We start from the raw sequence: 72,089 nt of genomic DNA on the forward strand, positions 1-72,089 counted from the left end.
AGAATATAAACCAACACAGTACGCACAAAAACGCAGTTTCGCAGAAAGTAATAAGCACAAAAGTAAGTCGAAAAAGTCGGGTCGTTACATTACCCACCTGTTAATGAAAATTTCGTCCCGAAATTTTAAGCTGAGGTAGACGGTAGAGTCGTGAAGAGGTGAGGATACTTCTGCATCATCTGATCCTCTCGTTCCCAAGTAAACTCGGGTCCTCGTTTAGCATTCCAACGAACTCGGACAATTGGAATCTTGTTGCGTTTCAAGGTCTTGACCTCACGGTCCATAATTTCAACAGGTTCTTCCACGAAGTGAATTTTGTCATCAATCGTAAGCTCCTCAAGTAGTATGACGAGTTCTGGTTTAGCAAGACATTTCTTCAGATTCGACACGTGGAAAGTGAGATGAACTGCACTCAACTGAGTCGGAAGATCCAAACGGTAAGCAACGGGTCCAATACGCTCCAAGACTTCAAAAAGACCAATGTATCGCGGATTTAGCTTCCCACGCTTTCCGAAACGGATTACACCTTTCCAAGGTGCGACTTTCAACATTACGCGGTCACCTACTTGGAATTCGCGATCTTTACGCTTAAGGTCGGCATAGCTGTTTTGACGATCACGAGCCGTGATGTGTGCGAGGTGTAGTACGAAATAGATTATATTTTTACTACGAAATACTATTAAATACGATACAATTTTACACAAGTTATTTATTTATTTATTGAATGGGATATACCTAAACCTTGCTACAACACTTATAGACAGTGTACCTGATCGTAGAGTAGTGTAGTTTTTAGTAAGTTCGGTTCATTCCACAGGATACAGCTGAGTTTAACGCTATATTTTTAATCAATATATTTGTATAAATAAATAAATATATATATATATATATATATATATATATATATATATATATATATATATAAGTATTATTATTATTATTATAAAAGGGGGGTTTTACCGTTTAGTGACCGGTTTGTCGATTTTAAAACTTAAGTCACAATTAAAACCTAATGTAAAATATTAAATATAAATACAACTTAATTTAAAGCGTAAAGTAAATGACGATAAATAAAAGTGCGGTAATTAAAAGTACGATAATTAAAAGTGCAATAAATAAAATGACAGTAAATAAAAGTACGATGAGATATAAAATAAAGGAATTATGCTTATTTAAACTTCCGTAATCATGATGTTTGACGTGTTGATTTTAATTTATTACCATGGGTTAATTGTCCTTTGTCTTAGATTATTTGATAAGTCCATATGGTTTTTGTCCATAATAGTCCATCGGTCATAATTATAAAGTGCGAGTGTCCTCGTCAAATTACCCTTATATCCGAAGTCAAATATTCCAACTAATTGGGGACTTAAACTGTAACAAGGTGTTAATAATTTGTTAATGATTACACCAGGTTATCGACTGCGTGTAACCCAAGGTTTTAATACGTAGTTAACAATTACACCAAGTGTCCTTGTATGTAATCCACCCCTGTTTTAATGAGTCCATTGACTATTAATCCATTCCCGTGTCTGGTTAAATGAACGATTATTAGTATTTATAAATATCTCACCCATCGTGTCCGATCGAGTGTATGTGGTTATTTATAATTACCTTAAATTGTAAATCTCTATATTAAATTAACGAACTATCATTCAGTTAAACAAATATAAAGCCCATTAATAGCCCATAGTCCAATTTGTACAAGTGTCGGTCTTTTGTCCAAAGCCCAATAACCCCGTCTTAATATTTAGTCCAACATCATGATTACTTCGGCGTAAATAAACATAATAATAACTTAGCTACGAGACATTAATTTAAAAAGGTTGAACATAACTTACAATGAGTATTAATCGCGTAGTGTTACACGGACAGAATTTCGACTTACAAACTTAAAACATTCGCCACTATAACCTTATTATTATTAACTTAATATTAAAATTATAATTATAAAATATAAATATAAATATATATTGAGAGAGTGAGAGATCAGTGAATGAAGGTGTAAATAACTCGTCGAATACTTGTGCTATTTATAGGACCTGGGCACACTTTTCACTCCATGTGATCGCATGGAGTTTGTTCCTCCAGGCCATGCGATCGCATGGCCACGTGGGACAGCTCATAATTATTTGTTTTCTAGTTTGCCGATGATTTTTAATAATATAATATAATATATATAATTTTATATAATTATATATATATATATATATATATATATATATATTATATTATATTCATGTGCATAGTTGACTTGTAATTTCAGTTCCGTTGAGTCACGCGTTGATAGTTGGTTCATGTCCCGGTTCTGGATTTTCGAACGTCCTTTCGTACGATTTAATATCTTGTACTTTGCGTTTTGCGGCTTGTACTCTTGTAATTTTGAGATGTTTCTTATCAATAAATTGAACCACTTGGATTGTACTTTGTACTTTTTAGCTTTTTGGTCGTTTGCGTCTTCAAATTGTCTAATCTGTCTTTTGTCTTCACCTTTTATTATTTAAACGATAATCACTTGGAAATAGAACAATTGCAACTAAAAGCTTGTCCTTCTTGAAGGATAATTCTATGAAATATATGTTCGTTTTTAGCATTATCAGGCCATCTTGAGACTCGCTTGAATTTGGACAATCTTCTCGGTTGTTTCATGGACGAGTTCGGGTCCGGCGATTTTCTTTTCACCTACTTCGGCCCAACAGATAGGAGAAGAAAATATGTGGCCATACAAGGCTTCGAAAGGTGCGGCCTTAATGCTTGCATGATAGCTATTGTTGTAAGAGAATTCGGCTAGCGGCAAATGCTTCTCCCAAGCCTTTCCGAAGTCAATTACACCAGCACGCAACATGTCCTCCAGGGTTTGAATCGTTCGTTCGCTCTGTCCGTCGGTTTGCAGGTGATATGCAGTGCTCATATCTAAACGTGTTCCCAAAGCTTCTTGCAAAGAACGCCAAAATCTAGAAGAAAAACGGGCGTCTCAGTCTGAAATAATCGATAAGGGTACACCGTGTTGAGATACAACTTCCTTTATGTATAGTTGCACGAGTTTCTCTATCGTATCAGTTTCCTTCATGGCTAGGAAGTGTGCAGATTTGGTAAGACGGTCAACGATAACCCATATGGTATCATAACCGCCTACCGTCTTCGTTAGCTTCGTGATGAAGTCCATTGTTATTCCTTCCCACTTCCATTGCGGGATTTCGGGTTGCTGAAGTAACCCGGATGGTCTCTGATGTTCGGCTTTGATCTTAGAACAAGTTAAACACTTTCCGACATAAGTTGCAACATCCTTCTTGAGGTTAGGCCACCAATATTGAACCTTGAGGTCGTGGTACATCTTACCAGCTCCTGGAAGAATCGAATACCTTGACTTGTGGGCTTCGTCTAGAATAAGGCTTTGTAAATCTCCATAACTAGGTACCCAGATTCTTCCGGCAAAGTATCGGAGTCCAATCTCCTTAGCCTCGAATCGAGAAACGAGAATGTTCAAGTGCTCTGGTGCAATATTCTCCTTCTTGAGAGCTTCCTCTTGGGCTACACGGATTTAGCTATTGAGATTCGTGTGAATGGTGACGTTCAAGGCTCGAACACGAAGGGGTACCATTCTCTCCTTTCGGCTCAAGGCATAGGCTGCAACATTTGCCTTGCCAGGGTGGTAGCAGAGTTCACAGTCATAGTCGTTCAACGTCTCGATCCACCGTCGCTGTCGCATATTCAATTGCTTCTGATCAAAGATGTGTTGGAGGCTTTTGTGATCGGTGAAGATAGTGCTCTAGGTTCCGTACAGATAGTGTCTCTACAGTTTGAGTGCAAAGACAACGGCTACAAGCTCAAGATAGTGATAGTGTAGTTTCGCTCGTGAATCTTCAGTTATCGAGAGACGTAAGCAATAACCTTCTTCCGTTGCATCAATACGCACCCAAAACCTTGTCGGGAGGCATCGCAATACACAACGAAATCATCACTGCCTTCGGGAAGGGATAGAATAGGAGCGGTGTTACACGGACAGAATTTCGACTTACAAACTTAAAACATTCGCCACTATAACCTTATTTTTATTAACTTAATATTAAAATTATAATTATAAAATATAAATATAAATATATATTGAGAGAGTGAGAGATCAGTGAATGAAGGTGTAAATAACTCGTCGAATTCTTGTGCTATTTATGAGACCTGGGCACACTTTTCACTCCATGCGATCGCATGGAGTTTGTTCCTCCAGGCCATGCGATCGCATGGCCACCTGGGACAGCTCATAATTATTGGTTTTCTAGTTTGCCGAAGGTTTTTAATAATATAATATAATATATATAATTTTATATAATTATATATATATTATATTATATTCATGTACATAGTTGACTTGTAATTTCAGTTCCGTTGAGTCGCGCGTTGATAGTTGGTTCATGTCCCGGTTCCAGATTTTCGAACGTCCTTTCGTACGATTTAATATCTTGTACTTTGCGTTTTGTAGCTTGTACTCTTGTAATTTTAAGACGTTTCTTATCAATAAATTGAACCACATGGATTGTACTTTGTACTTTTTAGCTTTTTGGTCGTTTGCGTATTCAAATTGTCGAATCTGTCTTTTGTCTTCACCTTTTATTATTTAAACGATAATCACTTGGAAATAGAACAATTGCAACTAAAAGCTTGTCCTTCTTGAAGGATAATGCTATGAAATATATGTTCGTTTTTAGCATTATCAAATATTTCCACACTTGAGCGTTGCTTGTCCTCAAGCAATATAGAACTTGAATATAACTTTACTAGAATCACTTCTTTATTCTTCACACTTTGTACATTAGTGATTTTGATACGGCGGTATGAACAATGATAGTAACATTGTGGTTTACAGTCTCACATGACTATAAAAATTTAGATCCTTTAAGGAAATTGGATCTTTATAAAAATATTTGATCTTTTGAAATTTCAATCTAGCTTTTACCCTAGATAAGTTTTCCGTAATAACCCTTCACCGGTGTTTGCAAAATGTTTTTGTGAATTTTGTGGGTTTCAGATTTGAAAATTTTAGCTCAAAACTTATGGTTTTGTGTCACCCACTTGCTAACCTTGTATTAGGAAAGCAACACGTCTAGTGTACTTGTTCCGTATATTACCTTTCGGTAAACTACCGTCCAGTTGTAAAGGAAAGCGTTGAACAAGCAACTGTTAAGGCAATGTCTAATGACATGCTTTTGATTATGGTCTATATCATGTCGGATGCAATTACTATCCTTTGTAGGAGCAATAATAAAGATCACCCTATAGTTTTTCTGTCTGGCACAAGGTCCTGTCTTCGACCATGCTATGCAACCACCGTTCTTACGGTTGACACCCGATTTGGTTCAGGTGACCTAATGAATTCCGGTGAATTCTTAGGATTTTACGTTCATTGGTAATGAACACATTGAAAATAGGTTTTCAGAAAACAAATCGGTTTGTAATTTGATCAAAATATTTTCTCGTTCAAGCTCGAGTTTAGATATCAATGAATTCCATGAGTTTGAATTCTCAATCTTTAAGTTCAATCTCAAGGATTGAGTAATATCAAGCTTAAATGCTGATTTTTAATCTTTTAAGGAGATTATCCTTTCTGGGGATCTGATTCATTAGTCTTATAAGCTAATTTGCATGGTGCCCCCCATTGTACGAGACAGATCCTCTCATGGTTAGGATAAGTCTGACCACTTGGCGACCCTGTTTGATGTTGAGGTCCGTGGATTTCCAGCTGATTTTCGAGAAAACTTTTCAAGGTTTTTCGTAGACTCTATAACTGGTCTGGATGACAACTTCCTGACCTAAATCAAGAAGCGCGTGTCTTTTTCTCGGAAGACTTTACTTCCTTTTAAATTCCATTTATATTACAATAAATTGGGTAAAACTAATTAATATCGCCCAAAACAAAAGTATCTTCAATTATTTGTACAAAAATATGTGATATATGTTTTAAATAACTTGGTAAATTTTTCCCACACTTGGCTTTTATTTTTATTTCTTTGCCTTTTTATTCTCTTCTATTCCATTTTAAATGAATTCAAGCGTTTTGGGTTGTTTCTCAATTTATGTCCTTTCCGAGGTAACAATAATTTCGGTGTTAACAACTAGTTTTATCGTTCATAAATATGTATAAACATGATTTTGAGTTCATTTAGTTGAAATTTTTTTAAAATTTTTTACTAGAAGTGGGTAGTCAGTATATAAGACTAGGGCTGTTCTTTATTATCAGAGAGCACTAGATTCTAATACAACTACTGCTTTACTAGTAAAGTTTAACGTTGGCTATTAAACCAAGTGTATAAGTCAAATTTTTTTTTTAAAAAACCGAAAGAATTTAATCACTTCCCACACTTAAGATCTTGCAATGCCCTCATTTGCAAGAAATCAGTAACAATTTAAATTATTGAGGGTGATTAGCGTAGAAAAATGATTAAATTTTACCAAAGTTTCCAAACATATTATTGTTTGTTTGAATGATAAATGGTACACCTCATTTGTTCATTCCTGCAGTTGTTATATCATATTTATTTTGCATCTTGTCGTCAAAATTAGTTGCTTTTGCTGAACTTAATGCCAGTCTTTGAAAGTTCGCTGTTTTACCCCGTTGTGTTCATGAAATAAAATACATACAATACAAATATAAACATGCATGGTATTTTGAAATGGGACTTAATATCCCACTTTCAAATTACAAAAATGAAATATTAGTACAAAATAATAAAAATGTTAAACATTACATAAAAGTATCAAAATGTTAAATGTTTAACATAAATAGATAAAAATAATAAAAGATAAGAAATCACCAATGGAACACTATTGATTTGGATAGGGATTCCAGTTCATATCATCGCTCGGGTTCCATGGTTGGTGATAGGTGTCCTGGTAGGCTTGATTGGGGTTATACAGTTTAAAGGGTGGTCACATGTCGGGCTGATGTGGTGGATAAAAAGCAGGCTGAGTCGGGATGTAGTTATGTGGTACCTGATATGATAGCTGGCTCATGATTTGGTACTGATGAACTTGCCAGCTATCATGTTGGCGTCGCCTGGAGTGCTCATACTCATCCGCGGCTCTCCACTACTCATACTGATGATGCCTAGCCTGGTTATTCATTTTCACCTCATCTACATGCTGGAAGACATCGGTATAACTATCTCTAATGACATCCCTAATGTCATCTACTTCATCCATCTCCTCATTTGAACCCCTCTCTACCTGTGGATGGGTGCCCTGATATGGTATTGGCATATTGTGCCTCCGTTTTAGTACCTTTGCACCTTGATAAACCTGCAAGCCTATGTTCTCGGCTTGTTCCTCAATCTCTACCATCGGACTCCCATGCTCTTTATCTACACCTAAGTACTCTCCAATGAGAGTAACAAAAATACCTCCCCCTATAATACTTCCTGCTTGCATACCCTCAACAACTTTAGACAAATAGTGGCCTACGCAATAAGGAATGTTAACAAAGCTCCTCGGGTCTCGAATACACTTAAGGTAAAATAAATCGTTTAAGGTCATTTTTTCCTTATTTCTACCCCTTTGTGTAATTGAGTTTGCTAAGAATCTATGTATTACCCGGAGCTCTGCTCTAGCAATATCTAAGTAGGAGTGTCTTCCACCCGCGTAAATTCCCTAAATCTTGACATACGCCTCCATATGGCGTTAGCGTCAAAATTCCTATCGATTCTTTCACCTTCAGCAATTAAACTATTACAATCAGGTGTAATAATCTCAGCGGGGGTGTAGATTAATAAGGCTCTAACCATGTCCAACATGGACATTCTGTACATTGTACCTCCTAAAAGAAATCTAATAAAACTTTTATCTCCTAACATAGTAACTTCATTATTTAACTCTATAGTGCTAAGCAATTCAACACACCATTCTCTATATATAGTTCTACGCGTAGTAAATAGGCGGATCTAATCGTTAAATGCAGAGTTACCATACCTCTGAACTAGTAAATCCCTAACCGGTTCGGCTAGGTTAACCGCTTCTAAAGGCTCCCAATCGATTACCCGAGGCATTTCAATATTTTTGTGGTAAAGAATATGCATGTTCTTTTGAAATTTCGGGTATTCTGTCTAACAACGATCGAATCTTAGGTTGGGATGTAACTGTTGGTCATCGATAAGTGGGTGAATAATCCTCGGGTGAGGCTGAAATTGACGATAATAGTGTAAAACAGTGGTTCCGGCTCATAATATAGCATGTGTTGATCATAATGTTGTTGTTGTTCAGGTTGTGGTTCCGGTTGTGGTTCTTGATCTGGTTCTTGTTCAGGTTGTCTAGACGATGATGCACCGTCTGTATCTGTATTTCTCTGCAAAACACATTAAACACAAAATTTGTGCATCCAAATATGCATTAGTGTGAAAGGACCCGTTCATATACATTATAAACGATTCACAATAGTTGATTACATTGCGAGGTATTTGACCTCTATATGATACATTTTACAAACATTGCATTCGTTTTTAAAAGACAAACTTTCTTTACATTGAAAATTGACAGGCATGCATACCATTTTATAATATCCACTATCTAACTATAAATTGATTTAATAATAATCTTTGATAAACTCAATGACTCGAATGCAACGTTCTTCGAAATATGCTATGAAAGACTCCAAGTAATATCTTTAAAATGAGCAAATGCACAGCGGAAGATTTCTTTAACACCTGAGAATAAACATGCTTTAAAGTGTCAACCAAAAGGTTCGTGAGTTCATTAGTTTATCATAATCATTTATTTCCATCATTTTAATAGACCACAAGAATTTCATTTCCAGTTCTCATAAATATACGTCCCATGCATAGAGACAAAAATAATCATTCATATGGTGAACACCTGGTAACCGACATTAACTAGATACATATAAGAATATCCCCTATCATTCCGGGATCCTCCTTCGGACATGATATAAATTTCGAAGTACTAAAGCATCCGGTACTTTGGATGGGGTTTGTTAGGCCCAATAGATCTATCTTTAGGATTCGCGTCAATTAGGGTGTCTGTTCCCTAATTCTTAAATTACCAGACTTTAATAAAAAGGGGCATATTTGATTTCGATAATTCAACCATAGAATGTAGTTTCAATTACTTGTGTCTATTTCGTCAAACATTTATAAAAACGCATGTATTCTCAGTCCCAAAAATATAAAGGGTAAAAAGGCAAATGAAACTCACCATACTGTATTTCGTAGTAAAAATACATATAACGTCATTGAACAAGTGCAAGGTTGGCCTCGGATTCACGAACCTAAATTAATTATATATAATTATGTGTTGGTCAATATTTGTCTAACAAATTAGGTCAAGTCACAGTGTACCACAATCCTAATGCTCGAGACTAATATGCAAAAGTCGACAAAAGTAAATTTGACTCAAAATAATTTCCAAAAATCTATACATGATTAATATATAGTTTAAATATCGTCATTTTATATTTTTAAATATTTTTAAAAGATTTATTAGAGTAATAATATAATTTATTTATTAATAAATAAAATTTTATATTAAATTTATGTAATAAAATATACTTTTATATATATTAAGTAATAAAATTTATAGGGTTCATTTAATATCATAAAGATAATATGATAGGTATTATTAAAGTAAGTTATTACACGTAGTAAAATATGTTTGTATCACATATTTATTTGATAAAATAATATCTATAATGATAGTAAGTAAAAGTTGTATTATTTTATAATAATAATAATTATTATAAAAATATCAATATTTATAATTACTAAGATGACATTATGATAAAACGATAATTCTAATTATGATAACTTTAGTATTTACGATAATTTTTAATATTATCTTTAAAATAATAATTCTATTTAAAATAATAATAATAATGATATTTTATAGTAACAATGATATTTCTATTAAAATGATAATTTTTATTAAAATGATAGTTTTAATACTAATGATACTTTTAATAATAATAGTAATGATAAAAAATAATAAGAACGATAATTTTATCTAAATCAATATCTTATAATATTTTAATTTCATCATGATACTCTTACTCATTATTTCCTAATCGTTTCGTTTAATAGCTTTTAATCGTCTTTTATATCGTGTTCATAATAATGATAATAATAGTAATCAAAATAATTAGGTGTTACAAATATTTGTTTTAATTACACTTATATTAATAATGATAGTTACTATAACATTATTAACGATAATACTAATAATTATCTTAATGATAATATAGTAATAATAATAATAACAATAACAATAACCATTTTTAAATAATGATATATATATTAATAATAATAATAATAATAATAATAATAATAATAATAATAATAATAATAATAATAATAATTGGATAATAATAATAATACTAATTATAACTTTAACGATAATAACGATAGTAATAATAAAAAAAATAACAATTTTTAATGATAAATCATTTTTATTGATAAAGATAATAATAATGATAATAATAAGATAAAACTAGAACGACGATAAAAAACGACGATAATAATAATCATTTTTAATAAAAATATCAAAAATTCAATTGATTATAACTTCTAATCCGTTCATCGAAACCATTCGATATCTAAAGGAAAAGTTCTTAATTTTTCGCTAGCTTTCCAAGAACATGCATATCTTATACCTTATCTCAACCGCAAGTGTAACTAATTCAATATTCAACCTAACCTGTCTAAGGGCAATATCAAAAGTACAAGCATGCATAATCCTAAATACTCGAGCACTAGTTAGGGATACACTATTAATATGTAAAAGTTAAATTATGAGTACTCACGTATCAACATTGAGATTCAATATTGCAGGAAAGGTACGAAGACGCAACGGCAATGATAAACACTATATTGACCTCACGAGCATACCCATGAACCATAATCAATTACCTCCATAGCTATAACTCATAATTTCCTTAATCCTATCCTACTCGAAAAACAATTTCGAAATCACTCGGACAGCACTCCGTCGTAATATTTTATGTATACTAATAATATCTTGAAATAATGCGGAGTAAATATATATGTAAATCGATTGAGAGAGTTTAGAGAAAAATATTTTCAAGTTTCTATGAAATAATGAAACCTATTGAATTCTATTTATAATATATTTTTGAATTATTAAAGTGAATTATTAAAGTATAAATTATTAAAGTGAATTATTAAAGTATGAATTATTAAAGTGAATTATTAAAGTATGAATTATTAAAGTGAATTATTAAAGTATGAATTATTAAAGTGAATTATTAAAGTATGAATTATTAAAGTGAATTATTAAAGTGAATTATTAAAGTGAAAGTAAAGTAAAAATAAAGTAAATGTAAAGTTTAAGTATAGTAAAATTATAAAACTATGTACGTATAATACGCGTATAAATATATATAATATTAATTTAAATTGTTATATATATTTAATAAAATAAAATATAAATATCGTTATCTTTATCATACTAGTTAAGTAATGAGTTCTCAAAAGTGGTTCTAGATATTTATAAAAGTTATATACGTTTTAATAATAAAGTTCTTTTTAAACTGAAAACGTTTTTGTACGTTTGAAACTAAATAGATCAATCGAGTCTTTATGAGATTCAATCTTCCACTATCCTTTGTCTAGTTCTCAATGATTGACAATTTGTTCTTATTTATAAATCACTTTACCATTTTCCGAATATTGTTAAAATGGAAAGATTTCTCAAATCAACGTGGGCCTTTCAACAGAGACTTGTAATCATAATTCAATATATCTGATAATTCAATCATTTGATCTTATCTTCTAATTCCATTGATAAACATTTTGAAACATATACAATCATATAAAGTATTTAATCTAATATTTTGTTTACGTTTCAAGTTATAATATATATACACATATACATATATAATCATATTCGTTTAATGGTTCGTGAATCGTTGGAACTTGGTCGAGGTTGAATGAATGTATGAACATAGTTTAAAATTCTTGCAATTAAACTTAACAAATATTGCTTATCGTGTCGGAAACATATAAAGATTAAAGTTTAAATTTGGTTGGAAATTTCCGGGTTGTCACAGTACCTACCCGTTAAAGAAATTTCGTCCCGAAATTTGAGTGGAAAGGTCGTGAATGATAATAAGTATGTTTTCATGATGCATACGGGCTGAAAATTAGAGTTTTATCATCAGCGAATAATTTGGATAAACAATTCATTTATATGAAGAGTACGAATGAAGCTAACATAGAAGAGTGAAATGAGTAAGTGTAGATTCATCTTATCATTTGACGTAGATATGATTGATTCCCAGATTTCAAGGGATTTGAAGAAAATCTTCTTAATAAGATTTGACTCTCCGGTAATCAAGGGAATTAGGATCCGCTTTAAATACGATCGTCCATTTTAATTGTTCTGTCAAAGATTTTCTTATAAATTCACCTCCTTCGTTTCCTTACAACTCACACCTTCTGTTGATGAATTTTATGCAACTCCCTAGACATCTACCCACGTCCATTGCAGGTACAACAGTTTACAGGCCACCATGATTGCTCGTTATTATCCTATCCGTGTTTGTATGTGGTTACAGGAACTGCAGGAACGCGATTTAGATGTTTGACTATGTTAGACTTAGTCAGACGTACGAGTGAAGCCTCACTAGTACGGCTGACAGGCTCATACGCACGGTTGATGCTGAGCTAAGTCACAATTACAACCTAAATGAAAAGATACGAGTGAGTGATCACCCGTACGGCTGATGAAGCCAACTCGTACGTGTGATGAATAAATCGTATGGGTGAGTCAACAGCAGGGGTATATAAAGTCTTATGTTCTTCATTTTAAGTTAAGCCTCTCATTTGTTACATACACTCAGATCTAGTGAGCTCCTCTGATTCTCTCTCAGTCCAAATCACCCAGGTGGTGAATAATAGCTCTAGGTGTTGATCTAATCACACTTGATTTAGTTGTGGTTTGACTAAATTAATCAAAAAAAAAAAAAAAACTTAACCTATTCACTAGAGGGTTTGATTCACTTATTCCGCCATTGTGTGAGTTAAATATGTTGATTTCTAAGTTCCTAGTCATGTTTCATCACCTTCTATTCTTTCCCCCTCAACTCATATTTTAAAGTATTCATCAATATGCTCCATCCAGTTCTGATTCTCGATATACTTCTAACTTTCATATCGGTCATTCTTCTTTTTCATCTACCGCCGGAAGAATCTATTTACTTCTACTATACTCTTGGGTTTATAGTGTTTCTAGTTCTCCCGTGTCTTTATATTTCTATATGCATCGATATATATGGTTTATAATTTTTGGTTTGTCGTTGGGATTTATATGTTCCCTTATATTTCAAAGTCTCTGCTTCTGTCTTTTATAATCATTATCATTCACAGTTAATGCTCTCTTTTATTTGCTGCAATTTATACCCCAATCTCTATTTCGGAGTTTTGTCCTTTCGTTTCTTCTTCTTGCGATTAAGCACCGCTTGTAATGGTCCAGAATTCACAGATATGAATTTCGGAATGAACATTGTTAATGTTCTAGGAAGGAAATTGTGATGGCACGATCTTGACTTGTCAAATTACTAGAATACCTTGGAAAAGGCCGAATCATCAAGAAATATTTTCTTGATATTTTAGAGGTTAAATAGAATACAAGAGTCGTATAACATGGCACATGATGATGTTATGATCTGTGAATCATCACGTTCCATTTAGAAACTCAGCATGACTTACTGTAATATAATCACATTGATCAAGTGTCATTATATTATACTAATTCATGCTTCAGTTCCCAACATTACTTCAAAATATTTCTATTTTAAACTTGAATGTTTCAGAATTTAGAAACTAAAATAGTTTCTTTTATGATGTAATACAGATTGCGTGAAGAGGTAAATGATTTCAAATAAGAAAAATTAAGAAAATATCTTCAGAAATATGGAGGATATTTATAATGAAAGATATGATGATATTTTAGAATTTCTAATATCAGAGGATGATGAAGAATATTGTCCGCAGGGGTTTAGAGTCAGGAGATAAGGTATTCGTTAATGACTTCAGCAGGTACTGAATCATTTGGATCCTTTGAAGTCAGGTTCAGTCTTTGTAATTTGTCCACAGCCTCCTTCCTACTTTGCTCAATCCGTTTTCCAGTTCCAAAACTTCTCTTTTTCTGCGCTTTGCCAGCACACTTCATCATTATAATCCAGCTTTTACCGTTTAAAGTCGTTTATAGTTTTCGCTGCTTCATCAGCATTTTTTTTTCCATTTTCGGAGAACCAATTCGTAGTTCGGAGTGTTTTTCAGAAACTTCACATTCAAATTAAGTCCAGAAGATAGACGTTATATATACACATATAACTGTTGGCGTAGACATCCTGCGAGATTTCAAAATACTGATTGCTAATTCCCAATGATTCGTATGGCAATTCTCATTACAAGATGCGAATGAGTAAATGATGGGGTTTCAATGAATAATTATAATGACTTTTTGGAGAGGCTCAAGTCAAAGGGTAATGAAGTTGTTGGTACATCTGCTAATAATGTGGTGGAATGTAAAAGGTTCCCTGGTAACGATGGTGTATATCTCAAGGTTATAATAAGGTTAGTCTAACTGAAAAGTCGAAGTTGACTTGCTGGAGCTGTGACAAAACTGGCTACTTTAAATAGGAGTCGTAAAGTTATTTTTGGTAATAAATGCCAAAGAATCTGACGCGGATACGTTGTTTAAACTTTTACTTTGGTTTCAAGAGTTTTTCGGGTACATAACTGTGGGTAACATGTGGTTGGATCATCATCTCGATTGCTCATCATTCGAAGTGTCTTCAGAAATTTTCGAAGGGTTTGAACACAGATTGTAATCGTTAACATACATTTGATGTTCTAACACAGTTTTGAAGTCAAAATATAGCTTGTGAAAGATGTAAGGATCTAAGAGTGATGATTTTGGTCATATCTCAAGTTGAATTTTGAGATTTCAAAATCAGAATATGTAATTAAATTTTGAATGAGTATGGTTGTTTTGATTTCTATAAAAGAATGTATATTGTTGTGAAAGTAGGGAGTATAATGGATGATTTGCTGAATCAGATTAGAAGAATGTAACATATTAATTGTGAATTTATATATCTCTCGGGTATTACCTACCCGTTAAAAAAAAAATTCACAATTAATATTTTGTATAAAAGAATTTTATTACAGTCTTTATGAAAATATATATATGTATATTTTCTTCAAATGTAACATAGATTTAATGAGTTGATGTTAAATTAAACTCATTTGATTTACGGTTGAAACTAGAATTGAATAATCCCTAAAGGCTTTAAAAAGTACATAACTTTTACGCAGTATTTCTTTAATGACATTGAAATTATGAATCAATACTTCGTTATTTGTTGATGTATGATGTTCGGTTCGTGGAATTCTTGTGAATTTCGCAAAGTACGAATGATGTTATCTGAAAATTTTCGGGTACATCGATAATGAAAGTGTAAAATCAAATATATACTTGATTTATTATGAATTGGAATTTGTTGAATTGCGACAGAGATTGTAGTTAACGCTGGTTAAGTTGCGGCCGAAGGACGTACATTATTGCATATTTGTAATATGAATTAACCGAGTAGTTAAGATTCACACACAATAGCTTAGTACGGAAAGATTTATTTCAATATATATATATATATATATATATATATATATATATATATATATATATATATATATATATATATATATATATATATATAATATACATATAATTTCTTCAGAGGGAATGAGTTAATTCTTCATAACTCGTTGATACAATATACACGTTATTGATTCGTAATGATGTCCACAGTGATTCTTGAACTGACGGAGTTTGTAATGTTATCGGTGTTGTTGATTCGGATGTTGACTGTACTGACGATGCTGGTAACGCTGGCGGTACTGTTGATGTTGTTGGTAAAGCAAGTTTAGCTTGTTAATCACACACCATTTTTGTCAGGGTTTCTACTCTTCCTTCTATCATTTTGGTTCGTTTAACTGATTTATGGTTAGGGCTAGATTAGATAATCTCTAAGACTTTAGAGATTACATAATCGCCGCGGAATGTTTCTCCAATGAAGTTATGAATTAATACTTCGTCAGTTATTGTTGTTGGTACTCCTTGGTATCTACGGTGCGTATGACGTTGATGCTCGTGGGACAAATTGTGAAGTTGAGGTTTACGACGCGGTTGTGGTTGGAGGTGGTAATGGTACTGTTGGCATTGATGATGGTGGTACTGGTTATGCTACTGGTGTTTGTAATCTTTGCACCATATTCTCCAAAGCCACTACCCGAGCGCGAAGCTCGTTGACTTCTTCTATTATACCGGGGTGATTGTCGGTTCGGATGAGCGGATAAATATAATCTAGAATTTGATGTAGTATATAATTGTGACGATATACTCTGGAAATGAGAGAGAAAATGGTGTTTCGGATTGGTTCGCCGGTAAGTGCTTCAGGTTCTTCGTTAAGAGGGCAATGGGGTGGATGGAAGGGATCACCTTCTTCTTGTCTCCAATGATTGAGGAGGCTACGAACCCATCCCCAATTCATCCAGAATAGATGATAGCTGATTGGTTGATCCATTCCGGTCACACTGCTTTCAGAGCTGGAGTGGGATTCCATTTCAGAATTCGAGGAACTTGAATTAATGATGAATTCCATTTCGTACGATTGAATAAGGATTTTTTTCGATATGAAATGATTTTCGGTTATCGGATGGTATTCTAATTACATAGAATATCCATAGATATAGAACAAAAGATTTCGTAGATTACGGAGGAATTTGCGGGATATGTCAGGTAAAGTTTAAAGTAACAGATACGATAAGATATGATTTAGCAGATACGCTAAGATATGAATTTTGTCTATACACTACTCATGCAATTAATGTAGCAAGACGTGTCTAGACTAGTAATGATAAGCAGGTAATTTTCTAAGAATGATAAGCAGATGATTTCCGACTAAAAATGATAAGCAAAACTTTTGACATGCAGACACGGTCGAAGTCCAGACTCACTAATGCATCCTAACGACTTATCAGTTAGACATACTAATGCAGACATGGTTCGCTAAGACCACCGCTCTGATACCAACTGAAAGGACCCGTTCATATACATTATAAACGATTCACAATAGTTGATTACATTGCGAGGTATTTGACCTCTATATGATACATTTTACAAACATTGCATTCATTTTTAAAAGACAAACTTTCTTTACATTGAAAATTGACAGGCATGCATACCATTTCATAATATCCACTATCCAACTATAAATTGATTTAATAATAATCTTTAATAAACTCAATGACTCGAATGCAACGTTCTTCGAAATATGCTATGAAAGACTCCAAGTAATATCTTTAAAATGAGCAAATGCACAGCGGAAGATTTCTTTAACACCTGAGAATAAACATGCTTTAAAGTGTCAACCAAAAGGTTGGTGAGTTCATTAGTTTATCATAATCATTTATTTCCATCATTTTAATAGACCACAAGAATTTCATTTCCAGTTCTCATAAATATACGTCCCATGCATAGAGACAAAAATAATCATTCATATGGTGAACACCTGGTAACCGACATTAACTAGATACATATAAGAATATCCCCTATCATTCCGGGATCCTCCTTCGGACATGATATAAATTTCGAAGTACTAAAGCATCCGGTACTTTGGATGGGGTTTGTTAGGCCCAATAGATCTATCTTTAGGATTCGCGTCAATTAGGGTGTCTGTTCCCTAATTCTTAGATTACCAGACTTTAATAAAAAGGGGCATATTCGATTTCGATAATTCACCCATAGAATGTAGTTTCAATTACTTGTGTCTATTTCGTCAAACATTTATAAAAGCGCATGTATTCTCAGTCCCAAAAATATAAAGGGTAAAAAGGCAAATGAAACTCACCATACTGTATTTCGTAGTAAAAATACATATAACGTCATTGAACAAGTGCAAGGTTGGCCTCGAATTCACGAACCTAAATTAATTATATATAATTATGTGTTGGTCAATATTTGTCTAACAAATTAGGTCAAGTCATAGTGTACCACAATCCTAATGCTCGAGACTAATATGCAAAAGTCAACAAAAGTAAATTTGACTCAAAATAATTTCCAAAAATCTATACCTGATTAATATATAGTTTAAATATCGTCGTTTTATATTTTTAAATATTTTTAAAAGATTTATTAGAGTAATAATATAATTTATTTATTAATAAATAAAATTTTATATTAAATTTATGTAATAAAATATACTTTTATATATATTAAGTAATAAAATTTATAGGGTTCATTTAATATCATAAAGATAATATGATAGGTATTATTAAAGTAAGTTATTACACGTAGTAAAATATGTTTGTATCACATATTTATTTGATAAAATAATATCTATAATGATAGTAAGTAAAAGTTGTATTATTTTGTAATAATAATTATTATTATAAAAATATCAATATTTATAATTACTAAGATGACATTATGATAAAACGATAATTCTAATTATGATAACTTTAGTATTTACGATAATTTTTAATATTATCTTTAAAATAATAATTCTATTTAAAATAATAATAATAATGATATTTTATAGTAACAATGACATTTCTATTAAAATGATAATTTTTGTTAAAATGATAGTTTTAATACTAACGATACTTTTAATAATAATAGTAATGATAAAAATAATAAGAACGATAATTTTATCTAAATCAATATCTTATAATATTTTAATTTCATCATGATACTCTTACTCATTATTTCCTAATCGTTTCGTTTAATAGCTTTTAATCGTCTTTTATATCGTGTTCATAATAATGATAATAATAGTAATCAAAATAATTAGGTGTTACAAATATTTGTTTTAATTACACTTATATTAATAATGATAGTTACTATAACATTATTAACGATAATACTAATAATTATCTTAATGATAATATAGTAATAGTAATAATAATAATAACAATAACAATAACCATTTTTAAATAATGATATACATATTAATAATGATAATAATAATAATAATAATAATAATAATAATAATAATAATAATAATAATAATTGGATAATAATAATAATACTAATTATAACTTTAACGATAATAACGATAGTAATAATAAAAAAATAACAATTTTTAATGATAAATCATTTTTATTGATAAAGATAATAAGAATGATAATAATAAGATAAAACTAGAACGACGATAAAAAACGACGATAATAATAATCATTTTTAATAAAAATATCGAAAATTCAATTGATTATAACTTCTAATCCGTTCATCGAAACCATTCGATATCTAAAGGAAAAGTTCTTAATTTTTCGCTAGCTTTCCAAGGACATGCATATCTTATACCTTATCTCAACCGCAAGTGTAACTAATTCAATATTCAACCTAACCTGTCTAAGGGCAATATCAAAAGTACAAGCATGCATAATCCTAAATACTCGAGCACTAGTCAGGGATACACTATTAATATGTAAAAGTTAAATTATGAGTACTCACGTATCAACATTGAGATTCAATATTGCAGGAAAGGTACGTAGACGCAACGGCAATGATAAACACTATATTGACCTCACGAGCATACCCATGAACCATACTCAATTACCTCCATAGCTATAACTCATAATTTCCTTAATCCTATCCTACTCGAAAAACAATTTCGAAATCACTCGGACAGCACTCCGTCGTAATATTTTATGTATACTAATAATATCTTGAAATAATGCGAAGTAAATATATATGTAAATCGATTGAGAGAGTTTAGAGAAAAATATTTTCAAGTTTCTATGAAATAATGAAATCTATTGAATTCTATTTATAATAGATTTTTGAATTATTAAAGTGAATTATTAAAGTATAAATTATTAAAGTAAATTATTAAAGTATGAATTATTAAAGTGAATTATTAAAGTATGAATTATTAAAGTAAATTATTAAAGTATGAATTATTAAAGTGAATTATTAAAGTATGAATTATTAAAGTAAATTATTAAAGTGAATTATTAAAGTTAAAGTAAAGTAAAAATAAAGTAAAGGTAAAGTTTAAGTATAGTAAAATTATAAAACTATGTACGTATAATACGCGTATAAATATATATAATATTAATTTAAATCGTTATATATATTTAATAAAATAAAATATAAATATCGTTATCTTTATCATACTAGTTAAGTAATGAGTTGTCAAAAGTGGTTCTTGATATTTATAAAAGTTATATACGTTTTAATAATAAAGTTCTTTTTAAACTGAAAATGTTTTTGTACGTTTGAAACTAAATAGATCAATCGAGTCTTTATGAGATTCAATCTTCCACTATCCTTTGTCTAGTTCTCAATGATTGACAATTTGTTCTTATTTATAAATCACTTTACCATTTTCCGAATATTGTTAAAATGGAAAGATTTCTCAAATCAACGTGGGCCTTTCAACAGAGACTTGTAATCATAATTCAATATATCTGATAATTCAATCATTTGATCTTATCTTCTAATTCCATTGATAAACATTTTGAAACATATACAATCATATAAAGTATTTAATCTAATATTTTGTTTACGTTTCAAGTTATAATATATATACACATATACATATATAATCATATTCGTTTAATGGTTCGTGAATCGTTGGAACTTGGTCGAGGTTGAATGAATGTATGAACATAGTTTAAAATTCTTACAATTTAACTTAACAAATATTGCTTATCGTGTCGGAAACATATAAAGATTAAAGTTTAAATTTGGTTGGAAATTTCCGGGTTGTCACATAGTGTTAGCAAAATAACAAATTAAAACAATTACAATAACATGTTTAATCCATATTAAACCTATACTCATTTTCACATTTTTATCAATTCTACAATTTTTCAAATAAGCATATATGAAAAGATATACAAAGTTCATAAGCATTCAACTCAAATAACATGTTAAAATAACCATTACTAGCAATTAAACAAGTTTTAAATGGCATTTATATCAAAATAATCAAGTTCATGAATTTTAGACTTAAAAAGTCCACTTTGATGCTCGAAAATCATGTTTAGGATCAAGGTTTGAATCATTTAGGAACCTAAACATGTTACACTACTTAATTTAGCAATAATTCATAACAAAAATCGGCCATAACCTGTTTATATCAAAAAGCCCCAAATTACTCAAGAACACAAACCCTAGATTTCTAAAAAAATTGAAGTTTAAGGCTTCAAATCATGACAAATAGCATCAATCTGGGTTATACAAGCATAATATACTAACAATTTAACTCTAATTAAGCTAGAAATCATCAAAATTAAATTAGGACAATTAATTATAATTATCACAAGAATTAGGAAATTTAGGAGTTTAGGGGTGAAATTTCTACCTTTTTGCTTCCCCATCTGAAGAAAGGCATGTTTATAGCGGATTATAGCAACGAATTTCGTGAATTTTTGTGAAAAAATGATGAAATTTGAGAGTGTTTTTGAGAGTGTTCGTGTATTTGTGTGTGTTTTTGAGAGAAGGCAGAGAAGTCAACTGGAATTTTATCCTGTCCAGTTTTTTAGCCTCATGCGATCGCATGAGGTTATAGGCTATATCCCATGCGATTGCATGGGACCCCGGATTTTTTTATATATATATAAAACCTTTAATTATTAAAACAAAAATTGATTAATTTTTAAAAGTTTGTTTCTTTTAAGATTGAGGGCGTTTCGGTACGTTCACCTAGTTCGTCCCTCTACAAAATTTTTAGAATTTGTCATTTCAAAGCGATTGTTTTAAAAGTAAAGATTTTTTGGGGGGTTTTCTTTTTTTTAATGTTTTTGGTATACTTTAAATCAATAAGATTAAAAATAATGATAACAAAATTTGTCACCCCGCCCTTGGGTAAAGCAATTTCGGTTCAACGACCTAGTCTTCAACTCACGATGAATTTTAGATATCAAATTTTTAACTTAATGAAATAAAGTACATTTTTGTTTTTAAATTCACACCGAACTTAAATTTTAAATGCAATTTAATAATATATAAATATTATTAATATTTATATACATTAATTTTACAATCTTACATTTAAAATAATATAGTTATATATTAATTTTAAAAACAAGGTAAAATTAAAAATAAAAATCTTTTTGGTCTTTTATCCCACTTTAATCAATCAAATATTTACAAAAATATACGTCCCTCTTTTGGGTAAAGTAATTTCGGCTATATTACCTAGTTTTATTCCTGACGAATTTCTAAAATATTTTGGATTGATTGGATAAAGATATTTATACCTTATGAATAAACGGTAAATTTCGCAGTGATGCATTAAATTTTTGTATGATATCAATAATTTCGGTTTTGCATACCTAATTTTATTGAATATCAATTTAATACTTTATAGCGAACGATTCAGCGTTTACTATCAAAAGGTTAAAAGTAATAAATAAAAACAAATAAAAACTATACATACTCACCCGTGAGATAGAATTCTCAGAGACCTGCTTTAGCCGACTCATAGGAGAGTCGTTCGATTTGGTTATCCATAGCTACATAGGCGTAACCTCGATTTTTAAATAACTTTTCTTCTAAACATATGAACGGTCCTTCTCTGCATAGAGTAACGAATTCAGAATTGGAATGTGTTTGATTGTTCGAACATTTCCCTTCGTGTGACTATTTTCCGCATTTATGACATCTTTCAAGGTGTCGTGCTCTTCTTTTTGTTGCAGATTTTGATTTTCCTTTACCAAAATGTATCTTATGATGATTCTTCCTGAGTTCTTTCCTTACTTCGTCCATTTTTTCTCTTATGAATGATACCAGTTCACTCAGGAAAATGTTATTATTATGTTTAGTAATCATAGCGTGTAGTAGTAGACCATGGTTCAAATCAAAGGAATTCTTCATCTCGTAAAACCTAAAAGAAATAAAAATTTAGAATGGAGGGAGAAGACTAGTTCTTTAGGGTCTGTTAGGGAAAGACCATTCGAATTCCATTCTTAGAAACTACACGAAAACAGAAAATCTAACTCTAGACATCATTATATTATCCTTTAAAACATTTGAATCTCCCCACACTTAGTTAGCTGTGGTGTCGAAATTGTGATTAACTTCATCTTCAACTTCCATTGGATTATCTATGTAATGTTTAACTCTGTCACCATTAACTTTAAATTCAATCCCATTTGAATTTATCAACTCTATTATTCCATACGGGAAAACTCTTTTGACTATGAATGGTCCAGACCATCTTGATTTCAATTTTTCAGGAAATAGCTTGAATCTTGAATTGAAAAGAAGAACTCTGTCTCCTTCCTTAAATTCTTTTGAACTTCTGATTCTTTTATCATGCCATTTCTTCGTTCTTTTCTTATAGATTAACGAATTCTCATATGCATCATGTCTTAATTCTTCTAATTCTTTTAGTTGACTTAACCGTAAACGGTCAGCGTCATGCAAATCAAGATTACACGTCTTCAAAGCCCAAAATGCTTTGTGCTCAATTTCTACTGGAAGGTGACATGCTTTTCCGTAAACGAGTTTAAAGGGTGTGGTTCCAATTGGAGTTTTGTAGGCTGTTCTAAAAGCCCAGAGTGCATCCTCCAATTTCATGGACCATTTCTTCGGATTTGATCCTACGGTTTTCTCTAGAATACGTTTTAAAGCTCGGTTGGTATTTTCAACTTGTCCACTTGTTTGTGGATGATAAGCGATTGAGATTTTATGAGTTACTCCATATCTTTTGAGAACTTTCTCAAGTTGATTATTACAGAAATGAGTATCCCGATCACTTATTAAAGCTTTCAGTGTTCCGAACCTTATAAAAAGACATTTTAAGAAGTTGACAACAACTCGTGCATCGTTAGTTGGAAGAGCTTGTACTTCCGCCCATTTTGATACATAGTCAATGGCAACGAGAATGTAGAGATTATTATGAGATTTTTGAAATGGACCCATAAAATCAATACCCCAAACGTCGAATACTTCACATACTTTAATGACATTTTGTGGCATTTTATCACGTTGACTTATTTTTCTAGCCTTTGACAAGCATCACAGGATTTACAAAGAAGGTGTGCATCTTTGAAAATTGTAGGCCAATAGAATCCAGCGTCGTAGACTTTTTTTACTGTGAGTTGAGGCCCATAATGCCCTTCTGTTGGTCCTGTGTGACAATGGTTTAAGATTTGACTAGCTTCATCCCCGAATACGCATTGGCGTATTATTCCATCCCTGAAAACTTTTAAACAAATGTGGATCTTTCCAAAAATAGTGTTTTATACCACTAAAGAATTTCTTTCGTTTTTGGTATGACAACCCTTTTTCAAGGAATCCACATACTAAGTAGTTTGCATAGTCTGCAAACCATGAAATTTTATTATAATCGATCTTCAATAGATATTCATCAGGAAAGTTGTCTTGTATGGCCGATTCATTTAGAACTTCTAATTCAGGATTTTCAAGGCGAGAAAGATGATCAGCTGCGAGATTTTCTGCTCCCTTTTTGTCTCGGATCTCAATATCGAACTCTTATAAGAGTAAGATACAATGGATTAATCGTGATTTGGCATATTGTTTCGAAAATAAGTATCTAAGAGCAGAATGGTAGGTATAGACCACCGTTTTAGCTAGAACGAGATATGAACGAAATTTGTCAAAAGTAAAGACAATAGCAAGGAGTTCTTTTTCAGTAGTTGTGTAATTAGTTTGTGCTCCTTGTAACGTCTTACTAGCGTAATAGATAGGCTGAAATCATTTTTCAATCCTTTGTCCTAAAACGGCTCCCATTGCAAAATCACTTGCATCGCACATGAGTTCAAATGGCAGATTCCAATTTGAAGTTATCATGATCGGCGCATTAGTGAGTTTTTCTTTAAGAATATTAAAAGATTTGATGCATTCATCTGAAAATATGAATGGAGCATCTTTTTCTAGGAGTTTGTTCATAGGAGTGACAATTCTAGAAAAATCTTTTATGAAACGTCGGTAAAAACCGGCATGCCCTAGAAAACTTCTAACTCCTCTAACATTGGTGGGATGTGGAAGTTTAGCAATTACATCTACTTTAGCTCTATCCACTTCAATTCCTTCCTTTGAAATTTTATGACCAAGAACGATGCCTTCTTTAACCATGAAATGACATTTTTCCCAATTAAGTACTAGATTTGATTGTTCGCATCTAATAAGCATTCGTTCAAGATTAACTAGACATTTTTCAAAAGTATCACCAAAGACTGAAAAGTCATCCATGAAAACTTCCATGCATTCCTCTATCATGTCGTGAAAAATCGCCATCATGCATCTTTGAAAAGTTGCAGGGGTTACAAAGTGCAAATGGCATGCGTTTGTAAGCAAAAGTACCACAAGGGCACGTGAAGGTGGTTTTCTCTTGGTCCTCGGGTGCGATTGGAATTTGAAAATATCCGGAGAAATCATCAAGAAAACAATAGTAACTATTTTCGGCTAACCTTTCCAACATTTGATCAATGAAAGGTAAGGGAAAGTGATCTTTTATGGTGGCGTCATTTAATTTTCTATAATCAATACAAACACACCATCCTGTTACAGTCCTAGTAGGAATAAGCTCATCTTTTTCATTTGTGATGACAATCATACCACCCTTCTTAGGTACGCATTGAACTGGGCTTACCCATGGAGTATCAGAGATTGGATAAATTAAACCTGCATCGAGCAGTTTAATAATTTCTTTCTTAACAACATCTTGCATATTAGGATTTAGTCTTCGTTGGCGTTGCACATATGTTTTATGACCTTCTTCCATAAGGATTTTGTGTGTGCAATACGAAGGACTTATACCTTTAATGTCATGAATCTTCCATGCAATAGCTGATTTATGAGCTTTTAACACATAAATGAGTCGAGATTTTTCATTTTCAGTAAGAGAAGACGATATTATTACAGGTAATTCAGATTCACCATGTAAATAAGCGTATTCCAAATGGTTTGGAAGTGGCTTTAACTCTAATATCAGTGGTTCTTCTATCGATGATTTGTATCAATATCTGTCTTCCTCTTTTAGCATTTGAAGTTCTTCTGTTGTTGGTTCATATATATTAGCCATGAGTACGGCTAACATTTCAGCTTCATCAATTGGTTCAGTCCCTTCTCCTAAAGAACATTCTCATGTTCCTTGTAATTCTGGAAATTCTTGTAACAATTCTGCATGTGAATCTATAGTTTGAATATAATAACATGTATCATCTGTAGATTGCGGTTGTTTCATGGCTCTATTCACAGAAAAGGTAACACTCTCATCCTCTATACTTAGGGTCAGTTTCTTACCAAACACGTCTATTATTGCTTTAGCTGTGTTTAAGAATGATCTTCCTAATATTAGAGGAACTCGAGAATCTTCTTCCATGTCCAGAATAACAAAAGTCTACTGGAAATACTAAAGTACCAACTTTAACTAGCATGTTCTCCATTATCCCTCTAGGATATTTTACTGATCGATCGGCTAGTTGTATGCTTATTTGTGTTAGTTTCAATTCTCCAAGGTCTAGTTTAGCGTATAGTGAATACGGCATTAAATTTATACTAGCACCTAAGTTTGCCAATGCTTCTATTGAACTAAGACTACCCAGAAAACATGGAATTGTGAAACTTCCTGGATCAGAGAGTTTTTCTGGAATCTTATTCAACTGCACTGCAGAACAATTAGCATTCATTGTAACAGCCGAGAGTTCTTCTATTTTGTTTCTATTTGTGATTAGATCTTTCAGGAATTTAGGATATCTTGGCATTCCTGAAATCACATCAGTAAAAGGAAGGTTGACATTTATTTGTTTAAACATATCCAAGAATTTGGATTGTTCGGCTTCAAGTCTTTCTTTTCTCATTTTACTCGGGTAAGGAAGCGGTGGTTGGTATGGTTTAACATAAGGCTTTGCCTTAACTGTGTTATCTTCATTAACCTTTTCAACTACCGGTTCTTTTTCCTTATCTTGCTCAGGCTGTGGTGCATGTGTAGTAGAAATAGCGTCATCAGAAATTACAGGTATTTCAGGTGGTTTAAGTGTAATACCACTTCTTGTAGTAATGGCTTTAGCTGTTTCATTCAGGGGGTTAGCATTTGTATCGCTAAGTAGACTCCCTAGTTTTCTTTCACCTATCAACCTTGCTAGGTTACTTACTTCTTGTTCCATATTTTGGATTGAAGCTTGTTGATTTCTAAATGCTTGAGCATTTTGTTCATTAGTTTGTTTCTGAGATGTGAAAAACTGCATTTGAGATTCAACTAGCTTTGACATCATATCTTCTAAATTTGGCCTTTTATCATCGGTTTGTGGTGGTTTATTTGGAAAAATAGGTCTTTGCTGGTTGTAAGTATTATTGGATACTTGTTGATTGCTAGGATCTTGTTGATTGTTGTATGGAACATTTCGGTTATAATTCTGATTTTGATTGTAGTTCGGGTCTTGGCGGTTGATAATTATTTTGATAATTATTTCCAGGCCTTTGGTCCATGTATGAAACATTCTCTCTTTGTTCCATTGTTTGTTCAATACTGAGACAATCTTTTGTCAAATGTGGTCCTCCACACTGCTCACAACTAATTCGTATTGCGTGAATATCCTTAGTCATCTTTTCCATTCGTCTCTCGAAAGCATCTAACTTTGCGGAAATGGAATCAAAGTCATGGCTAGAATTGGCTCTAGCCGCTTTAGATGATCTAATGATGTCTTTTTCTTGATGCCACTCATGTGAGTGGGAGGCTGTGTTATCAATAATTTTGTAAGCTTCAGTTGTGGTTTTCTTCATAATGGAACCACCAACTGCTACGTCGATGTCTTTTCGTGTAGTAATGTCGCATCCTTGGTAGAATATTTGTACTATTTGATAAATGTCTAAACCATGTTGAGGACATCCTCTCAACAACTTTCCGAATCTTGTCCACGCCTCATATAGAGTTTCATTTGGCTTTTGTGTGAACGTAACAATTTCTCCTTGAAGTCTCACAGCTTTAGATGCAGGAAAGAATCTTTTAAGAAATTTCTCAACTAAGACATCCCATGTGTCAATCGCCCCTTCAGGTAATGATTCTAACCAATCTTTGGTTTCTCCTTTTAAAGTCCAGGGAAATAACATGAGATAGATCTGTTCATTCTCAACTTCTCTGATTTTAAATAGAGTACATATCCTATTAAAGGTTCGAAGATGTTCGTTTGGATCTTCCTTCGGCGTACCACTAAATTGGCATTGATTAGTTACCATGTGTAGGATTTGTCCTTTGATTTCATAATCTGCCGCATTAATGTCTGGTTGAGTAATGACCTGACCTTGTCCAGTGCGTGCAGCCCTCATTCGATCTTCTATACTTAGAGGTTCCTGATTTTCCATAATTGAATTTGTTGAATCTGAATCACTAGAGGATTCTAATTTAATGGATTCTTCCTCGACAATCTCCGGATGAGTAATTTGTGGTTCAGGAGGAATGATTAGTGGTTCAGGATCTCTGAATTGTCCTTGAGTATCCTCCGGATTCTCAATTGTGAGGTCGGGTTCAAAAAATGAATTATCAGAAATTTGAATTGGAGTATTTGGTCGACTAGATGATGATTCTAAAGAAAAATCAACGGCAACAATGTTTGCTAGATGTCTTGATCGAGTTACATGTGATGAATGTATGAAAGGTGGTGAACGTTTTGCTCGGTGCATTCACTGAATATCATATTAGTTATAAAGATAAAAATTATTAAAGTTATCAAATTAATAGACTTTTCTGATTTTGCCCACGTTTCGAATAGCCAATAGATGCAGCAAGTAGCCAGGACCCTTTAAATCGAAAGCCCACAACTTGCCACTAACAAATCTAACTATTACTACGAACCAGAAAATTTTGGATGTCTATTAATTTAACCGCTTAAAATAATTTTTCGTCGAAATTTAAAGAAAATTTTGAAAATTCTATGTCCTAAAAACTAGAGCGTAGAAATGAGAAAGAAAAAGAGTGCGTCGAAAAACGTCGAAAAATAAAAGGTCGAAAAATAAGCGTCGAAAAAAACTAAATCTTCCGTCTAAAGGTATTAAAGCTTAAAATAAGTCTATATCCAAAACGGCAATAACTTAATTAGGCACTAAAATCTCTTAAATACTAAAGCAATAAGTGACGTCGTAAAATTCTAAAGTGCCTAAATCTTAATCTAATGAAAAAGCACTTAAGGGATTTTACGGCAAAGCCTAAAAATCTAGAAATATAAAAGAACTACGGCAAAAACTAATCTTAAAACTAATTACGAACGAAAAATATACAAATTACGAATTAAACGATTAAAAAGATACGAAATATAAAAATAAAACTTAAAGTTAAAAAAGTACAATTTTTATAAAAATATTTGTTTTATATTATTTATTTTATAAAAATATTAATTTTTTATTTAATAAAACTAATTAAAACTTAATATTACAAATTAAGTAATAAAACTAAAACTAATTAATATTTTAATTATACCTTAATTCTAATTAATTAATAATAATAATTATTAATTACAAACCCTAATCCGTACAAATTTAAGGATAAGACATGTCAGGCTTTACCATGCGGTCGCATGGGTTTAACCTTGCCTACTCATGCGATCGCATGGGTGTGCAGACTCAGAATGATGCAGGCCAAAATATGTAGGTTCAGCGTAATTTTTTTTTTGTTTTCTATTTTCTGTTTTTATTTTATAGAAAATATAATTTAATTAAAACTTTTATAAAAAAATACTTCTTAGTTTTTGTGACTTTTAACAAAAGAAAAAAATATATAAACTTTTTAATTTAAATAAACTTAAAAATATAAATATATAATTTTCTTTTTCTTGTTTTTATAATTTTGTTTTTAATATTTAAAACTTATGTAAATATATTTTTACAAAAATAGCTTAAAAACTAATTTTTTTTATTATAGTGTTCTATGGCGTCCCCGGCAGCGTCGCCAAAAATACTTGATGTGTGCGAGGTGTAGTACGAAATAGATTGTATTTTTACTACGAAATACTATTAAATACGATACAATTTTACACAAGTTATTTATTTATTTATTGAATGGGATATACCTAAACCTTGCTACAACACTTATAGGCAGTGTACCTAATCGTAGAGTAGTGTAGTTTTTAGTAAGCCCGGTTCGTTCCACATGGATACAGCTGAGTTTAACGCTATATTTTTAATCACTATATTTGTATAAATATATATATTTATAATCACTATATTTGTGTGTGTGTATATATAGTAGAATTATTATTATTATAAAATGGGGGTTTTACCGTTTAGTGACCGGTTTGTCGATTTTAAAACTTAAGTCACAATTAAACCTAATGTAAAATATTAAATATAAATACAACTTAATTTAAAGCGTAAAGTAAATGACGATAAATAAAAGTGCGGTAATTAAAAGTACGATAATTAAAAGTGCAATAAATAAAATGACAGTAAATAAAAGTACGATGAGATATAAAATAAAGGAATTATGCTTATTTAAAAGTGCAAGAAGACGGAAGCTCAGTTAGCGACTTTCCACAGCGGGGGTCATAGCACCCAGATTGACTATTTGTTACTTCGCAAAGGGGATTTTAGGACATGTAAGGACTGTAAGGTTCTGAATGAATTGACATGCTCCTCCCAACACAGATTGGTGGTCATGGATCTGGTTACCCAAAGACGAGTCACCAAGAGTGTCAGGATCATCCAACCTAAAATCCGGTGGAAGAAGCTGAGCGGAGAGAAGGCAGAGACTTTTAAAACAGCAGTTGTAGAAAGAATTGGAGCAGAAGTGGAAATAGGACCCCAGAATGATGCTGATCAGATGTGGAATCGTCTAGCATCCACCATTAGAGAATTAGCCAAGGAAGCCTTAGGTGTGGCAGTATGAACCTCGAGAGGACATAAATCGGATAGAGAATCATGGTGGCTTAACGACGAGGTTCAAAGCAAAGTCGAGATCAAACAACTAAGGTTTAGGGAGCTCATATCTTGTCAAGAGGGGACTCCGACAAATAGACTTAGGGTTGTAGAGAGATATAAAGAAGCAAAAAGAGAAGCTAAGAAGGCTGTAGCTCGTGCAAAAGAAAAGGCATACGAAGATTTGTACATGAAACTAGACTCCAAAGAGGGAGCAAATGATATATACAGAATAGCCAAAGCTAGGGAGCGAAGGCGCAGGGATCTAGATAACATCAAGTTTATCAAAAATGAAGATGGTCAAACCCTAGTAAAGGAAGATGAAATTAGGAAAAGATGGGAAGAGTATTTCTCATCTCTTTTCACTGGGGGAAGATCTCAGCGGTACGAAGAGTTGCCAGGCTCTGACAGAGAACAATCCCGGAACAACATAGAGTGTGAGAGGATCAACGAAGATGAAGTAAGATTGGCACTACGTAAGATGGGGAGTGATACCGCATATTTTATACACGTTTTCCTTAGCGATATCGATCATAATTTGGTCCGTTCGGATACGATTTGGTGTTTATTTTGATAATATTGAGAATGTTCGAGTTTGAAGAGCTATTTGTAGAAGAGATGCGGTTTTTGGGGCTTTTGAGGCATTTTGTTGACTGATTATTGTTATTGGTGCTCTGGGTTGGAAATGTTAAGTTAATATGGGTTAGTTTGGTTTTTAAGTTTTGATTAGTATTGAAAGAGTGCAAAATAATCGAAGGATCCAGTTTCAGTGGTCTGTCGCGGCGCGATGTTACACGTGTTTCCAGAACAGAACAAGGCTTAAAAAGGGTGAAATTTCATGTTATTTGTCGCGGCGCGACCGTGTGTCGGTTCAGGTGATTTTGGCAAGTTATAAAAGGTCCGAAAAATACCCTAATTATTCATTCTTCCATCCAGACGAATTGGGGCAGCTTTTGGACGATTTTTGGTGATCTTTGGAGAACTTCAAGGTCATTTAACACATCAATCATTCCGGAAACAAGTCTCGATCCGTTTATCCTTCAAGATTCAATCATTAATTAGGTTAATCTCTTTGTTAAAACAATGAATTCTTCTATTACTTTGATTGTGATTTTTGTTCTAGCCATGATTATTGGCTAAACTTTTAATGTTTGTCTAGATTGAATATTTGCATGTGTTTGGATGATACTTTGTAGTTTTATTAATTAATGCATGATAATTATGAGTTTTGATTAAGAACCATTCTTGTGGGTGTTGATTATTGTTACTAGGTTGATTAGTGAATCTTGTTTGAACAAAGGGAACCCTGTTTCAATTTAGTGATCTAATTTCCAATTGATTTGTCTTAACCGATTGGGTGCTTACTGGACCAAGGGGGTAAACTGGGTAACATTGATTGAACAAAATAGGGGTGAATTGTGTGGAGCGAACGTGTAACCAATTGAATCTTAATCTTATAATTAGCTAATTACTAAGTCACAAACGAAAAAGGTCTTTGGTGAGAGGGAACCCTAAACCAATAAATCCTAGTTTGACGTGTTTGCTAAAAGAGAACTCTGGGTAAACCGACTCTGTAATTACGTGCATTGATAAATAGAACTAGTGCTTAATAACAAATCATCCAACACTGCGAATAGGAGATCTAGGCGGACATTCTTCTATCTATTGAATTCAAATATCTTTACTTTTTGTTGAGTCAGCATTTATTTTTATAAACTTAAAAATACAAAAATATTGTCTTTTACTTTTAATCAATCTTTGATTTGGCTAATCGTTAAATAGCCACCAAAACAAACTATCTCGTACTTTCGATTTTCGTAGATTAACTTATTTTATTTTATTAGTACAATCTTAATTCTCACGTTTAAACTGTCCTTGGAACGATTTCGGATTACCAATTTATACTATTACACGATCGGGTACACTGCCCGTTAGTGTGTAGTAATCTTTAAACCGGCATTTCCAAGATAAATTATATACTAGATTTCACACATCAAGTTTTTGGCGCCGCTGCCGGGGAACGAACCCGGGTCACCCGCGTGACAGGCGGGAATACTTACCACTATACTACAACGACCTTCATACCATGAATATCCTTATTTATCTTCTCCAAATTCCTACCAAAGAAATCCAACTTAGCACTTATAGACCCAAAATCGTCATATGCACCATGCGTTTTGGTCTTCTTAACTGAAACTGAATGGAATGACTCATGATCTTGATGCCATTCGTGAGAGTAAGCAGCTTGCTTTTCAATTATCTCTTGCGCCTCTTCTTCGGTCTTATCCATTAACGTACCACCTGCTGCTTGATCAATAGTTTGACGAGTTGGGATATCACAACCCTTGTAGAAAATTTGTACCTTCTGTAAATCATTCAACCCGTGTTGCGGACATGAGCGTAACAAAGTAGCAAAACGGTCCCAAGCATCAAATAACGTATCACTGCTCTTTTGTCTGAATTGTGAAATTTCTGCTTGAAGTCTAGCAGCTCGAGACGCAGGGAAAAACTTCGATAAAAACTTATCCTCCAAAGTCTCCCAAGAGGTAATCGTGCCCTCTGGTTGCTTATCTAACCATCTCTTGGCTTCTCCCTTTAGAGTCCAAGGGAAAAGCCTTGTCTTGAAACGTCAAGTCTTTTAATATCAAAACTAGTATGATGATAATTCCATTAACAACCAACCCGAGAGATTTCATATCCCCACCCCACACTTGAGATCAAGCAATGTCCCCATTACTTGAGATCAAAAATACATTAAAATCGAAAGGGTAAGAAAAATAAAAACTTATCGAGGTAACCACTGATCGTGGAATGACAGTGACAGATGGCGCTGAACTTACTGCCAGCATAAGAACATCGTCCATTCCCGATCCTCACACCAATATCATCACTCAAGTAGTTTTGCTGAACTTAATGCCAGACTTGAAAAATTGTTTCACCAACATTCCTAAGAAAAGAAAAACACAAGAAAACTACATAAATGGAACAAGGTGGTACCACCCAGTGCCGAAACGCCTTGTCCCCAAATAAATCCACAGTACATAAGCAAAATATAAAATCATCCAAGTACAAACCAACGAAACGGAAATAGTTTAAAACAAAGTACAACATAATCATGGGCTCGCAGGCCCTCCTCACTGAAACCCATCATACGGCCAGTTGCTGTATGGATACTGCTGCTCGAATCTCTGTCGTGCATCCTCCAACCTCTCCTCTTCACTGTAAATCAGGGCCTGAACTCGGGGCCTAACTGGGCTGCGATAATAAACCGGTATCTGAGCTTGTGTACCATAATAATTCTCCGGGTTATAGTAGAAAAGACGAGCGTTGTGCCTTTGCCAATCGCCTCCATATGCCATCCATTGCTGGTCATGCAAAGACTCAGCCGTCCTCTCATCGATCCTCTGTTGACTCTCCCACATACGGTCATTATGCGACTGTTGTTCTCCCCGAAACGCAGCAAAGTTGTCTGACACACCGATTTGGACGTTATCGACCCGCGAAACTAAGTTATCCCAAATTTCTTGGGAAATACCCCAAGGCTGACCCCCGCTGGCATATTCGGAGCAACCGGCTCCGCCTCTTCACCTCCTTGAACATTACCACCGGCCTCGTGCTCTTGTGGCTCAACATATACGACCAAACCAACCCGATTCACATCCCACATCACAAAACGCACATTAAGATAAAACTTTAAATTGAAAGGTTTCATCACTTGCAAGGGGTCGGTCAACCTTGTATACCTGCTAAAATTGATGTCGAAAAATCGTGCAATCTTTGTAACAAAATGGCCACCCAGCAGTGGCCTCGAAGAGCGTGTCTCCCTCGACTGATTAGATAAATAGGTAGCGATCAACATACACAAATCCACATGCGCATTATGCCGAAATCGATTCATTATCCACAACTCAGTAGAATTAACCTTATCATTCCCATTCCTTCGTCCACAAAAAGTACACGACAATAGTTTATGGAGTAACCGTAGATCTCTGCTTTGAATATCGGAGCCCTTCGACTCATTAGACACAAATGGAGTTAAACCTGAAATTTCAAACTAAAAATCGCGCTCATTATAATCTTCCTGATTCCCAATGTACTCAGTTTCTTTCTTCAAATATCGTATCAAAGACTTCTCATCTAATTCTTCATACAAATTTAGTGCTCGAGACAAATCAATTCGGCTCATGGCTTGACTTTCCCCTCCTAAATGAAATGTCAAAAAGCCTTGATCCATCCCATCCCTTCGAGAACGGAAACTCAAAGAGGAGAAAAACTCAACAATTAGCTCACGGTAAAGATCGTCTCTTAATGAAAAAGCACGTTCCCAAGTGCCAAGATCAACCCCCTGTCTCGACATCACCAACATATAAGCAATATCCTCCCTTACCTCACTAGATGCACTATTCAATTCATCCCAACTAAAATACCAAGTCGCTTGAATATTCCGAGGTGAAATGTATCCAAAATATTCCGAGAATTGCTACTCAACTTGTTGCAACCAAACCTACAGATTTGTTCTTCGCTCTTCCTCCCTTCGGGATTGAGCCGAGGAAGATGATGGAGCATCAAATCTGCTTCTCTACACACATGAAACAAAAACCAAGCCAAAACACAAAACATCGAAAAGTTAGCGTTAGAAAAATCAACATGTTCCACATACTTGCACCAAGCACCATTAATACTCGTCTCAACTTTAATTAGGCATTTAGACAAAAGCAAGTATTGACAACATATATTTGTGTTCCATGGTATCAAATTCAAACCAATTCTCAAAACAACATATCATGTAAACGCCCCATTTAACAATCTCCATTTAACTCAATTGCACAAACTCATCTAGCTAATTAACCTACTCCATGAAAAATATCCCATTCCAATAACCAAATAACCATCTCACAAATCACATAAATCATCATGTTTTAGCAATTGCCAAAATCACCTGAACCGATACACGGTCGCGCCGCGGCTAAAACTGTCGCGCCGCGACAAATAACATGAAATTTCACCCTTTTTAAGCCTTGTTCTGTTCTGGAAACACGTGTAACATCGCGCCACGACCTCATTTGTTGCGTCGCGATAGACCACTGAAACTGGATCCTTCGATTATTTTGCACTCTTTCAATACTAATCATAACTTAAAAACCAAACTAACCCATATTAACTTAACATTTCCAACCCAGAGCACCAATAACAATAATTAGTCAACAAAATGCCTCAAAAGCCTCAAAAGCCCCAAAAACCGCATCTCTTCTACAAATAGCTCTTCAAACTCGAACATTCTCAATATTATCAAAATAAACACCAAATCGTATCCGAACGGACTAAATTATGATCGATATCGCTAAGGAAAACGTGTATAAAATATGCGGTATCAAACCACCCCACACTAGAGTTTTGCTTGTCCTCAAGCAATTAAACTCGATAATTATCTTCTACCATATAGTAACTTCTTCAAACGTGTATGTAGAACCAAACGAACAAGAACAAAACTAACAACTAGCGTGGGCACGATTTGGAGTAAATAACAACCATGGTTCCCACTTGCATTCCCCCGAAATAACTTCCCAAACCGCAAACAATATGTAACTCGTATAGCAACCAAAGTTAACCTCGAATTACGTACCATAATGATGAAGAAGAAAATCTCGAAAAATAAGTCTTCAAAGCAAACGGGAATCAAGTGGGAACCGAGCACCAAAGATACAGCAAACGAACAAATGTGCCAAAAGAACACACGGGCTACCTCGCAATTGGTCAAGCCAAGCCTCCCACAGTACCTAACATCGCGAGATGTCGGTAAGAAAATAATGTGCTTAGGAGGATACACATTACGTCTAGATATCATCGATAATCATGAGGTGATCATCTAATCCGTTAAGTCAACCATAAAGATTGAGATTCATCAGGCTTAAAAGCTGATATCTTACCTTTCCGGAGGTTATCCACTAGGAATCTGATCAATCACTGACATTTTGTGTATCATGGTGCGCTTCCCATTTGGCTAGCAAATCTCCCTCATTGTGATAAGCTTTGACTACCAGTTTCCCTGTTTGACGTTGAGGCCTGGTAGATTTCCAGTCGATTTTAGCAATGACTTTTCAAGACTTTTCGTCACCCTACAACTGGTCTGGACTACATCTTCTGAAACAAATCAGCAAGTGTAAGACCCGTGTAATTATTGTAAATAATGTATAGAAGTTAACTTTGTTGTGGGATTGGTTTTATATTTCAAAAGGAACTAGGAACCAGTTTCTGTCCATTGGCGCGCCGCGCAGCCTAATGGCGCGCCGCGCAAAATTGTGCAGACAGCCCCTCTTGTTTATTTAAATTTAAATCAAGGGAATTTTGGGAAATTCACTTCAAGGCCGACTTTAAGGCTTGGTTCAGTTGTTTGGGAGCTCATTTACTCCCCTTTTCACCAACCTTATCTTCCTAATTCAATTCTAGAGAGAGAAGTGAGTTCTAGAGAGAGAGATCCCATTTTGAAGAAGAAGAAGAAGGTTTCTTGCTAAAGTCCAAGTTCTAAAGTTGTTCATCTCATCCATTGCTACATTTTGATAGTTGTGGTATACCTTAACTTCCATTTCTTGTTTTGATTTTGTGTATGGGTTAGGGTTTGTGTTGAAGATGAACACTAAGACCCATTTGTAGGTAAATTGGGTGTTTTGGGTAAATTGGGTCATGTAGACTCAATAATGGGTTAGCTAGGGTTTTAAAAGTGTTAATTGATGTTAAGAAACCCTAATTGGCTAATAATTGGTTAGAACACTTGCTTGATGTATAAATGGGTGCTATTTGGGTATAGATGACCCAAAATGAGTGTATTGACTTTTATTAGGTCAAATGGGTCAAAATGGACCAATGTTGGTTAATGTTAGTGTTTTGTGTTAAAACCTAGCGATTTAATGGGTATGAAGGCCTTGAGTGCCAAGTGTTAGGGTTTTTGGTGAAAATGACCCAAATTAGGGTTAAGTGTCCAAATGGGTCAAGATGAACTAGGATGGTGTGTAATGTGAGATTGGACCAAGTTGATTGATTGATTATATGCTTGTGAAATAGGTACGTTACCTCGGAATTCAAGCTTGGTTTAATAATCACCGACAGCATAAGGTGAGTGGAATAATTATGCGTGTACGTATATAATGTATTTATTTGTGTGTACGAATGTGGAATTGTCGCGGTGTTTAAGACACCACATTTTAGGTAACGAGTAGTATTGTCGCGGTGTTTAAGACACTACTCATAGTATGTTTGACGAGTGGTATTGTCGCGGTGTTTAAGACACTACTCATTGTTTAATTGACATGTGGTATTGTCGCGGTGTTTAAGACACCACATTGTCATGGGAGTGGAATTGTCACGGTGTTTAAGACACCACTCATTGTATTGAATGAAGTGTGGATTCGTCACGGTGTTTAAGATGCCACATTGTCGTAAGGGTGAGTTAGTCGCGGTGTTCAAGACATCACCCGGGGGATTAGTGATTACGCGGTGTGTAAGTAACACTAGTGGATGTTATGAACTCCAACGGTCTTGTAAGTACCGTTTCCCTTGTTCGAATTGGTTAACCAAGGTTGCGTGAATTATGTATTGAATGTAATTAATTATGAATCGTATGCTATTGTATTATTAGCTACTCGTGGATTTGCGGTTTATGGTATATGCATAACATTGTTGTATGATTGTCGAAATGTTAAACCGAGTATGATGTTGTGTAAGTGATGCAAGTAGGTAGATTATATATGTATATGTATAATTATTTTGCTCACTAAGCTTTGCTTACCCTCTCGTTGTTTACCTTTTTATAGGTTCGTGTGTGGATAAGGGTAAGGGCATTACCTTGGATTGAGTTTCCCGCTTTGATGATTAGGAAGCGCTTTTGGTTTATGGCTTGGAGTTTGACCGAGGCTTGGGTAGTTTAACCCCAAACACCATGCTCATTGTGTCGTTTGGCAATTAAACTTTTTGTGGTCGAAACTCTTATTTGTATTTTACACTTAGTGGTATTTTGGGCACGTGTGGGCCCCACTTTGTAAAACTCGTTCATACCTTAGTTATGTGCTAGTTTTACATAAATTAATGTACGGTTAAAAGCGTTTTGGCTAAATGTGTCGGGAAGTACCTCATCTTTTTCGCATTAAAGTGCACCGGGGACAGCCCGTATTTGCGCGGCGCGCAAGGGTGTCCGCGCGGCGCGCAGATGGTCAGCCAGCAAATTTTTTTTTGTGTCACAAATTTACAATGTTTTTTGTCGCGTATTGGTTTGGGATGTTACAAGTGGTATCAGAGCATGGTCTAAGGGATTTAGGTGACTTGAGATAGGCGCCTAGACTTAGACTTTTGTATGCGTATTGTGCGGGACTTGTAGGACTTTGGGTCGGACCGGGTCTTGGTTAGCGCATAGGTTTATATGAACTAATCATGCGTTATTGTTTGTATTATATAACAATCATCAAGCGGAACGGACGTTGTACTAGCAAGTTACGCGACGTGCTCGCGTAGTAATGATTAGCTACCCTTACTACGGGTGCAAATCGTGTTAAACGAGCGATGTACGACGATCGTCGAGCGAGATGGGGTGGTATGGTGTATATGTATACGTATTGTTATGTCTTTCATTTCGTTATTTAATCTCTTCCGTTTTATAGAATGAAGACGCGAAACGGACACGACACCGAACTTGATAATGGGGGCTCAAGCGAGGACCCCGAGTTCACGGCCAAGGTTGAGGCCATCTTTCAACGCCAAAAGGCGGAGTTTCGCGAAGATGTTAAGAAGATGTTTCTCGAGACGATTGACGAACAAGTCGTCACTTTGGTTAAGGAGCAAATTAATATTGCTCTTCAAGAAGAAAATGGGGGAAGGCGTGACTTTTTCTTCAAGAACTTTAAGGATGCTCAACCTCCTACTTTTGAGGGCGATCGGGACCCACTCAAGAGTGCCCGATTCATCTCCGATATGGAGGGGGCCTTCCGTACTTGTGAGTGTCCACCCGACAAGAAGACTAGGTATGGTTGTAGCATGTTAAGGGGTGACGCGAAATTGTGGTGGGATGCTAAGATCCAACTCTATGGTGAAGAACAATGTATGGACTTCACTTGGGAGGAATTTAAAGCGGAGTTCTTCGATGAGTACCGAACTTCGGCCGATCTTACAAGACTTAAGGACGAGCTACGTACCTTGAGGCAAGGGTCGATGGACTTGAACACTCTCAAATCCGTGTTCTTGTCCAAGACGCAATTTTGCCCGGAGTATGTCGGGAATGATAAAATGTTGAAAGAAGATTTCTATCGAACCTTGAATGATAGTTATCAAGAAAAGATTAGCGTAAACGTGGTGAAGAGCTTCGATGAGTTGTTTAATATGGCGAAAGGGTTTAAAGCGATTGTGTTGAGGAAGAGAAAGTATGAAGGTTCGAGTCACTCAAATTTTTCAAGCAAGAAGTCAAAGAAAGGCCCAACCGAGAGTGTGGGGAGTGTGAAGAAAGGTGCCTCGGGGGATTTCCCCTATACTTGTCATAATTGTGGGCGAAGGGGGCATATGGCTCGTGATTGTACCAAACCATCTTCTACTACAAAATTCACTTGCTACAATTGTGGGAAGGAGGGACACAAGAAACCCGAGTGTCCCGAGTTGCGTAATGATAATGCTAAGCGGATAGAGAAGGCAGCGGGTACGGCTAGGGGTCGTAACTACTTGATGTCTAATGAAGAAGCTAAACAATCCAATGAAGTCGTTTCAGGTACTTTCATGGTTAATTCTAATCCGGCTCGGATACTTTTTGATAGTGGTGCTAATTTGTCTTTCGTATCTCCAAGATTTGTGCCTAAGTTAAATAAACCACTAGTAAAGTTGAGTCGTCCGGTAGAAGTTGAAATAGCGGATGGCAAGACGGCGCTAGTGGTTGATGTATGTAAAAATTGCAATGTTGTGTTTGGCGCCGAAAGTTTCGAAATTGATCTTATTCCGATGACTTTGGGTGATTTTGATGTTGTCGTTGGTATGGATTGGCTCGATCGTTATAGAGCCGATATTGCATGCCACGACAAGTTTATTCGTGTAAAGACCCCAAGTGGGGGAGAGATGATTATTCATGGTGACAAACGAAGGAGATCGGTGCCGATATGCACTTTTGCTCGGGCACGACGTCACGTTGTTATCGGTGGTATGGCTTTCCTTACTCATGTTGTCGACACTCGTAATGAGCCACCACCAATTCGTGAAATTCCGGTAGTTAATGAGTTTGAAGATGTCTTTCCGGATGAGTTACCGGGTGTCCCGGCGGAAAGACAAGTCGAATTTCGCATCGAGTTGGTTCCGAGGGCTACCCCCATTGCTAAAACTCCTTATCGTTTAGCGCCAATGGAGATGCAAGAGTTATTGAATCAAATTCAAGAATTGCTCGAGAAGGGTTTTATCCGACCGAGTGCTTCGCCGTGGGGCGCTCCGGTTTTATTTGTGAAGAAGAAAGACGGTAGTATGCGTATGTGCATCGATTACCGTGAGTTGAATAAAGTGACGATCAAGAATCGTTATCCGTTACCTAGGATCGACGATTTGTTTGATCAACTTCAAGGCGCAACGTATTTCTCTAAGATCGACCTACGGTCCGGCTATCACCAAATGCGGGTCCGTGAGGAAGATATTGAGAAAACGGCTTTCCGAACGCGTTACGGGCATTATGAATTTGTAGTTATGCCCTTCGGTCTTACGAATGCACCGGCGGCATTCATGGATCTTATGAACCGGGTGTGCCAACCTATGTTGGACAAGTCGGTTATTGTGTTCATTGACGACATACTAGTCTACTCGAAGAATATGCACGAACATGAACGTCACTTGCGTGAAGTTTTGAAGACGCTAAGAAAAGAGAAGTTGTATGCAAAGTTCTCTAAATGTGAATTTTGGCTAAGGGAGGTTCAATTCCTTGGTCACATTGTGAACGAAAGCGGTATCCAAGTGGATCCGGGGAAGATTGAGACGGTGAAGAGTTGGGAACGACCGACTACGCCCACGGAAATCCGAAGTTTTCTCGGATTGGCCGGTTATTATCGTCGGTTCATCCAAGACTTTTCTAAGATTGCTTCTCCATTGACGAAATTGACGAGGAAGAGTGCTAAGTTTAATTAGGAGAACGAGCAAGAAATTGCTTTCCAATTGTTAAAAGAGAAGTTGTGTCAAGCTCCGGTGTTAGTGTTGCCGGAAGGTATTGAAGATATGGTAGTTTATTGTGATGCTTCCTTAAATGGGCTCGAGTGTGTTCTTATGCAAAGGGGTAAAGTCATTGCTTATGCCTCTCGACAATTAAAGGACCACGAGACGAGGTACCCGACTCACGACTTAGAGATGGCGGCGGTTGTGCATGCGTTGAAAATTTGGCGCCATTATTTGTATGGTGTCAAAAGTACAATTTATTCGGATCACAAGAATTTGAAACACCTTTTTACTCAAAGAGATTTGAATTACCGTCAACGTAGATGGATGGATGTAGTGAAGGACTATGATTGTGAGATACTTTACCATCCGGGTAAAGCTAATGTGGTTGCGGACGCGTTAAGTCGAAAGACTCAACATCCGGCGGTACGAGTAGCATCGTTACGCTTGATTATCACTAATGACTTTCTTGAAAAGCTTGGTGAGATTCAAATCGAGGCTTATGTTCACAATAAGCACGAGGAGCGAATCGTGGGCCAATCGGAGTTTATTATTATGGGTTCGCGAGGGTTACTGTCTTTTCAAGGAAGGGTGTGGGTGCCTAAGATGGGTGACTATCGACGGGTGCTACTTGATGAAGCACATAAGTCAAAATATTCCATTCACCCGGGCGCTACAAAAATGTATCATGACTTGAAGAAAGATTATTGGTGGCCGGGCATGAAGCGCGATGTTGTTAAGTATGTGGAACAATGTGTCACTTGTTTGCAAGTTAAAGCCGAGCACCAAAAGCCGTATGGTAAGTTGCAACCGTTAGAAATCCCGAAATGGAAATGGGAGCACATTACCATGGATTTTATCACTAAGTTACCTAGGACGGCGAGGACTCAATATGATTCAATTTGGGTGATTGTGGATCGGTTGATGAAAAGTGCTTTGTTTCTTCCCATTAAAGAAGCAATATCGTCGGAGGCCTTGGCTAAGTTGTTTATCAAGGAAGTGGTCTCACGACATGGTGTTCCTATATCTATTATTTCGGATCGAGATACTTGTTTCACATCTCGGTTTTGGGAAAGGTTTCATGAAGATATGGGTACGCAATTAAAGTTGAGCACGGCGTATCATCCTCAAACGGACGGTCAAACCGAACGTACGAACCAAACCTTGGAAGATATGTTACGGGTGTGCATTATTGACTTCGGTGGTAGTTGGGATGAGCATTTACCCTTGGTGGAGTTCTCGTACAATAATAGTTTTCATACTAGTATCGGGATGCCACCTTACGAGATGCTTTATGGTCGAAGGTGTAGAACTCCCGTTTGTTGGGGACAGAGGGAAATCGGGGGTACCGATTTGGTTTTAGATACGATTAACAAGATTGATATTATCCGTGAACATTTGAAAAAGGCTCAAGATAGGCAAAAGTCGTATGCCGATAGACGTAGACGAACGATCGAATTCCAAGAGGGCGACATGGTCATGCTCAAGGTTTCGCCATGGAAGGGTATTATTCGATTTCGAAAACGGGGAAAGTTAGGTCCTCGGTTTATTGGGCCGTTTAAAGTTTTAACTCGTGTTGGTGAGGTTGCATATCGATTGGAATTACCCGAAGAGCTTGCGGGGATCCATAACACGTTTCATGTTTCCCACCTTCGTAAGTGTCTTGCGGATGATTCTTCGTGGATGCCCTTAGATGAAATTGAGCTAAACAATAAGTTGGAATATGTTGAAGAGCCGATCGCTATACTTGATGAGAAGATCAAAAGGTTGAGGCATAAAGAGGTTAGGACCTATAAGGTTCAATGGCAACGGAATAAAGGTTCCGAGTTTACATGGGAGCCCGAAGAGTGCGTGTTGGTTTATCTTCCCGCTTGTCATGCGGCTTGGATCGCGAGGACGCAATCCGAATAAGTGGGGGAGAGTTGTAAGACCCGTGTAATTATTGTAAATAATGTATAGAAGTTAACTTTGTTGTGGGATTGGTTTTATATTTCAAAAGGAACTAGGAACCAGTTTCTGTCCATTGGCGCGCCGCGCAGCCTAATGGCGCGTCGCGCAAAATCGTGCAGACAGCCCCTCTTGTTTATTTAAATTTAAATCAAGGGCATTTTGGGAAATTCACTTCAAGGCCGACTTTAAGGCTTGGTTCAGTTGTTTGGGAGCTCATTTACTCCCCTTTTCACCAACCTTATCTTCCTAATTCAATTCTAGAGAGAGAAGTGAGTTCTAGAGAGAGAGATCCCATTTTGAAGAAGAAGAAGAAGGTTTCTTGCTAAAGTCCAAGTTCTAAAGTTGTTCATCTCATCCATTGCTACATTTTGATAGTTGTGGTATACCTTAACTTCCATTTCTTGTTTTGATTTTGTGTATGGGTTAGGGTTTGTGTTGAAGATGAACACTAAGACCCATTTGTAGGTAAATTGGGTGTTTTGGGTAAATTGGGTCATGTAGACTCAATAATGGGTTAGCTAGGGTTTTAAAAGTGTTAATTGATGTTAAGAAACCCTAATTGGCTAATAATTGGTTAGAACACTTGCTTGATGTATAAATGGGTGCTATTTGGGTATAGATGACCCAAAATGAGTGTATTGACTTTTATTAGGTCAAATGGGTCAAAATGGACCAATGTTGGTTAATGTTAGTGTTTTGTGTTAAAACCTAGCGATTTAATGGGTATGAAGGCCTTGAGTGCCAAGTGTTAGGGTTTTTGGTGAAAATGACCCAAATTAGGGTTAAGTGTCCAAATGGGTCAAGATGAACTAGGATGGTGTGTAATGTGAGATTGGACCAAGTTGATTGATTGATTATATGCTTGTGAAATAGGTACGTTACCTCGGAATTCAAGCTTGGTTTAATAATCACCGACGGCATAAGGTGAGTGGAATAATTATGCGTGTACGTATATAATGTATTTATTTGTGTGTACGAATGTGGAATTGTCGCGGTGTTTAAGACACCACATTCTAGGTAACGAGTAGTATTGTCGCGGTGTTTAAGACACTACTCATAGTATGTTTGACGAGTGGTATTGTCGCGGTGTTTAAGACACTACTCATTGTTTAATTGACATGTGGTATTGTCGCGGTGTTTAAGACACCACATTGTCATGGGAGTGGAATTGTCGCGGTGTTTAAGACACCACTCATTGTATTGAATGAAGTGTGGATTCGTCGCGGTGTTTAAGACGCCACATTGTCGTAAGGGTGAGTTAGTCGCGGTGTTCAAGACATCACCCGGGGGATTAGTGATTACGCGGTGTGTAAGTAACACTAGTGGATGTTATGAACTCCAACGGTCTTGTAAGTACCGTTTCCCTTGTTCGAATTGGTTAACCAAGGTTGCGTGAATTATGTATTGAATGTAATTAATTATGAATCGTATGCTATTGTATTATTAGCTACTCGTGGATTTGCGGTTTATGGTATATGCATAACATTGTTGTATGATTGTCGAAATGTTAAACCGAGTATGATGTTGTGTAAGTGATGCAAGTAGGTAGATTATATATGTATATGTATAATTATTTTGCTCACTAAGCTTTGCTTACCCTCTCGTTGTTTACCTTTTTATAGGTTCGTGTGTGGATAAGGGTAAGGGCATTACCTTGGATTGAGTTTCCCGCTTTGATGATTAGGAAGCGCTTTTGGTTTATGGCTTGGAGTTTGACCGAGGCTTGGGTAGTTTAACCCCAAACACCATGCTCATTGTGTCGTTTGGCAATTAAACTTTTTGTGGTCGAAACTCTTATTTGTATTTTACACTTAGTGGTATTTTGGGCACGTGTGGGCCCCACTTTGTAAAACTCGTTCATACCTTAGTTATGTGCTAGTTTTACATAAATTAATGTACGGTTAAAAGCGTTTTAGCTAAATGTGTCGGGAAGTACCTCGTCTTTTTCGCATTAAAGTGCACCGGGGACAGCCCGTATTTGCGCGGCGCGCAAGGGTGTCCGCGCGGCGCGCAGATGGTCAGCCAGCAAATTTTTTTTTGTGTCACAAATTTACAATGTTTTTTGTCGCGTATTGGTTTGGGATGTTACAGCAAGTGTGTCGTTCGGGAGACTTGACTCCCTTAAGGATGGAAAAGATGCATCCTGTGTGGTTAAATAAGGTGGTCGGGTGCAACATTGTCCTTGTTAGGAGAACCAATGAGGATCGCCCTGTTTTAGTTTTCGATCTAGCGAATGGTCCGGTTTCGACTATACGCTACTATCACCGTTCATACGGTTGACACCGTTTTTCGTACAAGTGACCTACGTATGAACTTTCATGTTCACGTAGGATTTCACATTCAAAATAATGAACATGTTTTGAAAGTTCAAGACTTTCTCCTCTAACAGTACCTCATCGTGAAATGATGGGTAATGAAATGGCACGCTTAAGAGGTATACGTACCAAGTAGAACGGTCGGAAGACTTTACTTCCTTAATGAGTGGATCTGAGTCACTCGGAAGTGCCAATCTGTTTCAATTGACACCGGTTTACCTACTTCCCACAGTATCAAGCTTTTCTGCTTGTTTTAAGAAAAGTAAGAAGTAGATATTACCCTTCCAATAAATCCCAAAAATCTTTGGGTGCCATAGCTTTTGGCTATGGGTTGTGTTGTCTAAGCAAACACAAGCACGTAGCTATTGCTCCTAAAAAGGATAGCACTGGTGAAGCTCGAGGCTCCTCTTCCCACAGTATCACACCATTAGATGATGTAATAATAAAATGATATAGTTTCGGAAGTCTGCTATACCAAGTAACCAAAAGTTTTTGATCTAGCACGTGATTCGGTCACAATCACGCTATGCAATCACCGCTCTCTCACGGTTTACACCCGTTTTGGTACAGGTGACCTACTATTGAGTTCCCCGAACTCGTAGGATTTCATGTCCAATGGCAATGAACATGTGGAACAATTTTGGCTTCTTTGAAAACACGAATTATACCATAAAATACCAAGCCAATTTTCAAAATTAAAGTTTTGGCCGAATTTTCAATTGTTTTTCTACTTTTTTTTTATTTTTGAACTAACTTTTCTGTTATTTTTTTTTATTTTACCCTAAATTTTTCAATTTTTTTTTTACGACCAAAACCCCGTGAAACGTCAAGTCTTTTAATATCAAAACTAGTATGGTGATGATTCCATTAACAACCAACCCGAGAGATTTTATATCCCCACCCCACACTTGAGATCAAGCAATGTCCCCATTACTTGAGATCAAAAATAGATTAAAATCGAAAGGGTAAGAAAAATAAAAACTTATCGAGGTAACCACTGATCGTGGAATGACAGTGACAGATGGCGCTGAACTTACTGCCAGCATAAAACATCGTCCATTCCCGATCCTCACACCAATATCATCACTCAAGTAGTTTTGCTGAACTTAATGCCAGACTTGAAAAATTGTTTCACCAACATTCCTAAGAAAAGAAAAACACAAGAAAACTACATAAATGGAACAAGGTGGTACCACCCGGTGCCTAAACGCCTTGTCCCCAAATAAATCCACAGTACATAAGCAAAATATAAAATCATCCAAGTACAAACCAACAAAACGGAAATAGTTTAAAACAAAGTACAACATAATCATGGGCTCGCAGGCCCTCCTCACTGAAACCCATCATACGGCCAGTTGCCGTATGGATACTGCTGCTCGAATCTCTGTCGTGCATCCTCCAACCTCTCCTCTTCACTGTAAATCGGGGCCTGAACTCGGGGCCTAACTGGGCTGCGATAATAAACCGGTATCTGAGCTTGTGTACCATAATAATTCTCCGGGTTATAGTAGAAAAGACGAGCGTTGTGCCTTTGCCAATCGCCTCCATATGCCATCCATTGCTGGTCATGCAAAGACTCAGCCGTCCTCTCATCGATCCTTTGTTGACTCTCCCACATACGGTCATTATGCGACTGTTGTTCTCCCCGAAACGCAGCAAAGTTGTCTGACACACCGATTTGGACGTTATCGACCCGCGAAACTAAGTTATCCCAAATTTCTTGGGAAATACCCCAAGGATGACCCCCCGCTGGCATATTTGGAGCAACCGGCTCCGCCTCTTCACCTCCTTGAACATTACCACCGGCCTCGTGCTCTTGTGGCTCAACATATGCGACCAAACCAACCCGATTCGCATCCCACATCACAAAACGCACATTAAGATAAAACCTTAAATTGAAAGGTTTCATCACTTGCAAGGGGTCGGTCAACCTTGTACACCTGCTAAAATTGATGTCGAAAAATCATGCAATCTTTGTAACAAAATGGCCACCCAGCAGTGGCCTCGAAGAGCATGTCTCCCTCGACTGATTAGATAAATAGGTAGCGATCAACATACACAAATCCACATGCGCATTATGCTGAAATCGATGCATTATCCACAACTCGGTAGAATTAACCTTATCATTCCCATTCCTTCGTCCACAAAAAGTACACGACAATAGTTTATGGAGTAACCGTAGATCTCTGCTTCGAATATCGGAGTCCTTCGACTCATTAGACACAAATGGAGTTAAACCTGAAATTTCAAACCAATAATCGCGCTCATTATAATCTTCCTGATTCCCAATGAACTCAGTTTCTTTCTTCAAATATCGTATCAAAGACTTCTCATCTAATTCTTCATACAAATTTAGTGCTCGAGACAAATCAATTCAGCTCATGGCTCGACTTTCCCCTCCTAAATGAAATGTCAAAAAGCCTTGATCCGTCCCATCCCTTCGAGAAGGGAAACTCAAAGAGGAGAAAAACTCAACAATTAGCTCACGGTAAAGATCGTTTCTTAATGAAAAAGCACGTTCCCAAGTGCCAAGATCAACCCCCTGTCTCGACATCACCAACATATAAGCAATATCCTCCCTTACCTCACTAGATGCACTATTCAATTCACCCCAACTAAAATACCAAGTCTCTTGAATATTCCGAGGTGAAATGTATCCAAAATATTCCGAGAATTGCTCCTCAACTTGTTGCAACCAAACCTCCCGATTAGATCTTCGCTCTTCCTCCCTTCGGGATTGAGCCGAAGAAGATGATGGAGCATCAAATCTGCTTCTCTACACATATGAAACAAAAACCAAACCAAAACACAAAACATCGAAAAGTTAGCGTTAGAAAAATCAATATGTTCCACATACTTGCACCAAGCACCATTAATACTCGTCTCAACTTTAATTAGGCATTTAGACAAAAGAAAGTATTGACAACATATGTTTGTATTCCATGGTATCAAATTCAAACCAATTCTCAAAACAACATATCATGTAAACGCCCCATTTAACAATCTCCATTTAACTCAATTGCACAAACTCATCTAGCTAATTAACCTACTCCATGAAAAATATCCCATTCCAATAACCAAATAACCATCTCACAAATCACATAAATCATCATGTTTTAGCAATTTCCAAAATCACAAATGACCCGCCCAAATCACCCCACACTATCTTAAAGCATGTATCTATAAGCACACATCTTCCTAACAAACAAAATCCCCAAACATTCAACATTACATTCAGATTTAACACTACCCTAATTTCAAGAATCAATATTATGCATAACAACACAAAAATTCATGAAGAACACACAATATTATCATATTCATCAACAATTCATCAAATACTAAGGCATAAAAGTTTCAATTAAACAAACCCCTTAAAATTTCAAACATGAACCCTAAAATCAAGATAATTAATCAAGAAACATGAAAGAAAAAACAAGAGATTAGTCAAAATCGGACCTTAACCGGCATGTTTGCACAATGAATTGAAAAAATTAAGTAGCAATTAGTGTTAATTGAAACTAGGGTTTGAGAACTTTAACTTTGTTTGAGAGTTTAGTGTGAGAGTAGTGGGTGAAAAACTGATCCAAATCCCCTAAAAAGACTTAAAATCCCGTCGATTAGTTAGTGGGTCGGGTTACCCAATTGATGAAAACCTGACCCGTGGGGTTTGAAACCTGTGTGACAGGTTTGTCGCGCCGCGACATAAGTGGTCGCGCCACGGCAAAACGCGATACCTGATTCTGATACTTTAAAAATACGTGACCCACAAAACGTTTGAAACCTCGCACCGCGACCTCAAATGTCGCGCCGCGGCAATGAACGTGTTTGAAACCCATTTTTAGATGCCTTTCTGTAATCAAACCCTGTTTTATATCGCGCCGCGGCCCTGTTTGTCGCGCCGCGGCAATGTGCTGGAACTGGTTCCTCGACTTTTTAAACTATGCAGCAAACTCCAATACCTTTAAACACCAAAACAACCAACAAAACAAGCAAGTAATCTATCATAATTAATCATTTAGCATTTAAGACTCAGCAAACTCATGATTAAACCTATTAATACAAACTATACAACAATGTGAACCATGTTTAACGAGTCGTTCACAAAACTCGTTTCCAACTTCAAGTATCCTTAGGATCGGGTTCAACGTGAACCCCGTCATCAATCACCATTGGACCATCAAAATACTTCTTCACACGATGTCCATTAACCTTAAAGGTTGTACCACTTGCGTTTTTCAACTCAATTGTACCGTACGGGTACACCTTAACAACTTCAAATGGTCCGGTCCACCGGGACTTAAGTTTTCCTGGTAGAAGCTTTAATCTAGAGTTAAACAAAAGCACTCGATCGCCTTCATTAAACTCTTTTGGACCCTTTAACTTCCTATCATGCCATTGCTTGGTTTTCTCTTTATAAATTAACGAATTTTTGTACGCATCAAGGCGTAATTCACCAAGCTCATTCAATTGCCCCGCCCTTAGGCATCCGGCTTCTTTCAAATCCAAATTGCACTTTTTAAGCGCCCACATAGCCTTATGCTCAATCTCCAACGGGAGATGACACGCTTTCTCATAAACCAACCGATAAGGAGTGGTACCAATTGGCGTTTTGTAGGCGGTTCGAAATGCCCACAAAGCTTCATCGAGCTTGTTCGACCACTCCTTCGGATTTGACCCTACTGTTTTCTCAAGAATCCCTTTGAGAGCTCGATTGGTATTCTCAACTTGTCCGCTCGTTTGGGGATGGTATGAAGTAGAAACTTTATGGAGAACTCCATATCGCTTCAATACCTTCTCCATTTGAGCGTTACAAAAATGAGTACCCCTATCGTTAATTAAAGCTTTAGGAGTTTCAAATCGAGAAAATAAACGCTTAAGAAAGGAAATCACAACTCGTGCATCGTTTGTGGGCAAAGCTTGAGCTTCGGCCCATTTAGACACGTAGTCAATGGCAACGAGTATGTAACTATAATTCTGAGATTTCAAAAATGGCCCTATAAAGTCAATTCCCCAAACGTGAAATACCTCGCAAACTTGGATGCTTTGTTGAGGCATCTCATCCCGTTTGGTGACTTTACCGGCCCTTTGACAAGAATCGCACGACTTGCAAATCCGGTGGGCATCCTTGAAAATTGTCGGCCAAAAGAAGCCGGCATCATAGACTTTACGCCCCGTGATTTGGGGTCCAAAATGCCCACCGGTAGGCCCACTATAGTACTCGGTCAAAATACGCATACACTCCTCACCGGAAATGCACCGATGGATGACCCCATCGGGACAACAACGAAAAAGATAGGGAGCCTCGCAGAAATAGTACTTAAGGTCACTGAAGAGTTTCTTCCTCTTTTGATGCGACCACCCTTTTTCCAAGAATCCCCCAACGAGATAATTAGCAATGTCCACGTACCACGGCTCGTCCACCTTGTCCATCGCCATGAGATATTCATCAGGAAAATCATCATGGATACTAGATTCGTGAAGGACTTCGAGATTTGGGTTCTCGAGTCTAGACAAGTGATCAGCCGCTAGATTTTCAGCACCCTTCTTATCCCGGATCTCGATGTCGAAATCTTGCAAAAGCAAGATCCATCTAAGCAGTCGAGGTTTCGCATCCGGTTTCGAAAATAGGTACTTCAGAGCAGAATGGTCCGTAAACACTATAGTCTTAGACAAGACTAAGTAGGACCTGAACTTATCAAAAGAAAAGACCACTGCAAGGAGCTCCTTTTCAGTAGTAGTATAATTCAATTGTGCTCCCTGCAAAGTCTTGCTTGCATAGTAGATGGGTCAGAAATGTTTCTCGACCCTCTGACCCAAAACAGAGCCAACAGCAAAATCGGAAGCATCGCACATGAGCTCGAATGGAAGGGACCAATTCGGAGCAATTATGATTGGTGCATTGATCAGTTTCTCCTTCAGAAGATCGAATGCCTTTTGGCACTCGTCGGAGAAATTCCACGGCGTGTCCTTTTCAAGGAGTTTATTCATCGGGTTCACGATCTTAGAAAAATCCTTAATAAACCGCCGGTAAAAACCAGCGTGCCCGAGAAAACTCCGAACACCCTTAACATCGGTGGGAGGTGGAAGGTTCTTAATAGCCGTTACCTTCGCAGGATCCACCTCAATACCATCTTTGGAAATCTTGTGCCCGAGAACTATGGCCCCTTTAACCATGAAATGGCACTTTTCCCAATTGAGCACAAGATTAGACTTTTCACACCGTTCCAACATCCGTTCTAAGTTCAGAAGGCATGAATCAAAAGTGTCACCAAAAACCGAAAAGTCATCCATAAACACCTCCATGCAATCCTCTATCATATCGTGGAATATGGCCATCATGCACCTTTGGAAAGTAGCCGGAGCATTGCAAAGGCCAAAGGGCATGCGTCGGTATGAAAATGTGCCATACGGGCACATGAAAGTAGTTTTCTCCTGGTCCTCGGGCGAGATAGGAATTTGGAAATAGCCCGAAAAACCATTAAGAAAACAATAAAAGCTGTTTTCCGCTAACCTCTCTAGCATTTAATCCATGAAAGGTAACGAGAAGTGGTCTTTACGTGTGGCGTCATTCAACTTTCGATAGTCAATACAAACACGCCACCCCGTGACAGTCCTAGTAGAAATTAACTCATTTTTATCATTGGTGGTAAGAGTCATACCACCTTTCTTAGGTACACAGTGTACCGGGCTAATCCAAGGACTGTCAGAGATCGGGTAAATCAGACCTGCATCGAGGAGCTTAATGATCTCTTTCTTCACGACATCTTGCATGTGAGGGTTCAACCTCCTTTGATGTTGCACCACAGGTTTGGAGTTATCCTCCATTAGGATTTTTTGGGTGCAATAGGAGGGACTAATACCCTTAATGTCGTGAATTTTCCACGCAATGGCCGGTTTATGGGCCTGCAACATGGTTACAAGCTCAGTTTTCTGACCTGTAGTAAGAGAAGAAGAAATAATTACCGGGAGCTTAGATTCCTCCTGCAAATAAGCGTATTCCAAATGATCAGGAAGTGGCTTCAATTCTAACTCGGGAGGTTCTTCAATTGAAGACTTGCTCTGGTAATCTGCATCGCGCTCGAGTTCCTTGAACTCCTCCTCAGTCGGCTCATAGCCGTTTTCCATCAAGGTGGTCAAAATATCCACCTCCTCAACCTGCAACTCTTCATCAATTTCAACCAATGAACATTCTCCTAAACCCCGTAACTCTGGGAATTCCTGCAACAACTCAGAGTGGACATTCACAGTGTTAAGAAAATAGCATACATCATCGGTGTACGCAGGGTATTTTAAAGTGTGGTCAATTGAAAAAGTTGCATGCAAATTATCTATCCGAAGGGTCAACTGTTGGCCATATACATCAATGATACACCTAGCAGTATTTAAAAATGGCCGACCCAAAATCAGTGGAATCCTATCATCCACTTCCATATCTAACACCACGAAATCGGTCGGGAAAACCAACGACCCAGTCTTAACTAGCATATTATCGATAATTCCACGAGGGAATTTAATAGAGCGGTACGCTAGCTGAATAGCCATACGTGTGGGTTTCAACTCCCCGGGGTCTAGCTTCAAATAAATAGAATAGAGCATTAAATTTATGCTAGCCCCCAAATCTGCCAACGCCCGCATACAATCCAAGTTACCCAATAAACAAGGAATGGTAAAACTTCCAGGATCCTCAAGCTTCTCGGGAAGCTTGTTTGCAACTACCGCTGAACATGAGGCATTCAACCTGACTGAAGACACATTCTCCAGCTTCTTCCTGTTAGTTAGCAAGTCCTTAAGAAACCTTGCATACTTGGGCATACCTGCAATCACATCAATAAAAGGCAAATTAATGTTAACTTTTTTAATCAAGTCCATGAACTTGGACTTTTCTGCTTCCAGCTTCTCCAGTCTCTGCTTCCTCGAGAATGGGAGCGGTGGTTGATACTCTTTAACTACGGGTTTAGCAGCAACAGTTTCCGGTACCCTCACAACCTTCTCAATCACCTGTTCCGGCTCCTTATCCCCCTCCGGTTCACTAACAACAACCGGCTCACTATCCTTAACCAACGGCACTCGTAAATCATCCTCATCTGGCTTACTCGGTGAATCATATGCTAAACCACTGTGGGTAGTGATAGCATTAACGTGCCCATTCTTCGGGTTGTTATCAGTCTTACTCGGTAACTCCCCCGGTTTCCTCACATTATTCTGACTAGCAAGCTGACCAATTTGTTTCTCTAGATTCTGAATCGCTGCTTGTTGATTTCGAAACATTTGATCATTCTTCTCATTGTTCTGAGTAACAGTAGTAACAAGCTGAGTTTGAGATATCACAAGCTTCTCGATCATAGCTTCAAGATTGGACTTTTTCTCTTCGGCTTGGGGTTTCTGAAAATACCCTGGAGCTTGCTGTTGATATCCTCCACTAGAACCTGGCTGAAACCTCGAACCTTGATTACCTTGAGGATTATAGGGATTGTTGAAATTCCTATTAAACTACGCACGTCCCTGAAACTGATTGTTGTTCTGCTGACTAATATAAGCTATCTCTTCCTTCTGATTCATAGTCAAACCTGCATCACAATCTTTTGCCAGATGTAATCCCCCACAATACTCACAACCAACCTTCATACCATGAATATCCTTATTTATCTTCTCCAAATTCCTACCAAAGGAATCCAACTTAGCACTTATAGACCCAAAATCGTCATATGCACCATGGGTTTCGGTCTTCTTAACTGAAGTTGAATGGAATGACTCATGATCTTGATGCCATTCGTGAGAGTAAGCAGCTTGCTTTTCAATTATCTCTAGTACCTCTTATTCGGTCTTATCCATTAACGTACCACCTGCTGCTTGATCAATAGTCTGACGAGTTGGGATATCACAACCCTTGTAGAAAATCTGGACCTTCTGTAAATCATTCAACCCGTGTTGCGGACATGAGCGTAACAAAGTAGTAAAATGGTCCCAAGCATCAAATAACGTCTCACTGCTCTTTTGTCTGAATTGTGAAATTTCTGCTTGAAGTCTAGCAGCTCGAGACGTAGGGAAAAACTTCGATAAAAACTTATCCTCCAAAGTCTCCCAAGAGGTAATCGTGCCCTCTGGTTGCTTATCTAACCATCTCTTGGCTTCTCCCTTTAGAATCCAAGGGAAAAGCCTTGTCTTGACTGAATTATCGGCAACCTCATGCAACTTAAACAAATTGCAAACATCATTAAAATTACGAAGATGCTCGTTAGCATCCTCAGTATCCTTGCCATAAAATCTGCAATCAGAAGAAATCAAATTCAGGATCGGCCCTGTAATTTGAAAAGGCTGGGTGATGTTCGGTTGAGTAATCGAGTTGCCTTGACCCCCTCGTGTGGCCTTCAACTTTTGTGCCATAGTCTGAGGACGAGGTGGTTGTTCTTGATCGGCCATATCTTCAGTCTCGAAAAGATCTAAGGAAATGTAAGATTCTTCTTCTTCTCTAATTTCAGGTGGTGTATCGGGTACCACAGTCTCAGAACTACTTCCCAAATTAATTATATTAGCACTTGAAGAAAAAGATGAATCCACTGTAGACTGTTGTTCGTGAATTAACGCTCTGAATAACTCTCTTTCGGGTTCTGCAAATGGTTGAAGAATCGGAGAATTAGAAGAACGCGTATGTGGCATGCACTACCTGTTACCTGCGAAATCACAACTAACAACTGATTAAACGCACCGATTCAACTGAGAATAACGAAAAGAAATAATAAACTATAACTAAACTAAACTAAGAACAATTAGATAACAATCTTAATTTTCGACACAACTGTTCCCCGGCAGCGGCGCCAAAAACTTGATGTGTGAAATCTAGTATATAATTTATCTTGGAAAATGCCAGTTTAAAGATTACTACACACTAACGGGCAGTGTACCCGATCATGTAATAGTATAAATTCGTAATCCGAAATCGTTCCAAGGACAGTTTAAACGTGAGAATTAAGATTGTACTAATAAAATAAAATAAGTTAATCTACAAAAATCGAAAGTACGAGATAGTTTGTTTTGGTGGCTATTTAACGATTAGCCAAATCAAAGATTGATTAAAAGTAAAAGACAATATTTTTGTATTTTTAAGTTTATAAAAATAAATGCTGACTCACCAAAAAGTAAAGATATTTGAATTCAATAGATAGAAGAATCTTCGCCTAGATCTCCTATTCACAGTGTTGGATGATTTGTTATTAAGCACTAGTTCTATTTATCAATGCACGTAATTACAGAGTCGGTTTACCCAGAGTTCTCTTTTAGCAAACACGTCAAACTAGGATGTATTGGCTTAGGGTTCCCTCTCACCAAAGACCTCTTTCGTTTGTGACTTAGTAATTAGCTAATTATAAGATTAAGATTCAATTGGTTACACGTTCGCTCCACACAATTCACCCCTATTTTGTTCAATCAATGTTACCCGGTTTACCCCTTGGTCTAGTAAGCACCCAATCGGTTAAGACAAATCAATTGGAAATTAGATCACTAAATTGAAACAGGGTTCCCTTTGTTCAAACAAGATTCACTAATCAACCTAGTAACAATAATCAACACCCACAAGAATGGTTCTTAATCAAAACTCATAATTATCATGCATTAATTAATAAAACTACAAAGTATCATCCAAACACATGCAAATATTCAATCTAGACAAACATTAAAAGTTTAGCCAATAATCATGGCTAGAACAAAAATCACAATCAAAGTAATAGAAGAATTCATTGTTTTAAACAAAGAGATTAACCTAATTAATGATTGAATCTTGAAGGATAAACAGATCGAGACTTGTTTCCGGAATGATTGATGTGTTAGAATGACCTTGAAGTTCTCCAAAGATCACCAAAAATCGTCCAAAAGCTGCCCCAATTCGTCTGGATGGAAGAATGAATAATTAGGGCATTTTTCGGACCTTTTATAACTTGCCAAAATCACCTGAACCGACACACGATCGCGCCACGGCCAAAACTGTCGCGTCGCGACAAATAACATGAAATTTCACTCTTTTTAAGCCTTGTTCTGTTCTGGAAACACGTGTATATCGCGCCGCGACCTCATTTGTCGCGCCGCGACAGACCACTGAAACTGGATCCTTCGATTATTTTGCACTCTTTCAATACTAATCATAACTTAAAAACCAAACTAACCCATATTAACTTAACATTTCCAACCCAGAGCACCAATAACAATAATCAGTCAACAAAATGCCTCAAAAGCCCCAAAAACCACATCTCTTCTACAAATAGCTCTTCAAACTCGAACATTCTCAATATTATCGTAATAAACACCAAATCGTATCCGAACGGACTAAATTATGATCGATATCGCTAAGGAAAACGTGTATAAAATATGCGGTATCAGGGAGAAATAAAGTTGTGGGACCAGAACAGATCCCTATTGAGGCGTGGCGGTGCCTTGGAGATGATGGTGTTAGGTGGTTGACTTGCCTTTTCAACAAGACGCTTCGAAGCTCTAAAATACCTATGGAGTGGAGAGTGAGCGAGACTATCCCCATCTATAAGAACAAAGGGGACGCTCAAACCTGCGGCAACTATAGAGGCATAAAACTACTTAGCCATACTATGAAGCTTTGGGAGAGAGTGATTGAGACTAGACTGCGAAGCGTAACAAATGTTTCAGAAAACCAATTTGGTTTCATGCCAGGGCGCTCATCGATAGAGGCTATCCACATTATTAGGAACCTTATGGAGAAGTATAGAGAAAAATAGAAGAACCTGGGGATGGTTTTCTTGGACTTGGAAAAGGCTTATGACTGCGTTCCACGAAACTTGATTTGGAAGACCCTTAATGGTAAAAGTATCCCGAGTACATATATTAGTGCTATTAGGGATATATACGATAGGGCGAAGTCTTGCATTCGAACGTCGGTGGGAAGTACCGAAGTCTTTCCAATAAAAGTAGGTTTGCATCAAGGTTCAGCCCTCAGCCCTTTTCTTTTCGCTTTGATCCTTGATGAGCTTTCTCGAGGGATACAAGAGTATATCCCTTGGTGCTTGATCTTTGCCGATGATATTGTGCTTGTGGCCGAATCTAAGGAGGAGCTTAATAGTAGACTGGAGCAATGGAGGGTGGCCTTAGAAAGTAATGGTTTACTAATTAGTAGACAAAATACAGAATATCTTAGATGTGATTTTGACAGGATCATTGAACAAGAGGATGGAGTGAACATCTACATTGGAGACCAGATCTTGCATCCGCAAACCTCGTTTAGATACCTAGGCTCGATGCTCCACAAATCGGGGAGGATTGATGAAGACGTGTCACACCGTATTAAAGTAGGGTGGATGAAATAGAGGGTAGCGACTGGGGTCTTATGCGATAAGAAGATCCCCCTAAAGCTGAAAGGGAAATTTTACAAAGTGGCAATTAGACCTGCTATGCTATATGGATCAGAATGTTGGCCAGTGACGAAGGCGCAAGAGAGAAGGATGGAGGTGGCAGAGATGAGGATGCTGAGGTGGACGTGCGGTAAAACAATGTTAGATATGATCCCAAATAGCATTTTTAGAGAGAACCTGAAAGTCAAAAGCATCATCGACAAGCTAAGAGAAGAACGACCTCGATGGTTTGGAGATGTGTGAAGGGGACCCCATACTGCACCTGTTAGGAGAATCGAGGCACTTACGGGTGACGGTGTAAGGAGAAGGGGTAGACCTACTCGTAGGTGGGATGATAGAATTAAGCTCGACTTGAAGGAGCTTCTTTTGACCTAGGACATGACTTCTGATAGGCTTACGTGGAGGACTAGAATTAGAATAGACGAGTAGGGTGAGGTTTGTTTTCCGTATGTGGGTCTGTGTGTATGTGTGTTTTTGGTTTTGTGGATATGTGTTTTAGGGTGGTCGTGTCTTCGCTTTTTGTGTTTGTCGTATGAACGTGTATGTATGTATCTTCAGGTTTTGTGTTTTTACGCGCTCTGCCCTTACTTGGACCTCTTCTTGGTTTTGGGTATGTATGTGTGTGTAGATTCGTATGGTTTTGTTTGGTTGTTGGGTATGTATGTTTGTATGTGTTGGTTTGTATGCATGTTTACGTTTAGGGTTTGGGTTTTGGTTGCTGGCATGTTATGTATGTATGTTCTTGTGTATACATGCTTACGTATTTGGTATGAGTGCTTTTATGTTGGCCGGCATGTCTATGGTTATATGCTCGTTTATTTTCGTATGTATGTATGCGTATGTTGGTATGTAGTGTAGCTTTTCCAATCATTCCCTGAGCTTCGCACGGCAGTCTAAGGTACGTTCCCATATATATATATATATATATATATATATATATATATATATATATATATATATATATATAAATTTTTTTATGGCTCTACTAAGTGAGTCAACGGCAATCGTCGATTTATTAGCGACTTTACCGCCACTTATAGCCTAAATTAAACTCCAGGTATGATTTAAAACCCATGAAAATTTGATCTCACCATTTTCATGGCGTCTCGTTTGTATAGTTTATTTATTTATTTTTTTATCTACTTTTTATGTTGTACTCTTTTTTCTTTCTTTCCTTCCTACTTTCTGGCCGGAGGTCCCTGGAAGCAATCTCTTTATCTGTCGAATAGAGAGAGAAAGGACTTTCTATACTCTTTGGAGTGTTTCACTCGTGGTGGAGAAATAATTTCTCTGTATTCTAGGATAGAGGAAGGATTGTCTACGATCAACCTCCCCCATACCCCATATAGGTGGGATTGGGTATTGTTGTTGCTTATTTAAACTTCCGTAATCATGATGTTTGACGTGTTGATTTTAATTTATTACCATGGGTTAATTGTCCTTTGTCTTGGATTATTTGATAAGTCCATCTGGTTTTTGTCCATAATAGTCCATCGGTCATAATTATAAAGTGCGAGTGTCCTCGTCAAATTATCCTTATATCCGAAGTCAAATATTTCAACTAATTGGGGACTTAAACTGTAACAAGGTGTTAATACTTTGTTAATGATTACACCAGGTTATCGACTGCGTGTAACCCAAGGTTTTAATACGTAGTTAAAAATTACACCAAGTGTCCTTGTATGTAATCCACCCCTGTTTTAATGAGTCCACTGACTATTAATCCATTCCCGTGTCCGGTTAAATGAACGATTATTAGTATTTATAAATATCCCGCCCATCGTGTCTGATCGAGTGTATGTGGTTATTTATAATTACCTCAAATTGTAAATCTCTATATTAAATTAACGAACTATCATTCAGTTAAACAAATATACAGCCCATTAATAGCCCATAGTCCAATTTCCACAAGTGTCGGTCTTTTGTCCAAACCCCAATTATGGTCCAAAGCCCAATAACCCCGTCTTAATATTTAGTCCAACATCACGATTACTTCGGCTTAAATAAACATAATAATAACTTAGCTACGAGACATTAATTTAAAAAGGTTGAACATAACTTACAATGAGTATTAATCGCGTAGTGTTACACGGACAGAATTTTGACTTACAAACTTAAAACATTCGCCACTATAACCTTATTATTATTAACTTAATATTAAAATTATAATTATAAAATATAAATATAAATATAAATATAAATATAAATATAAATATAAATATATATTGAGAGAGTGAGAGATCAGTGAATGATGGTGTAAATAACTCGTCGAATTCTTGTGCTATTTATAGGACCTGGGCACAATTTTCACTCCATGCGATCGCATGGAGTTTGTTCCTCCAGGCCATGCGATCGCATTGCCACCTGGGACAGCTCATAATTATTTGTTTTCTAGTTTGCCGACAATTTTTTAGTAATATAATATAATATATATAATTTTATATAATTATATATATATTATATTATATTCATGTGCATAGTTGACTTGTAATTTCAGTTCCGTTGAGTCGCGCGTTGATAGTTGGTTCATGTCTCGGTTCTGGATTTTCGAACGTCCTTTCGTACGATTTAATATCTTGTACTTTGCATTTTGCGGCTTGTACTCTTGTAATTTTGAGACGTTTCTTATCAATAAATTGAACCACTTGGATTGTACTTTGTACTTTTTAGCTTTTTGGTCGTTTGCGTCTTCAAATTGTCGAATCTGTCTTTTGTATTCACCTTTTATTATTTAAACGATAATCACTTAGAAATAGAACAATTGCAACTAAAAGCTTGTCCTTCTTGAAGGATAATGCTATGAAATATATATTAGTTTTTAGCTTTATCAGGCCATCTTGAGCCTCTCTTGAATTTGGACAATCTTCTCGGTTGTTTCACGGACGAGTTCGGGTCCAGCGATTTGCTTTTCACCTACTTCGGTCCAACAGATAGGAGAACGACATCTGCGGCCATACAAGGCTTCGAAAGGTGCGGGCTTAATGCTTGCATGATAGCTATTGTTGTAAGAGAATTCGGCTAGCGGCAAATGCTTCTCCCAAGCCTTTCTGAAGTCAATTACACAAGCACGCAACATGTCCTCTAGGGTTTGAATCGTGCGTTCGCTCTGTCCGTCGGTTTTCGAGTGATACGCAGTGCTCATATCTTAACGTGTTCCCAAAGTTTCTTGCAAAAAATGCCAAAATCTAGAAGCGAAACGGGCGTCTCAGTCTGAAATAATCGATAAGGGTACACCGTGTCGAGATATAAGTTCCTTTATGTATAGTTGCGTGAGTTTCTCCATCATATCAGTTTCCTTCATGGCTAGGAAGTGTGCAGATTTGGTAAGACGGTCAACGATAACCCAGATGGTATCATAACCGCCTACCGTCTTCGGTAGCTTCGTGATGAAGTCGATTGTTATTCCTTCCCACTTCCATTGTGGGATTTCGAGTTGCTGAAGTAACCCGGATGGTCTCTGCTGTTCGGCTTTGATCTTAGAACAAGTTAAACACTTTCCGACGTAAGTCGCAACATCCTTCTTGAGGTTAGGCCACCAATATTGAACCTTGAGGTCGTGGTACATCTTACCAGCTCCTGGATGAATTGAATACCTTGACTTGTGGGCTTCGTCTAGAATAAGGCTTCGTAAATCTCCATAACTAGGCACCCAGATTCTTCCGGAAAAGTATCAGAGTCCAGTCTCCTTAGCCTCGAATCGAGAAACGAGAATGTTCAAGTGCTCTTGAGCAATATTCTCCTTCTTGAGAGCTTCCTCTTGGGCTACACGGATTTGGCTATTGAGATTCATGTGAATGGTGACGTTCAAGGCTCCAACATGAAGGGGTGCCATTCTCTCCTTTCGGCTCAAGGCACCCAGGGTGGTAGCGGAGTTCACAGTCATAGTCGTTCAATGACTCGATCCACCATCGCTGTCGCATATTCAATTGCTTCTGATCAAAGATGTGTTGGAGGCTTTTGTGATCGGTGAAGATAGTGCTCTTGGTTCCGTACAGATAGTGTCTCCGCAGTTTGAGTGCAAAGACAACGGCTCCAAGCTCAAGATTGTGAGTAGTGTAGTTTCGCTCGTGAATCTTTAGTTATCGAGAGACGTAAGCAATAACCTTCTTCCGTTGCATCAATACGCACCCAAAACCTTGTCAGGAGGCATCGTAATACACAACAAAATCATCTCTGCCTGCGGGAAGGGATAGAATAGGAGCGGTGGTTAACTTCTGCTTCAGGGTTTGGAATGCCGACTCTTGCTCGGTTGCCCAAACGAACTTCTTCCCCTTGTGAGTTAACGCGGTCAAAGGACGCGCAATCAAAGAGAAACCTTTGATGAATCTACGATAATAACCGGTGAGGCCTAAAAATTGGCGGATATGAGTAGGAGTAGTAGGGGTTTCCCACCTGCTAATGGATTCGATCTTTGCGGGATCGACTTTGATACCCTGATCGCTCACAATATGACCAAGAAATTGGACTTCCTTCAACCAAAATTCACACTTGGAAAATTTGGCATAGAGTTGCTCTTGTCTCAAGAGTTCAAGCATGAGTCGAAGATGTTGCTCATGTTCTTCTTGGCTTTTGGAATAGATTAGGATATCATCTATGAATACGATAACGAACTTGTCCAGGTACGACTTGCATACGCGATTCATGAGATCCATAAACACGGCAGGTGCATTAGTTAACACGAATGGCATCACCAGAAACTCATCTGACCATAACGAGTTTGGAACGCAGTCTTCAGCACATCGCTCTCTTTCGCCCTCAACTGGTGATATCCTGATCATAAATCAATCTTGGAGTAAACGCTGGATCCTTGCAACTGATCGATCAATCCTAGGAAGGGGATACCGATTCTTGATCGTCAACTTGTTCAGTTCACGATAATCGATACACATGCGGAAAGATCCGTCCTTCTTCTTCACGAACAAAACAGGTGCACCCCAAGGCGATGAACTCGATCGGATAAATCCACGATCTAGTAGTTCTTGCAGTTGACTCTGCAACTCTTGCAGTTCGGAAGGTGCAAGTCGATAAGGTGCGTGAGCTAGAGGTGCAGCTCCTGGCACTAGATCGATCTGAAACTCCACTGATCTCGGCGGCGGTAATCCCAGCAATTCTTCTGGAAAGACGTCGGGAAATTCGTTCACAATTCGCACTTCATGCACGCTTTTCTCCTCAGTTCTAACTTCTTCACGTGCGCCAAAAAAGCAAAACGCCCCTTTTTCATAACCTTTTGTGCCTTCATGCAACTAATAAGGTTCAGCTTCGGGCTACATCTATCTCCGTAAACAATTAGTGGCTCACCAGTCTCACGTGGTATACGGAGAATCTTCTCTCCACAAATAACTTCTGCTTTCACCTTGGACAACTAGTCCATTATGACTATCACATTAAAGCTCCCCAACTTAATGGGTATCAAATCAATCTCTAAATCCACACCAGCTAAGTTTATAATACCTCCTCAGCCAATTTGGTCAACTTTCTCAAGCTTTCCATTGGCTACCTCAACAAGTATACTCTCATCCAAAGGCACTAACGACCAATCTATCTTAGAGCAAAAGTGTCTACATACATAACTCCTATCGACACCGGTATCAAATAGGACAGAAGCTAATAGTTTATTGATAGTGAATGTACCTGTAACCAAGTCAGGATTCTCACGGGCATCTCTGGCATTCATGTTGAAGACTCTTCCACGTGCTGGCGAGCCATCCTTCTTCTTGTTAGGACATTCATTCTTGAAGTGGCATTGCTGACCGCACTCATAGCACTTCCTTGTTCCACTTGGGTTTGTCCTCACTACTGGGGCATTGATCTTACAATCTCTGCCGATGTGTCCAGTCCTTTTACACTTCTCACACACAACATTGCAGTATCCAGTGTGATGCTTGTAGCATCTCTTACACTGAGGAAGGGTACCTTTGTAGTTAAGGTTAGAGCTAGGGTTTGGGTTAGGGTTCCTCCAGTCGTTGTTTCCCTTAAAATTATCATACCTCTTATCTGAGTTCTGGTCAAAACCTTTTCCCTTACTTTCGTCCCAGTTACGTTTCCCATTACTAGCTCCCGATTCTGATTTCGCCTTCTCTGGCTCTTGGCGGGTAATTTGATTCATCAGGGTGTGCACCATGCGCATAGCTTCCGGGACATTTGCTGGTTTTGAAAAAGTGACATTTCCTTAAATGTCCTTGGGGAGTCCCTACAAATACCTCTCCATCTGTTTGTACTCCGGAGTAACCATTGTGGGGTACATCAAATCTAACTCCAAGTACCTTCGATTATAGCCATCAAGGTCAGTTCCTACATCCCTTTTCCAATCATTAAATTGACTCAAGACAAGATAAATCTTGTTCTTTTCATCTTAAGGTCAGTTCCTACAACTTTCAGTTCCCAAAATTCTGGTTCCATTTTCTGAATTTTGGTTCTGGAGCAGTATTCCTCAATCATAGCCCTCTTAAACTCCTCCCATGGTGTAGCATAATCTTCATCAATTCCCTGAGCCTGGGCGAGCGTATTCCACCAAGTCAAAGCGCCATCCGACAAAGTACAGGATGCGAACTTAGTCTTATTCCCTTCGGAGCAGTTACTCACACGGAACACAGATTCCAACTTCTCAACCCATCTCGTCAGCCCAATTGGCCCTTCTGTTCCACTGAAATTGTGGGGCTTACAACTCTGAAATTCCTTGAAAGTGCACCCATTCTGGAATTTCGGGTTAGCTTGTGGAGCTTGGGGGTTGGCATTCGCAATAGCTGCGGCTACTCGAGTGGCTATCATCTCCTCGATCTGTGCTGCTGTGGGCATTTCCCTTGGACCTCTTCCGTTAGCCGTCAATCTTCCAAACATGAATTTAGACTTAAGTCAAAATCCAACAACGTCACGGCATACGGTAAACAACATGGAAACAACACAGTACACGATAACTAAGCATGGAAAACAAGCAGCAGATAGCACAAAAGCCAACATGTAATAAAGCGCCGTATAATAAATCAACAACAGTAGTTTCATTCATAATAAGAAAATTGCATACAACAGCATAAGGTTCGTACAATACATAAATGGAAAACAGGAAACTACAAACGGAATAATAAAGAGATCTAATACAACAGTCCTAGGGTGAGGGCGGGTAAATGATGTCCATCAGGTGGGTCATTTGGTCCTCGAGCTCAGTTACCCGAGCACGGAGGGCATGCACTTCTCTCGTCAGTTCCTCGACGGTGGGAGATGCTGGTGGGGCAGGTGGTGCAGATGGTGCCGGTGGTGCAGATGGTCCAGATGATACAGATGTAGTACTAGAAGTAGACGGCACAGTACGGGCGACCTTACGTACAAATGGATCGGCAGGATACGGTACAACCCTCTTACGGACGGTGACCCTAACCAACTGTCCATGTGCATTCACGAAAGGCTTTCCTCCATTAACCCCTGGAATAATAGTACCATCGAAGCGGTACCACTTCTTCGGCAGGGTAGAGGGTGGCTGCACGGGCTCCTCCTCAGAATCCTCTTCGTAGGTATCATCGGATGATGATCCGTCTGAATCGTCGGAAGGTAGTGCTGGTACATCACGGGCGGGAGAAAGCGTCTGGCCGGTGGTCATAAGTCGATATCTGCCAGGTGTAATCGGTACGACACGTCCGTCAGCAGTGCGTCTAGCCTAATGTCCATGCTCGTTACGGAAGGGACCGTCTCCGTTTCCCCCAGGGATCACAGTACCACCAGAATGGTGCTGTGGCCCCGGAAGTCTAGGGCTGGGTGGTGCTGGAATCTCCTCGGGATCATCGTCTCCGTCTGAGATGTCCATCAGGTCAAGCGTGTGTCTACTATCTTCGGAAGACGAATCGCTAGAGTCGCCGGAGGATAGCGGTGAGTCAGCAACAATGGTAGGCGAGGTAGCAGACGTATCTGAGTCGCTCTCGAAGTCAAAGGTCATAGGCGGCATGTCTGACATCTGAACAAGGAAAAATAACTTTTTCCATGTCAGTAAGACATATAGCAAGCACGTAATCAGGCACTACATCATCCTAGCAGTACATAGCATGGCAATCGTAACAGTATTAAACAAAAGTAACATGCAATCAAAGACAGATAGTAGCATGCAGTAGCGAGAAATTAGCAGCATACAGCAAGTTCACATAGCAGTAAAGGTAAGCAGTAGCATGCAGCAGTAGTAAGCAGTAACAAGTAAACGAGCAAGTTGTAGATTAGTCCTATTAGCGAATCCTACTCGGCTCGGTCAAGACTCACTAATGCAACCTAATTCCCAATAACCGATGCTCTGATACCAAATGTGACGCCCCATATAAAACCATCATGTGATGTTTTAAAACAAGTTTTCCATTCATGAAAAGATAACGTTTTACAAAAGATAACGTGACACAAAGGTCTTTACAAAGTCATTATTCAAAATAACATAAGTTGCGAATGCAAAATAAAAGTTCCATGATTGAGACATCTCTAAGTAATGCAACGGAAGTCTAACACAGCGAGTCTGTAACAGCAAGTCTAAAACACCAAGACAGTAAGTCTAACAGTGGAAACAACAACGTCTAAGCACCAGAGAAATACACGCTTAAAAGGTCAACACGAATGTTGGTGAGCTATAGTTTGTATTCAGTAATGTAATTGTAGACTACGAGATTTCGTATTCAAAATAGTATGAAAGTATATGCTTATCCGTGGGCACCCAGTAACTAACTTAACGTAATAATAGTATCACCCCCTAAAAGTACACTTGGCGAGTGCGTATGTTCTCGAAGTATTAAACACCCGTTAAATGCTAGTGCGACTAGCCCAAGTGGGGATGTCAAACCCTATGGATCCATATCTAATATTCGCGTTCACCGGTTAAAAAACCAATGATTAAACGTTACCGTGCTAAGGGGAATCTTTGTACCGTTATATCACCCACACATATATAAAGTTTAAGTACACGTGTCTAGTATGTAAAACATAAAAAGCACATGTATTCTCAGTCCCAAAAATAGTAAAGTAAAAAAGGGAAGCTATAACTCACAATGAATAAGCAGTAAAAGTCGATATGAAAAGTATGTAGGTAGTAAGTCGGTCCGAAAGGTCATCAACCTAAGTCAAAGGTCACTAAGTCAGTATATTGTCCCCAAAAGTTTAAAAGTGAATAAATTAAGTCTTAAGTATCATCATCATCATCATCATCATCATCATACGTAAAAGATAAAGTAAGTTTTCAACAAGAATAGAGATCGAAACAAAAGGCTGACTTTGGACAGCTGCTACGACCTCTATACAAAATTAAAAGATTCGTGGTCAGTGGCCAAGGCTCCGTATTTGAGTCCTATAACCGCTTTCCAATTTTCAGATCCTAACTCAATGTCGTTTGACCGTGGCGACGGTTCAAGCGCGAGTAGGTCAGAATTTTCAGCACATCGTTATAACGGCGTAGTGAATTTCGGAAGGCTATAAATCCTAAACCGTATATCGGATTTAGGCGAGGACTAAACGAAAAGTCATCTACTCACAATGAAATATCTGAAAATCAATTTTCCAGAAGTCCTAGGAGTGTGATCAGACCCCGAAAAACAGCAAACAAGTGCTCTGGTGGGTTTCTTAGTGCTTGATGCTCATCACGGTTCTCATCCTTGATGCGTGTAAGCTTCAAGTGTACAACTCTTTGATGTTTTAGTATCACTTTGACTATGTTTCAACCATCAACCCACAACTAAGAGTGAAAGCTAACATTCTACAAGTTTTGAACATCAAGGCTGCCTCTTTATTGCATAAACCCAATAAAGCTTCAACCTTTGTCCTTTTTACACAAGTTTATGCATCTTCATCATATGAGATGATGAAGACTTGATCTTTATCATCACAACAATCATAAAAAGGTTCCAAGTAAGTGAGATCTACAATGATAACTTAGATCTCAAGTATTAAGAAAACCCTAAGCTAGAAAGCTTGGATCTTTACATGATTATTGAGACCATAAGCTAGAAAGCTAAGATCTAATGAAAGTAATGAGACCATAAGCTACTAAGATCTTTAACAAAATAATGAAACCCTAAGCTAGAAAGCTTGGATCTTTAATGTTCTTGAAGATCCTTGTTAGGACCCCGAAGTTGTATAGTGTTAATGTGAAATAAGCTTAAATGAATGTTCCTTAGAAGAGGGCTATATAAGGAACCTAAGTAGTCTTAATTAGATAGCCATTGCATTGTAACTGAGTTCTAGAAGCTGTGGAATGTAATTTGTACCGATTCTCTCTCTTACCGAATCTCCTTCTCACCTACCAAATCTCATTCTATCTTATCGTTTCTCTCAATCTCAACATGATCTGACCTATCATTTGGTATCAGAGCTTCCAGGGAGTGATATTACATAGATCGATCCAGATATTGAAGATTACATAATCTGAGCACATTTGGTTTATTGAATCAGATTCGGTATAATTGAATCTGATAATCTGACGTTCAGATTCTTGTGATAAGTTCAGCGAAGGTGTATTAGGTTGATTAGAAAGAGTTTTGATCATCATTACAGCTTTTTAACATCAATTATGGAGAATTGAGTTGATTTTTAGAGTTTGTGGCTAAAACTCTCGGTATTCATCAATTCTAGCTTGATTCTGTAGTTAAGTAAAGATTTGAGGTTTCAGTTGTGATCGTGAGGTGTTTAATCACATTTCTGACGGTTTAATTTCATCAATTCTTCAAGTTTTGAAGATTTGATACACATTCGGTATCGTAACTGCCATACCAAATCTGCTTCAAGTTAATAATTCTCATTCAGTGTTGCAGATTGTGGTGTGTTTGTGATTCTATCACATTCGGTTTTTTCATACGCAGCTAGTTAATGTGATTTGGGAAAGGATTTGTTTGAAATTCTAAGTTTTCATACTTAGACTCGGTATTGTCAACCGCTACAGTTGACATTGGGTATTCTATACATTCGGTATCTTTGTTATTTTGTGTGATACTAACGTGTTTCCTTATGCAGCAAGGTTACAATCTAATTCAAAGGGATTGAATTGTGTTTGAACTTCATATTCATACAGAATCTGACTACCGAGTCAGATACCGAATCTGAATCTCTGTATCACTTAATTCATTGGTTTAAGTGTTCTCAGGCTTCAAGTCTTGTGGTTACCGAATCTATACTGAATCTGGTGTGTTACTTGTATTTCTGATCAGTTTCTGTTACAGAATCTGGTTTACCGAATCTGCTACAGTACAGAATCTGTACCGAATCTGCTACAGTACCGAATTTGTTACCGAATCTGACATTCTTGTTAGATTGTTGTGATTTTTCATCTTAGATTTGTGTAATACCGAATCTTTACCGAATATACCTCATTTTCAAGATGTCTACTCAAGATACTTTGATCATTGGATCAGATTCCTGTCCTCCAGTGTTGTTTGATGACAAGTACACTCAGTGGCTTCACCATATCACTCAGTACATAGACTACAAGGGTGAGAAAGCAAAATACATATGGGATTCTCTAATAGATGGTCCAGTTGTAGATTATCATCCGGATACTGGTATGCCAATTCCGGTCTATAAACTTTCTGGTGATAAACGTGAGAGAGCTCAGGGTGACATAGAGGCAAAGAACATTGTTATGCAAGATATCCCGTATGAGTTGATTGAAAATGTTGATAGCAACACAATAGCAAAAGATATATGGGATGAGATCAAACGACAGCAAGAAGGTTATGACATGTCAGATGTTACTAAACTGAATAAGGCTCTGGGATTTTATGAAGACTTCAAGCAGGAACCTGATAAACCACTCAAGGATACCTACCGTCATTTCAATGGTGTTCTCAATGAGTTGAAAAGGTGCAAGATCATAAAAGTAAATGTTGAAGTCAACATGAAATTTCTCAAAAAGCTCAATGTTGATTGGCTTCCTTATGGAACCATTGTTCAATCAACCAAAGAGATTGACAAGTTAACTATTCATGAGCTTGTTGAAGTTCTTATGCATTACCAACCTGAAGTGTTTAAACTTCAAGAAGGAAGGAAAGAGTCATCTCCAAGTGATCCTCTTGCTCTCATTGCCAAAAAGAAGAGCAAATCATTTACGACTTCCAAAAGCTTGTCTAAGAAAGTGCTTGTTGAAAATTTAACTGATTCTGAAGAATTGAATCTGTCTGATGTTGATGATTCTCACCTTGAATTAGTCAAGATGGCAGCCATGTTCACAAAAGCCTTGAAAAAATACAAATTCAAAGGCAAATCAAACAATCAACGCAAGAATTCATCATCTTCCTCGTACTACAAGAAAGCTTATCAATCAAAACAACAACAACGTGCCGATGATTCTAAGAAGGATGATTCAATCTGTTTCAATTGTGGCAAAGCTGGTCATTACTCTCGTGAGTGCAAGATACCTAAGAAGAAGGATGCAACTTACTACAAGAAGAAAAATGTTCTTGGCTAAGATTGTAGAAACTGGGGGAGAGCTGAAACCGGTTGATGATACTTGGTTTAACTGGAATGACGATTTAGATTCAGAGGTTAAACATGCAAATGTTTGCAAGGTGACTAAGCTCATCAAAGCTATGGAAGCAATGGAGAATTCTGACTCAGCATCTGATGATGATGAGGTACAGTCATCTGAAATTTCACCTGATTTTATCAAAGTGCAAAATGACATGATGAAGAATTTGGTCTCAATGTCAAAAGAAGTCAAAGGTTTAAAATTTGAAAACAAAGTTTTAAAAGATAAAATCAAACTTTTTGAGACCAAACCATCTTCATCTAAATTACAATCGGAACTGCAAAGATTGACTATCCAACTCAGCTCCACGAAAACTGAGTTGGAAGTTCTTAAAAAATCAGTTCATCTGATTAAGGTCGAAAGGACAGATTATCGTCTAAAATCGGAATGACTTACAGAAAAAGTTCAATTTCTAGAAAAAGATCTTTCTAATTTGAAAACTCAACATGAACCCACACTTTCAAAGCTAAACAAGAAAATTATTCAATTGGAAAACTCCATCATTGAAAAGGACTCTGAAATCTCTTCGTTTTCAAAAGAGTCTTTTCAAATGAAAGCAAAACTTGCTCGATATGAGGAAAAACTCTATCGAACAGATCAATCCAAAGCTATCATGAATATGGAACTTTCAAAATAAACGATTTTCATGAATAGACCAAAAACAATTCATGGTGACAAGTGGGGATTGGGTTATGAAGATCCTAAGATCTTAGAAAATGCTTCCAAAAAGATTCCAGTATTATATCATTCTGATTACTTTCAAGCTGGTTTACCATATCATTTTATGCATGCTTCTGATGCTGATTTTGATGATATTATTGTTAATCACAAATCTAGAAAATCAAATTAGCTTATTGTATGAGAAAATTAATGCTAAAATGGGTAAATCAAATCCTGATTTCTTGAAGGAACTTGTTGAAACTG

General features: G+C 36.9%; 1 protein-coding gene across 1 annotated transcript; it reads left to right on the forward strand.

The window, feature by feature from the left end:
* The first annotated feature begins 30,640 nt into the window (after nucleotides 1-30,640).
* On the forward strand, nucleotides 30,641-31,557 carry LOC139867952 (uncharacterized). The gene is made up of 3 exons (XM_071856320.1): nucleotides 30,641-30,865; nucleotides 30,983-31,376; nucleotides 31,502-31,557. The coding sequence occupies exons 1-3, from the start codon at nucleotides 30,641-30,643 to the stop codon at nucleotides 31,555-31,557; spliced, it is 675 nt and encodes a 224-aa protein (XP_071712421.1).
* Nucleotides 31,558-72,089: the final 40,532 nt, after the last annotated feature.

Source organism: Rutidosis leptorrhynchoides, chromosome 1 (assembly GCF_046630445.1).
Source record: "Rutidosis leptorrhynchoides isolate AG116_Rl617_1_P2 chromosome 1, CSIRO_AGI_Rlap_v1, whole genome shotgun sequence".
NCBI lineage: Eukaryota > Viridiplantae > Streptophyta > Magnoliopsida > Asterales > Asteraceae > Rutidosis > Rutidosis leptorrhynchoides.

What these genes read in the sequence shown, in the direction of transcription:
- LOC139867952 (XM_071856320.1), top strand. Translation starts at nt 30,641, where the DNA reads ATGGATCTGGTTACCCAAAGACGAGTCACCAAGAGTGTCAGGATCATC. An exon ending in AGGAAGCCTTAGGTGTGGCA is followed by an intron (nt 30,866 to 30,982) that starts GTATGAACCTCG and finishes TCTTGTCAAGAG; the next exon opens with GGGACTCCGACAAATAGACT. An exon ending in TGAAGTAAGATTGGCACTAC is followed by an intron (nt 31,377 to 31,501) that starts GTAAGATGGGGA and finishes TCGAGTTTGAAG; the next exon opens with AGCTATTTGTAGAAGAGATG.